This window comes from Schistocerca americana, chromosome X (assembly GCF_021461395.2).
Source record: "Schistocerca americana isolate TAMUIC-IGC-003095 chromosome X, iqSchAmer2.1, whole genome shotgun sequence".
Lineage (NCBI taxonomy): Eukaryota > Metazoa > Arthropoda > Insecta > Orthoptera > Acrididae > Schistocerca > Schistocerca americana.
In genome coordinates this window covers 864748378-864820466 of record NC_060130.1, presented here as the reverse complement: position 1 = coordinate 864820466, position 72089 = coordinate 864748378, and the positions used below count along the sequence as shown (strand labels likewise).

The following is a 72089-nucleotide window of genomic DNA, read 5'->3' as shown; positions in this document are numbered from 1 at the left end:
ACATGTTGAAAACTGCAAAATTTGTAGCTCAGCAGGCAGCTGGTGAAATGTATACCCCTACTGTAGCTGTAGGAGACATCACATGAGCAACACAGCAGACTCATATCCTTGATTAACAGCACACCATTCAACAAAAAACATAGCACAATACTATCATAATTTGTAAAGCAAATTTCAGTTTCCACTAATAGTCTCACTGACACAGTTGTTCACAAGTACTATTTGCTTGAATCTGCAGCTCATTTAATAGCAATATATTTTCAGGAAGTGGTGCCCCACAGCTCTTACATATTTGAAAAAGGTCGTATTACTGCCTTGACCAACTGGTAAAATATTTCATTTATACAACCAATTTCAGTCACCTGACCATCATCTGGTTCATAAAAGTATTCACAGCATCATTTTAGGTGAAGTATAAGAGTGTTATCATCAGGAGATAAAAACCATGAATAATATGTTGTCATCATATCATAAAATAAGTTACATAGTCAATCTATAAAAACTGTGCTAGAGAATGTACACAACATGTTAAAACATGAGAGAGAGAAGGGAATGGGTAATAAAGGAGGGGGGGGGGGGGGAGAGGTGGAGAAAGAGAGAGAGAGAGAGAGAGAGAGAGAGAGAGAGAGAGAGAGAGAGAGAAGAGGGAAGGGAAAATGTAAGGTGAGACAGTGGGAATGGATTAGCAGATGTTTAACTCAAGTGCATTGAAAGAACACAGGATATGCTGGACACAGAATTCCCATCTGTGTCATTCAGAGAAACTTGTTCTGGAATGGAATGTCCAAACAGCTTGTGTAGTGAAGCAGCTGTCGAAGAAATTTGTGTTGTGGTGTGCAGCATGTTTGGCAATTGGAGTGTTGCACTTGTGGTTTCCAACAATTTGGCAGTGGTCATTCACATGAGTAGATGATTGGTTACTTGTCATATCAACATAGAATACTGACAGTAATAGGAGCATTGCTGATGTATAACACAGCAGACTTCACACATTGCCTTACCTTTTATCGGGTAGGTAATGGCTGTGACTGGACTGTGGTAGGAGGTGGTGGGTGGATGTGTGGGACAGACTTTGCACCTGGGTCACCCACAGAGGAATGACGCATGGTATGCAGGATTGGGAGTACAACTGCTATAGGGATAGATAAGGATATTCTGTAGGTTTGTTGGGTGGTGGGGCTTTACTTTGGGTGACACGGGTAAGATTTTGGCCAGGATATCCCCAATTTAGGTTATGACAAAAGGTAGTCAAAACCCTGGTGGAGGATGTGCTTCAGCATTTCAAGCCCAGGGTGATAATAGGTGATCAGAGAAGTGCTGGTCATTGGCTGGTTAACAGGCTCACTGCTGTCAGATAAACAGCTGGCATGGGAGATTTGTTTATGGAATAATTGGACAGAATACAGTCTGATGGTAAAGGCTCTGGTAATATTATTGGTATACTTCAACAGTGCCTGCTTTCCACTGCAGATAAAGCATTCACAGGAAGTAGAGCTGTAAGGAAGTAGGTGAAGCATATTTGGGAGTAGGGGAGTAGGTGTTGAGGTTATCGAGAAAAGAGCAAAGGTTGTCCTTGCTGTGAATCCAGATCATGGAAATGTCATCAGTGAACCTGAATTAGACAAGGCATTTTAGGTATTCTCCATGAGGCCCATAAATGAATTGGCATAAGATAGTGCCATGTGAGAAACCATGGAATTACAACAGATTTGTTTATAGATTAACATTACAGAAGGCGAACTACTCGCTGTTGGGAGGAATGTCATCACACGTATTGCCAAATGCATTGAGGCTGACGGACATCATTTTGAGCATTTATTGCATTAATGTGGTATTTACAGGTAATCATGCTGTAACAGCATGCATTCTCAGAAATGATAAGTTCACAAAGGTACATGTATCACATTGGAACAACCAAAATAAAATGTTCAAACGTACCTACATTCTGTATTTTAATTTAAAAAACCTACCTGTTACCCACTGTTCATCTAAAATTGTGAGTCATATGTTTGTGCCTATTACAGCACCATCTATCACAAAGTAAAAAAAGTGGTCCAACTAAAACATTCAAATTTCTTTATGTACTACACGAATATGTAATAAAAAATGGGGTTCCTATTTTAAAAATCGCAGTTGATATCCGTTTGACCTATGGCAGTGTCATCTAGTGGGCCAATCATAGTGCCATCTGGTTTCCCCCTTCAAGCTAGACAAGTTTCAGTCTTTGCAGTTTCTTCATTTGATGTATATTTCATGAGATGGGAATCATAAAACTCGCCTTGAAAATGTGTTTCTGAGGCTGACGTCTGAAATACTCCCTTCCAGAATTATCTCTCCAACATATCCTCTGTCCTTGCAATGCCCCTGACCTAAACCTCCACTAACCCATTCCCACTGCCTCACCGTACCTTTTCCCTTCCCTCTTCTGTCCACACCACTCCCCCATCCAGGTCACTCACTGCCTTCTCCCCCCCCCCCCCCCCCCCTCCCGACCCCTCCCCAAAAAAATCAAACACTCTCTCTCTCTCTCTCTTCCTCTTTCCCATCCAGTCTCTTCTCTCTCTTTTGCCCCATCCCTCCCCCATTTCCCTCTTTTTACCTCTCTTTTTGCTCTATCCTCTGTACGCCTTTGTGTTGTTGTGGGGTTGTAGAGTCAACTGTCCAAACACTGGCCTTTATCCCACCACTACCTTTTTGCATTCTTCCCTACCATTTCCCCACCTCCATCAGCTCAGAGGCAACTGCTTTCAATAACTGAGTATCAAAAATCAGTCTCACCATGGCCACAGGAGTGCATATTTGGGTGTCAGTGTTTGTGAAAATGTGTACTTCTGCTAGAAAAGGAGCAAGAGCTCAAAAGGTAGCAGGAATGCTGTCTCCTGTTAAATAACTCTGTGCTCCACACATTATAAAATATACACACATAAAAGAAAGTTTTGCATCACTCCCCCTCCCTCCCCCAAATTCCTGAAGATAGACATTGAATATGGGTATTGTATCACAGACACAGACCCTTTGACTGTTCAGAGATGCCGCTAAACCCACCCAAAGATGTAAACAACCACACATTAGCAGTGCCTGCCTATTAGACAGAAGGGGGCCAACAGCTGATCAGTTCCAGCCATTCCACCAGAAAGGAGGTACACAACTCGTGTTGTCTGTAGTTCAACCATGCCTAGACGGTGAGTAACGTGGTTCAATTGCATCCGCATTGTTACTTTCCCAGGAAGGGCTCTCAACAAGGGAATGCCTTAGACACACTGTCCAGTGAGTGCAGTGAGGTGGAGGTTCCCTGCTGTTTTGGGGTGGCATTATGTGGGGCCGATGTACGATGCTGATGATCACGAAGGCACAATAACGGCTGCACGATATGTGAATGCCATCCTCCAACCGATAATGAATCCATATCGGCAGCATATTGATGAGGCATTCATCTTCATGGATGACAATTTGTGCCTCCATCACTCTCGTCTTGTGAGGGTAACGACATCGCTCTACTAGAGGGGCCAGCATGTTCTCCAGACGTTAACCCTATCGAAGAAGCCTGGTATAGATTGAAAAGGGCTGTTTATGAACAACATGACCCACCAGCCACTCTGAGGGATCTATGCCGAATTGCCATTGAGGAGTGGGACAATCTGGACCAACAGTACCTTGATGAACTTGTGGATAGTATGCCACGACAAATACAGGTATGCATCAATGCAAGAGGATGTGCTACTGGGTATTAGAGGTACCAGTGTGAAAGCAATCTGGACCACCACCTCTTAAGGTCTCGCTGTATGGTGGTACAACATGCAATGTGTGGTTTTCATGAGCAATAAAAAGAGTGGAAATGATGTTTATGTTGATCTGAATTCCAATTTTCTGTATAAGTTACAGAGCTCTCGGAACCGAGGTGATACAAAACTTTTTTTGATGTGTGTAATTCACCATTACATATTATTCATTGTTGTAAATTTGGTAAATAATTCTATGAAATAATCTAAATTTAATGAAATTAATGGAATTAGTGGGGATGACATGAATGAAATGAAATGACATAAAATTATATCAGTGAATTATATTCAGAAATGCTGAATCTACAACATAATGAACATCTTACAAATAAAAACTTATGGCAGACCTGGATTTGAACCTGGTGCAGTTGTCTTCCCTTTTAGACTGTCTACGCACATATACAGCTCCAAGTCATATTTTCATATTGTTTGCTCCTTCTCCTATTGAGTAAGTGGAAATAGTATCATTGGGGGAACAGATGAGATCAATTTGGATGAAATGTAATGACATGAAATTTATGTAACATATATCAAATCAATTTAGAAGTTCATTAAACTACAGCTGTTACTTCAAACATTGGGTTGTTATTATATCTGAACAACTGTAGTTTGACAATATCCTTCCACACACTGACCTTCTGAACTTCATCACCAAAGCTGTAATAACTACTTTAAATCCAAAGAATGTTATCTCTTCAGTACCACATTTTAGGAATAAACTTTCCGTACTGGTACCATTTGTAACTTAATATGCGATATACTTTCCTATACTTTAGATACCATGACAACTCATATTAAATGGAAATGTTAATGCTTCCACTTATAAGATCAATAACTATCTCAAAAGTTCATCTAGCTTCGATTTTAACATGTATCTACTGCTGATTAAACAGTTCTTTGGAAGTCCACACATCTCTACGGCAGGATGGTGATCCATTGAATGAACCCATGTTCAGAAAAACCAGAACACCTTGAACAACTAGAGGACATGTACAAGTACATTAGTATATTCTACAGAAATTATTAGCATTTCAGTCACCTTGGTTCAGCATGTGTCCTGTTGCTTAATAGGCACAGGGTCTGCCATGGGCCCTGATAACTTGTTCCATGTGTGATAGCATCATGCATATTATGTGCAAATGGCATCCTGTGGTATAGCCACCCAAAGTTCACCTGTGGTGGTTGGCATTGGGTTACAACACAACACCCATTGTTTCACCATATCCCACAAATTTTTGATTGGTATCAAGTCTGGTATCTGGCTGGCCAGGGCAAAAGGCTGGTGTCCTGTGACACTAAGAAGGCAGGTGTCCATGCAGCAACATGGGGTTGTGCATTTTCTTGCTGAAAAATGTTGTGTGCGATGTTGTGCAGAAATGGTATGGCTACAGGTTGCAGGATGTCATTCATGTAGGTCTCACTGGTTACAATGCCCTGGACACGCACCAGCTGTTGCGATTTGTGTTGTACCCAACAGCACCCCGCACCATAAGGCTTTGACTTGGCACTGTATGTCTCATGTGAATGCATTCTTTGTTATTTCATTCCCTCTGTCTGCGGCAAACCAAAATGTGGCCATCATTTTCAAACAAACAGAACCTGGATATGTCTGAAAACACTATCTGATGCCATTCCTGTCCCCAATGGTGTCATTCCATACATCATTGCCATCTAGCATGTTTCTACACATTTGTCAAAGGTAGGTAGAGAACTGGATGACACACACATAACACATGCCAAATAAATGGTGTCAGATTATCAGCCCTGAGAGTGTATGATATGTTACACTGTTCCCCTGTTGCACCAGAGCTGAGGAGGAGGCAGATCTGTCCTGCAATGCCATTCGGATGAGGAGCCGATCTTCTCGGGGGCTGGTCATCATGTTCTACGGTCTTTCATGAATCATTCTGCACACAACGAGTGCACTGCCAAAACACTTCATCCCATATCAGCATCAATTACTGAGACAGATGCGTCACATTCTCTCATGCCAATAATATGCCTTCTTTCAAACTCAGTGATTTGACGGTATGGTGCAAGTACATATCTGTGAGGCATCCTGCATGTCTGTTCAAGTCACATGGATCAATTACCTTCAGTTCATAGCAACAACGAGAACCTCAGGCACATTTTACCAGCAGGTGGTGTTGCGCTGCAATATCAGTGTTGGCCTTGAACCCAAGGGCTGATGATTTCTGCAGAACATACCAATGTATGTGTCTTGTGAATATGAACATCCTATCCCTAGTCATTCCAGGTGCTCTGTTTTTTCTGAACGTGAGTGCACTTATTGCTGCATCCGAACAGGTATTTTCTCTTACTAAGTTTCCGCACTGAAGATGCATGTTGTCTCTCAGTGTGGCTCACCACATGCACAATGAAAATAAAACCAGGGCATAATATATGCACATTTATATTAGACCTGTTCTTTCATGTTATTATTTTCTTACTTTCTAAATTAGATTTATTGTGAGTATCATTTGTCACTTCCATGGAGTGGTATGTATCACCGGAAAGATGCAGAATTTCTGAATTGATTTCATTGGTATACACTGCTGGTCATTAAAGCTGCAGCAACCGGATAGTTGGCAAATGACAAAGTTTTATTTATTCTATGCATAAAATATAATAGGGAGAATAAAAGTTTAAAATTTTAGGTGATTTGGAGGTACAAAATTTAGTGCACCTTCTGGTAGAAACAACGCTATAACCCAGCTGGGCATCTTGTGAAAATGAGCCTGACTGACAGATATGGATATGTCATTTCATGCCATAATTAACAAATTGTAGTGACTGGCAAGTGAGTGGAGGGGGTGGGAGGGGGGGGGGGGGAGGTGCCACTTTCTTGATAACCCATGACCAGTTGTTTCCTGTGGGTGGAAGATCTGTAGAATATGCTTAACACTGCAACAGTCGAACACCTTCTGTATCAAGATAGCTCACGAAAGCTCATGCAATGTGAAGCCTTGGCTTACCAGTATCTTGTTGAAAAACAGTCCTCAAACATAGGACAAAGCCACTAGCTGTAACATATCAGAAATGTAATGGCTGCTGTTAAACCAGAGGAGATTATGTTGTGTGCCCAGTGACACCCCATAAGGTACCATCATGTCATGCACTGGGCCTGTATGATGATAGCAAATGTAATCTGGTAGTGTTTGCATTCCTTAGAGCCTCCATTCATGGATGTGTCCATCATTATGTTGTACACTGAATGTGAATTCATCTGAAAATATGATATGGTGCCACTCTTGTATCCAGTCTGGTCACAGGGCACACCATTGTTGGTTTACCTCTCTCTGCTGCCATGTCAGAGGAAGCCCCAACAATGGTCACCATGCTAACAGTCCATGGCCCTCAAAAAGTCATCAAGCTGTCAACTTGGATACTTTTTAAATGTCAACAGCATCATTGAGAAATCATAAACTGCAGTCTTGACAGGCAACTGTTCATTTTCAGCAAGTGCTGGTAAATGTTTCTCCTTTTTTCATGAGGCATAATAAATTCTTCTGGTGAACAACCAACATTCAAATGCATTTTATAAATGAGAAATTCACTGCATAACATTTATTTACACCTTATCCAGACACATTTACCCTCTAACCATGTAGATGGAATTTCTCCTATCTACTGTGTGTGGTTGTGCTGAAATATATCAAATGCATACCAAATGAGGTACACTTCATGGAAAGTTTATGTTTGCTGCATGCTGCCTTCATTATGTTGCAATTTTAATCACATTTCATTGATTTCATCCTCATTGATTCCACTCATTTCATATCAGTGAATTAGATTCAGTTATATCCCTACGACAAGATAATTCATAGCTTCTCCACCAAATCTGTTTCCCAGTGCTGCTATTCCCTCATACCCTTTGGGATAGCCCCTGGTTCCAGTGCTCAGAACTAACAGGAAGATACATGAATGCCTATAAAAATTTGTGTTGAGACTCAAGATGTGTTCAGACAGCCTAATGGTAAAGATGACTTATCATAATATGCAGGAAATCTGTGTTGGAATCCTATCCTGGCACAAATGTTCGTTCCTTACAACATGGTCATAAGTAATACTGCTGGTGCTGGCACCTATTGATGACTGTATACTTAGCCTTCATCTTTCAATGTCAGATAGCACTAGTTGTAATATAAGTAAAATAATATTATACAATTCCATTAATGTGTCAGCATGTGCAATTATATATTGTAGTATCTAGAAGATGGTGGGTAAAACAGAAGTAGTGTAGTATGGATAAAAATGTTTAATGATGCTATTTGGATTTTTTATCATGCCAAACAAAATCAACTGCTGTGAAAAATCTGCTAAAATTACTGACCTAAACTGATGAAGATTAAAACTCCAGAATTTCTTTCATAATCCACAAATTAATCACCAGCAATAAAATTCCTACTGCTGACTTACATCTAATAGTAATGAGAGTATCCTGCACAAGTACACAAATCAGCAAAAAATATTGAGCTTGTGACAAACAAAACAGACATTCCATTGAGAATAGCTCAGAGACATTTTCCCAGTACCATTCCAATAACATTAGCAAAGAAAGTTTCCAAATAAAATGTCTTGTAAGCATTAAAAAGAAAGGACATGTGAAGAATTAAGCTACAGTTTTAAGGACTGTGATGCTGTAGTTTGCTGGCTGGTGTGGTCGAGCAGTTCTAGGTGCTTCAGTGTGGAACCGCATGACCGCTACGGTCACAGGTTTGAATTCTGCCTCAGGCATGGATGTGTGTGATGTCCTTAGGTTAGTTAGGTTTAAGTAGTTCTAAGTTCTAGGGGACTGATGACCTCAGATGTTAAGTCCCATAATGCTCAGAGCCATTTTATGCTGCAGTTTGTGTCATTCCATGTTTAAAATATTTCATGTAAAGATAATTTTTTATCATTTATAAAAAATGGGAATTTGTTTCAAAAATAGTCAGTTTCCAAACAAGCATTGATCTCCTCAAATAATTAGAAAATAGTAACTAGGCTGATAACAAAATTATGCAGCAAGTGGCACTGACAACTTATTACTAATAAAACCATTTAACACTGAGTGGCACACATGTAGCACGCACTCACAAAACCACAGTAACAATCACTATACTACCCACGTAGTAGAGAAACGTCTACAATAATTCATTGATTAAGGGAAGTAACTTTCTTTCTTAAGGGTGGTGATGTCATGCAAGTAACAATGCACAGTCACAGTGTTTGAACCATATTAAGTCTACTGTCTGCAGAATTTCTTATATACAAGCTTCCAAGAGTGTGTATGTTCTTACCAGTGGCAGATACATATGGGGGAAGGTGGGGGGGGGGGGGGGCGGCACACAGGGTGCGCACCCCCAATTGTGGGGCTGCCCACATTGCCACCCACACCATCCCCACCAACCCGCATGCTATTCGTTCGTTTCTTTCCTCAGTCAACTCGACTGAATCAAGTTATTGTGTAGTTGTACTTACGTATGTAGCATGTGCATCCATGTCATCACATTTTATACGTTTCTCTCTGACACATATATAACTAACATCTACCAGTTTGCCAGGAGGGATAGGTGCATATAATTTATTATTTAAGGAAGAGAACCACAATTGTAACTTTTTTATATCATAAGATGGCATTGTCTTGTATATGTGTATAATCAGTTTAAATAACACTTTCTTAAACTTTGCCTGTGACTTGCTTATTTTTTATTACAGTAAAAGTAAAGGTAGTTCAAGATATCTTTAGTGCCCCCTCCTTGAGGTTTCTCTGTATCCGCCACTGTTTCTTTCTTCATCATTGAACTCTTAATGCAAGGTGTAGTCAACAAAATCCCACAATGTGAAGGGTAATAAAAAAAACTCACATAAAACAAGGAGCTTAAAATATGCTTCCTTCCTAAAAAGCATGTGGGTTGCAATTTTCTTCAGTTGCTCTCGAAAAGTTATCGTGTGTTGACCTTTATTAATAACACATCTTTCAAGTAATTTGCAGAATTAATCCAATGCTTCACATGTGAAACTGAAGCAACTAATTGCCATATTACTTCTGTAAATGTTGATTATTTCCAATGTGATGTGGATTATCTCTGATAAAAATACATTATTGGATGTGATTTCACTATGCAATGATATGAGAATACAAAATAGAGTAAATGATGAAAAGTGAGTTCTAGCTCTGTCTTGTTGAGTCCAAAAATTCTCTCCAAGTTCATTGTTTTCTCATGTCTTAATCAAAAAGTTCTTACTGCATACTTATCAGTAGGCCTTTTTGGCTTTCCTAATGATCTACTACATCCTCACCAGCAAAATATTTCCTACAAACTCCACTAGTGACAGCCCTAAGACAGCTTCCACACTTTCTACACAATGTCAAAGATTTAGAACAAACAAGCAATGATATAAAGAATCCCAAATATGAAAAAATCTGTAAATATGAGAAATTTTTTTTATAAATGTGTATAATAAACTGGGGTCCACTTTTAACAAGTGTGTTAATTTGGATGAGATTAGTTGTGGAAAAGGAACAGCTGAACCTGTGGCGCCGATGAGATCGACACCAGTATCGATCTGAGCATCATCTTTGAACTGAGCAAAACATTATCTTTGTGTAGTTCCGCCATCCAGTTCTGTGTAAGCCTTACTTGTGTGAAGAGGTTAATAAATGAAATCCTGATTATAAGGTGTTGTTTGGCGTATCTCACCCGAGCATCCACCTCACTGGTGACCCCGAGTTGTAACATCTTCCGTTTTCGCCATTTTAGTGTGTCTGCGGCCTTCGCATCGGTTATTTTCGCGTGTATTACATCAACACAACATTCAAACAATGGCTTCGGCCCAACACCTAATGCTGGATTTTGTGATTGACATGCATCGTGTTGCGGGCAATGTACACCTGCCAGGACTGCAACACGATGCCTCTCACTCATCGATTATGCCAATTTCGCTGGACGTTTTCATGCCTGCAACAATAAGTGAGGTTAGGAGTGTGCATAACTCTGGCTATCAGACGCTTTTGTTCCCGCCACATGGGCCCTCCCTCGTCGACGGTGCAGTTACCTCTTGCGGATCTCCGTGCAGCACGGGATCAATGCCAATTTCTGCAAATGCTTCGTTGGATAACCTGCCACCGCCAGGACAATGGTTTGCCATGCTTCAGTCCGTGCAGTACCACACGGATTCCTGCCACATGGCTGGAACTGCTTTGTTCACAGGTCAACCTCCTCAGCATCCGACCACGCCCGCAGCTGCCTCGGTTCAGCATCAGAACATGCCTTCCTGCTTCAAGACCTTGGCCTGCAACAGGAACAATGGCTTGTTATCCATGCCTGACCTCCATCTCCATCCCACTGCTATGCCTCAGTGATTTGTGCCACGACATTCACCTTATCCACACACTGTTTTGAGTGAAGTGTCTGTGAACAGTGAACATTCACACATTCCGCCCAACATTTGACATCATTTTCCTCACTGTGCTTCTGGACAGCCCACACCGCCGCAGCCTCCCTGCAACACAGATGGCTCCAACTCTGATCGAATGTCCAGTTTTCCTCTGACTGGCATGCATTTTCAAACTATGAACTTTCCTCACCTGTCACCCCCGTGCTGGCTCCAGTCGAGCTGGCTCCAGTCGAGCTTCCGCTCCCATTCTCAGCACATCTCGGTGCCTGATGCGTGTCGGTCTTCCACGACACATCAATCCGAACACACCCACAATGTGTTGAACTTCTACAACCACAGTTGACACATTACGGTGTCTCACCCGCATCGGCCTTCCGCGTCGGCCTTCCGTGTCGCGACAGATCGCGCTCAACGACAACGCGTCACCTTCACGCTGCCACCCGACCAGCCAGCGTCGCCACATACCCTGAAGACACACTCTCCTGGAATACTGCAGCAACAACAGCTCATTTCAGGCAGTGCCCCGCCGAATTCAACTCACCCTGCTCTTCCGAACATTCTACAATGCTTACCGATGCTGCCGCCGTTCTATCCCGACAGGGCAACGACCTGGTTCAAAATTGTGGACGAAGTGTTCGACCATTTCAAACTCGACGAATCAACCAGATTTCTGTGCCTTATCACCCACCTGCACGACCAGGAGGACTTGATTGCTGACCTGGTCAACACCCCAGACTCAGGCACCCGGTACACTCTAGCCAAAAAGACAGTTCTACGTCAACTTGTGTGCTCAACTAAGACAGCAATATGGCAAGTGCTCCACGTCGAGCAACTAGTCAACGACAAACCTTCACAACTTTGGAGATGGCTATGGGCCCTGGTCAGCGACGATCTACTCTCTGACAGAGCTCTCCTCGCCATCTGGACACATAAACTACCTCCCCACATCCACTTTGCTCTGGCTCAGAGGTCTCCCGAATCTGTTGAGCTACGAATGACAATTGCTGACAAACTACATGATGCATCACTGGTCTATTTCGCCAGCCACTGCCTACCTGGCAAGTCTCAGGTTCAGGCTCCTCGTCCCGCAGCCAGACGTGGCCGGGGCCGCACTGTACCAACTGTTCCGCTCACTCCGGGACACAGCATACAAACAGCTGGGACATCACCGGCTCCGCTCTTGGTCACGCCCCCTCCTGCAACCGACTGGCTGCAGCCACCGAACCTCAGCCACCGCCTCTGGCAATGAACTTTCCTCAGGAAATGCAGCCGCACTACCCATACTGTTACTTCCACACATGGTTTGGTGAGGCGGCACGGAACTGCAGACCACCCTGCTGCTTCCCAAACGCAAATCACAGGTAGGTCTGGGTGCCGCCTCCTGCGCACAACATGACAGGCACCTCCCAGTGCTCCATTCTGTCTGGGAATAATCGGATAATTACGGACGACTTTATATTAAAGACATTTCGTCGGGATACTTTTTCCTAGTGGAAACAGGCGCCAATGTTTCGCTGCTGCCTACATCCTTAGTGTCGTCGAACATCCGCCCTCATCATACTTCACTACAAGCTGTGAATTTTACTAAACTACAATTCTCAGGTTCAACCTCCCACATCGTCTCACACTCCACAAACTGCAAACTCGAGTGGACTTTTTTAGTGTGCAATATTGAGGAACCTATACTAGGCATTGACTTCTTGTGACACCACAGACTTTCACTGGACCTAGTGCAAAACACCGTGTTTCATCACCCGTCCAAAACTCACTTCGAGCTCTCCCTCCGGCTCCATGAAACTCAGCTCCAGTGTCCGATGCAGCAAAGGAATTACAGACACTGGAGCAAGGACAAAGCAAGGTCAGTAAGTGCATCGAATCTGCTTTTAGTCCCAGAAATCGAGCCTCCGTGTGCGTACCTCCTGCTACCCCTCGCAACTGTGCTATCAAGTCTACCATAACGTGTACTGACAGTTCCACAGGACCACACCCCCCTAACACGGCAGCATTTGACACTCGGCCGGACACGAGTGCACATGCGCGACGAGCGTCACGTGTTCCCGAACTGACAGCTCCTACCCCTCCCCTCGCGGACAGCACCTCAAACTATGCAACTTCGGCTCCTGCACGCCGCTGTGCGACCGCCACTGACAACACAAACAGTGCACTCGCGCCTAGCGCTTCACCCGCGACCGTGCTGCCACAGGACTCACTAACGCTTCACAAGCTCTAGCGAGCTCACCCGACCACGGTGCCACTGCTTCGGGCCGGCGGCCATCTTGTCACGTTGACTCTTGGGACAGTTCGCCACCTCGGCTCCCGTCGGATCCGCCGAGTGGCTCCGAACACCACGACCTCGCCTCACCTGTCCCGCCCACCACACATTGTAAACAAACCGCCTCCCGTGCCGCCGGCGACATTTCCGTCGTCACCAACGGCACAGTTCACAAGCTTTGCCTCACGCCAGGCGCCCCAATCTCCAGTAAACCACGTCAACTTTGTCCCGAGCGCCTCTCCGACCTTAAAAAGCAGATTTCTGAACTTCTAAGCTCTGGCGTCATCGAACCCTCTGCCAGCAGCTGGTCTACACCCATTCATATGACACCCAAGAAAGACGGGTACTGGCGCATATGCGGAGACTACCGTCAATTAAACACATGAACAATTATGGACACCTACCAATACCCAACATTACCGACTTTACCAGTTCCCTCGCAGGTGCGACCACGTTATCTGTCATTGATTGCAAACGGGCGCACCACCAGATCCCCATGGCTAATTGGGTTATTTCCGTTTCGATTCATGCCCTTCGGTCTGAAAAACGCAACCCAGACCTGGCAACGCTTCATCAACAAAGTGCTATTCGAACTAAAATTCTGCTTTGCATATCTTGATGACATTCTTGTGTTCAGCTCCTCCATTGAGGACAATATTTGACATGTTCAAACTGTCATGGACACTCTCGCAGCAGCAGGCATCAAGACCAAGCAAGACAAATTGCAGCGACATCAACCCGCTGTCACTTCTTGGTTTTCAGGTCTCTGCTGATGGCATTTCACTGCCCCCTGACAAAGTACAAACAATACTAAACCTACCCAGACCTTCGTCATTTAAAGAGCTCCAGCACTTTCTGGGGACGGTTAATTATTATCGCCGTCATCTACCTCAGGCTGCGGAGATTCAGGCTCCACTGACGGACGCCTTGGCAGGCACCAAGACTTCTGGATCTCGGCCCGTTCCATGGACCCCTGCTATGACTGACTCTTTCACTGCCTTCAAAAATCTTCTTGCCGAGGGCTGCACCATCACACATCCTCATCCCAATGCGCAGCTTTTCATCACCACAGACGCGAGCGATACTGCCATCGGCGCTGTCCTTAGCCAGACAGTCAACGGCCAAACTTCGCCTCTGCAGTTCTTCTCACGCAAGCTCACCAATGCACAACGGAAATATTTCACGTTTGACAGGGAGTTGCTCGTGGTCTACGAAGTGATCAAGCATTTTAAGACCAACGTTGAGGGACGCCCTTTCTATGTTTTAACAGACCACAAACCCCTGGCTGCGGCCATTTCAAACCTGCCAGCTGACCCGCCTCCTCACCGTTTCAGATACATGGACTTCATATCTCAGTTCACCACCAATGTCAGACACGTTAAGGTTGCTGACAATATAGTTGCTGATTTCCTTTCACGAGTCGACGCCGTTCATTCGCTGTTGGACCTCTCTGAACTGCCTAACCTCCAACCCGCTGACGAGGACACACAAAACATGATTTCAGACTCTACCTCTTCACTACACTTCGTCTGCACCACCTTCCCTGGCATTTCTGGTGAGATCTGGTGCGACGACAGTACGGGCACGTTACACCCCCTCATCCCAGCCACGCTCTGTCGAGCTGTCTTCAACACACTGCATAATTTAGCCCACCCCAGTGTTCGTGCGTCCGCCCGCCTTGTAGCAGAGCGCTTTGTGTGGAGAAATGTCAACAAGGACTGCCAGCTGCAAAGTACACAAGCACACTTCCCCCCCCCCCCCCCCCCTCGGCGCCTTTTCGATCCCTCCTGCGCATTTCCAGCATATTCACATTGACATTGTCGCCCTCTCCCCCCCTCTAACGGCTTTTGTTATGTTCTCTCGTCTATCAACCGAACATCTCCCTGGGTCGAGGCAGTCCCCCTCCCCAATACCATGGCAGAAACTGTTGCTTGAGCTTTCGTCAAGTCATGGGTATCGCATTTCGGATGTCCAGCTATCATCATGACTGACCAGGGCAGACAATTTGAGTCAGCCCTGTTCAACGAGATTTGTAACATTTGTGGCATCCGGTGCATCCATATCACAACATATCACCCGCAAAGTAACAGGCTAGTTGAGCACTGGCACCGCACTTTCAAGGTGGCTCTTCAATGCCACGACTCTCTTTGGACAGAGGCCCTTCCCCTTGTGCTACTCGGCATTTGTGCGATCTATAAGGAAGACCTAAAAGGCACAATAGCCGAGTTCGTATATGGCCAGAACATTGTTCTCCCTGGCAAACTTGTGAGCCCTTCCTCTTCTCTCCCTCACTCTGACTTACCTTCCTTCTTGGACTGCGTCAGACACCACTTCATCAACCTCCATATCCCTCTGCCTGCCAGCCCCTCCCGCCCTAAGGTTCACATCCCGAAATCTCTGAACAATTGCGAGTTCGTCATGCTCCGAGATGACACTGTCCGTGCTCCCCTCCAACCCCCATATACTGGCCTGTACCAAGTCCTTCGGCGCTCAGCCAACATCTATGACATCCAGATAAAAGATTCAGCTGTTACAGTCTCTCTCAACAGACTTAAGCCTGCTCATGTCGAGCCCGCTTCTACCTCCCATCAGGCCATGACCACGCCACTCACTGTCGTGGCTCACGATGCTCTGACCACTTCCTCCATGTCGGACTTGCTCACTCAGTCGAGTGACTTCCAGCTCCAATCGTCGAGCTCTTCTCTGACCTTGCCCTCTACTCCTGTCTCATGCACTCCGTCAAGTGATCACATGCTCCCCACGTCGAGCTTACCTACAATCACGCCCTCGCCGCCAGGCCCTTCTCCTGTCCCTTCGGCCTCTCCCCCATCGCCTGCCTCACCTTGTCGAGGTTTCTCACGCCCCCCCATCTTGAACGTGCTCTCACTCGAGGTGTTTCTGCCTGTCCCCCCCGGACATAATCCATGACATCGCTATAATACTACATGATAACGCACTGTTCGTTGTGTGTTTCCCTTCATCTGGTGCTCATGGCACAACCTCCGCCATTCCCTGCCACCTGGTGAAGTGTGTTCCCCCTTGTCCGATGTCGACTTGGACATGCTTCGTGTGTTTGCCACGCCCACCGGAGACATCGTCGTTGTTGCTCCATTCCTCCTGCAGACCGCCAGCCTATCTATTGCCGCATGACCAGCACGCCCAGTACAATGCCCGGTGTGCTTCAATGACTTCCAGGTTCGGTGGCCGGACCTTCCTTCATGACATCTACCCACACAGCTCCCCGATGGCTGTCGAACTGACCGTGGTCCGGCTCCCGCGGACCACCCCTGCCGACGCCATAGTCACCCCCCCCCCCCAGCCTCTCAGAAGTACTCCGTACTGGGGGGGGGGTTATGTGGCACCAATGAGATTGACACCAATATCGATCTGAGCATCATCTTTGAACTGAGCAAAACATTATCTTTGTGTAGTTCCGCCATCCAGTTCTGTGTAAGCCTTACTTGTGTGAAGAGGTGAATAAATGAACTCCTGATTATAAGGTGTTGTTTGGTGTATCTCACCCGAGCATCCACCTCAAACCTATTCCATAAATATTATCAATTAGAAAGACACATGTATTTCCCTAAAGCATACATTTTTAACAGCCCAATCCAACAACTGAAGGTAGTCACTGTGAAAACACATATTTTTGTGCCCAAGCTGAAAGCTTCCTTTTGGCGTAAATCTTTTTCTTGTGCTCCTTGCCGGCCGAAGTGGCCGTGCGGTTAAAGGCGCTGCAGTCTGGAACCACGAGACCACTACGGTCGCAGGTTCGAATCCTGCCTCGGGCATGGATGTTTGTGATGTCCTTAGGTTAGTTAGATTTAACTAGTTCTAAGTTCTAGGGGACTAATGACCTCAGCAGTTGAGTCCCATAGTGCTCAGAGCCATTTGAACCATTTTGAACCTTGTGCTCCTTGTTAGGAATCCCTAATTTCTATTTAACTCTGATTGCTTCTATTTAACTCTGATTGCTATTACCGTAATTTACTGAAATTAATATAATTCAGAAAATATTGTCTTTATTTAAGGGAACTGAGGAGTATTATCTGTTTCCATCACCCTGATTTTCCCCCTAATTATCCACGTGAATGCCAGGATAATCCTTAATAATATATGACTGAAATTTCGCTGGTAATGAGACAAGAGGAAACTGCACACAGTACCTCATCACTAGACTATGAGTCAGTTTCCAGAATGAAATCATAACTCCACCGTGATGTCTAGTGGAATAGTGATAACAGCTTTGCTGGTATTGTTTGGTTGTTGGATGTGCATATTAAACTCAGCAGTCCCCATGATTTTCTTCATATGTATCAAAATATATGCTAGTATTATGCTATCCTGTCACATTAATGTGGCCACCTCTCAAAAGCCTGAATAACCACCTTTTGCAATGCAGACAGCCATGAAACATGTAGGAAGAGAGTCAGTGAGTTCCAGGAAAGCATCAACAGAAATGTGGAGCCCTGCCAACCCTAGCAACTCCAGTGTTGTGGCCATCTGTGCTAGGTTTCTCAGTTAAGGATCCATGGTGCGAACAGCCCAATCAACAGAGATGTGGAGCCCTTCCATGGTGTGAGTAGCCCAATCAACAGAGATGTGAAGCCCTACCAACAATGGAAACTCCAGTGTTATGGCCATCCGTGCTAGGTTTCTCAGTTGAGGATCCATGGAGTGAACAGCTCAATCGAGGTGGCCAAACAGATTGTCAATTGTGTTTCAGGGAGTTTGGTGGCCAGAGGGGTATGGTAAACTCATCCTAGTGCTCTTTGAACCATGTACATACACTGTGATCTTTGTGCATGGTGTATTGTCCTGCTGGCAGATGCCATTATACCAAGGAAAAACAAACTGCATACACAGGTGAACACGTTCCCCAAGGATACACACATACCATACTTATGTTGAACCATTGTGCCTTCCACAATGATGAGATCACCCAGGAAATGCCCTCTGTCCTGGACCCTTCTGACAATTGTTGCAGAGTGTTTGCTTTCAGATGTCCGATGGAGGATAAAATGTGATTCATCTGAGAAATCCACCTGTCGCCAATCAGCTGATGTCCAGTTGTGGTACTGGCATGCAAATTCCAGCCTTTGTTGGTGATGAACAGCAGTCAGCATTGGTGTATGAACCAGTCTCCCGTTGCAGGGGCCCATGTGCAAAAACTTTCATTGAAGAGACATTGAGAAAACACTGTTGGTAGCCCCTCAGTCATCTGGGCAGTCATTTTCTCATCATTTGCATGTCTGTTTGTCCATAAACATCTCTTTAGCTATCGTTCACCCCTGTCATTTAGACCCATGGTGCACCACAATTGCCTCAGCGCTGGTTTTGGATAGCATGATTTTGCCATGCACAGTATACTTTAACCATGGCGGCACATAAACAGTTTTCAGACTCAGTCATTTTGGAAATGCTTCCTCCCTTGGCCTGAAATCCAATGGTCATACCCTTTTGGAGTCAGATAAATCACTCCATTTCTGTGTTACAAAAGTGACTGCAGTGTTTTCCGTGTCCCCCAGACACACTTTATGTACCCTCAACTGCTAGTGTTTCTTCATGCTCTCTGTGAGTGGTTACTGCCTGTTAATGTAGAGCATAGGTGTTCGTCACATTAATGTGACTGGGCCATGTTTATAGCATTCTCTTCTCTCTTTCCATCTGTAACTGATGAGAATACAGGCACATTTCCACTTCACCAGCATTCATTACAGTCATCACAAAGTTATTTATCTGAACATCTGCTAATGAGCTGTTGAATTAGAGATATCTGCTGGGTCAGATGGTGAGCATTACCAATTGCGGTGATGAATTTAATAGTTCAATGTGTAACATGACTGAGATGTTAAGAAATCTTCCATCACTGCCTCGTGAGCACAGAATGGACAACTCACGTGCCATCAGCACATTTGATAGTGATCTGACTGTGGGTGCCAGTCACATGTGGTACTCCATCTCTCAAGGCCATGAAGCCACTAGTTTTTTTGTGTGCCACCACATCAAGGGTATACCATGAGCACCTCAAGTTGTGAAGACCTCAAGCTGGGAAGACCACCAACAGATTCAGTTGCTGTGCACAGAAACATGTTGATGACAGGGCTGCATGCTTCATACTTGTCACTGTTTAGGCAAGTGATGGACCTTTTTTTAAGACTAATTACACAGAATGAAATGTGGTTCCTGATTTGTCTGCCATTCTCTCTCACCAGCAAACAATACAGGAACCAATTGCATGATAATGTGCATCTGTTTGTTCACCTCCAACAAGATAATGTCCCAACCCATTGCCCTTAAATTGTGTCAGAAGAGTTCGAGCAACACTCCCAGAGACATGAGGGTTATTGTGTGGTCTCCTTGTTGCATCACTTTAATCTTATTGAGAACATCTTGGATGAAACACAGCAACATAGCACCTTGGTCTCAGGCCTGGCCAATCTCCATGAGTGAATGCTGAGCGAACATTCATCAGAAAAGCTCAAACACACCTTCAGAAGAGGGCAATGGCAAAACAATCTCTAGTAGAGCCTTGCTGAGAGGACAAAGTGATTTCCCACATGATTAATATACACAGTAACTATGAAAAAATACTTGCCACTACATACAGAAAACCCTGACAACACTCCAGAATATGAACTGTTCCTATGTTTTTAATTTCTTTCTTTTTTCTTTTTTATATCCTTTTTTTCTTGTCTAGAGCCATATGACATGAATTGTACAATGTGCACAGCAAAAAAATGCCTATGATTCAAAATTAAGCAAATAATGACTATTTATCAGAGCAATACTTTGAGCAAGTGACTGGATTAAACAGATATTTATCAGAAATATAACAAACTATAGTAAAGAGAAAGTAACTATAAATACTTTTTTTCTAAACTATAGTTAGGCAAAATAGGGGCATAATATAATTTAAAATGTTGTTGCAGGTGCAGGTTCATCTTGGTCTCAAATATCATGGAGAATAACAATGCTTACAGCATTGTTGCTAGCATCACTATTAAACATACATTATGCAGCAGCAGTGGTAGGATCTCTGCTAATACCGGCACCACATACAATACGTACTCTACAAGATCTGATGGAGAGTCCATTGCGAGTATCATTTGAGAACGTAAGCTACAACAGAGAATATGTCGCGGTAAGCAAGATTATTTGTTTTTCATGATAGTGTCAACTGGATCATTAAGTCAGAATGGTATGGTGATCTAAAAGGTTGATAAACATATATTGTTCATAATCCATTCCAAAATTATAACAGCACACATTATAGGGTCACTACATGTGGTTAAAGACTGAGTATTCAAATTTAGTACCAACAATCATCTTTTCATCCAGTATTTTTCTTACCTGTTTCATCATTTTTTTTCTTTTTTTTCCAATTTTAGTAGCACTGACTTTTTACATTAACAGCACACAGTCAATTCACTGAAAGAAATAATATTTTAGTTATAAAACAGACTTGATTTCTGAGTGAAAACAGACCTATTGATGCCATTAATGGTAGTAATAAATTCTTAAATTTTTCTTATCTTATATATGTATGCTCATTTTGACAGAGAACAACAGACAAACTTGGAAGAGAATTAATTCATCGTAAGAAACCAGAATTTGTCCAGTTGTCAGACGGAGTAATCAAAATCAGGAAAGGTTTTTTTGCCTTCCACACTGAAGGAGGTAGTGTATTTCGCTTGGCAGCAATGACTTTTACAGAAAGTCAGAAATGTGCTCTCTCAGATGTCGCACTTTTTACACCAGCAGTCATGAGCATGCCAGTGAAGAAAAAATCACCTTTGCGAGAGTTATTTGCAAGAGGGTACGCTACATTCAGTATCAATAATCACATATTATAAATTATCCAGTGAATCATATAGCAAATAACTAAATATTTATACATGGATGAATACTCAAATTCACAAATACTTCCTTCACTTCTTTGTATATATGATTGTTGTTACCATATAACCAGGAAAAACAGTCCAATTTAGGGGTAAAAGGCAACTTTTTTGTTAACAATATATATTTAGAGGTTTCCTGTCAGTCAAGGGCTTATACTTCATGAGTTTAAGAAAAAACAGGTTCTGAATAAACAAGCTGTTACTATTAGCAGTATGTGAGGTGACAAAGGAATACCTATAAAACCTATGTAAATGGTAAAATAATGTATGTCTCTGTATGTGTATACAGGCTTCTACTTTTATCAGAATATGGCATGAAAGTGAGACTGGAAAAAATATGGCGTGCTCCTCGTCCAGTGTGCAGCACTAGTGGAGATGTTCAGGCAGTGGAATTTTCAAGCTTGCTACCAGCAGAGTTACTTATTCTGTCTGGAACACTTACTTCAGTGGCAATCCTGTTTGCTGAACTCATTTGCCATAGGTAATAAAAGAACCTAGTTGTTTACTTCAGCACCATTAACTATGTTTAAAATTTCAAAATGTGGACAAGTCTGGGTAGTGAGGTACAAACCCAATGAGAAATGCAAAAATTAAAATAAAATAATACAGTGAAATGTTAATACCCACAAACTTTTGATTACCTAGATTATGACCAGTTTATAGATTTTATTCATAAGTTAAATGCAATGAACTACCTCACTAATCCTAAACCATAAAATGTTGGCAAAGACATGTGTTAAAGTAACTAGTAGGCATAAAATGGCATTCAAAATCATACTGAATGCTTTCTCTGAAAACTGTTTTGAACAGTTAGTTTAGGAGCCCACTCAAACTGTAAATGGTTGTGAAAACATACCTGAGCTCTTAGCAACAAATAATCCTGAGCAAATGGGAAACATCATGACAGGTAAAGGAATTAGTGACTCAAAGGTAGTTGTAGCAAGAGTGAATACTGCAATATCCAAACCCACCAAAAATTAACTCAAACTACATCTGTTAAAAAAAAAGAAACAGATAAAAATTTGCTTGATGCCTTTTTAAGAGAGACTCTCCACTCCTTCCTTCCTATCTGACTTTTTAAGAGAGACTCTCCACTCCTTCCTTCCTATCTGACTATGCAAGCATGGTTTGAATTCAAAAAAAGAATATTGAGGTAATTGAGAGATATATACCATATACATTAATAGGGGATAATACTGATTCCCTATTGCGCACAAAACAGGCCAGAGCACTGCTACAGAAGCAACAAGAAAAGTGCCAAATTTAAAAGGTCACAAAATCCCCAAGATTGGCAAAGTTGTAAAGAAGCTCAAAATTCAGCATATCTGCAAGGCCAGATGCTTTTAATAGTTTCCACAACAAAACTATGTGCCAAAATCTGGCAGAAAACACAAAGAGATTCTGGTCGTATGTAAAATACATCAGTGGCAAGACAAAATCAATACCTTCAATGAATGATAACAATGATGATGTTACTGATGACAGTACACTAAAGCAGGTTATCAATCTAGGTTTTCCAAAATTCCTTCATCTAAGAAGACAAAGTAATATTCCAGATTAACTTCTTGTGGTCAAAGTTCACAGTCGTGCAGAATTTTTTGAAGGCCACATATTCGCTGTTGACTGTAGAAATTCTTTATTTCACAATTACAATTTTGGCCTTTGAGTCATTTTCAAGTTGTACTGCAACAGCTAAAAGAATACAAAAATGAAGCACTGAATGTATACACAGACCTGCACAAACATGCCATGTAGACATTAGTACATTGCAAAAAATGGTGAAAATAATCCATCACTTACATTTTTCTTCGGCACGTGTCAGATTTTAAAGTCCTCCAGCATGAATGCACGTCATTGTCAAAACTAAGCCTTTTCATTGTAGAAATACAGTAACATTAAATGAGTGCAAAGCTGCACATTGTGAAATGATGACATGGGAAGTGCATTCCTCACTAATCTTGCATGGATAAACTATCTGTGGTGCACTAGAATGTACGGGCATTAACAGAGAGAGAGAGAGAGAGAGGAAAAAAAATGTACAGGACATGGAAAGTGCTTTTGATTATTTGGTTCCTTTATTTGAACAGAACACTATTAAATAAAAATTAAGCAGAGGAACATTAGTACAATAAAATTACATAGCAATAAGAATGGACACAGGGGGAAATAATTCCTGTATAACACAGTGGCTTCACTGAACTGAAGGTTGCAGTGTGTGGGGAGTAACAAGTTGTAAACATCAAAAATCATATACGGCAACTCTATACCTAAGCAGATACAAGAAAAGAAAGCTAGTGGGCATACATGTGGTAGTCTATGGCAACCAGGCAACACATGGCACACTATCCGGTAGGATACAATCATTACCAAGAATTCTGTGATGCAGAGGTAGCCTACTGATCCCATGAAACTGCCGGGTGCAGTGTGGAAAAAACAATATCAAATTGGTCCAAATGAACAGCATTTTAATGCTCTGCCACTAACGTTCAGAAAGGTTTGCAGACGTCAGCAATCATTGTTCCACCAAAGCATGCGGTACAGACTCACTGGCGACGTCTTCTCTCCACCTGTACATGTCCAGAACATCATTACTGCACCTTGTAGCAAGTCCCTTCTTCAAGTTCACACAGAACAATACACTCGCTATAAAACACTATCTCACTTGGGCAAGCATGTCAGTTATTCGGCATCAGTATGGGAAGTTGCAGCCAGGGAGCTCTTATGATTGCATACTTCTCTCTGGGAAAATGCTGCAGCAAGGTAGTGCATGGTAGAGAGAGATTCCACTACCTAGCCTGTTTTGCTCATGGCCAATCTGCGTGTCATCTGCTGCTGTGATCTGTTGAAGCAGGTGAGTGGCAGGCACACATGCACTGCAGTGCATCACCACATACTTTCTCCCCAGTGAGGAATATACTGTCACCACTGGTGACAGCAGTGGTGGAAGTGGTGGTAGTTGTAGTGGTGATGGTGGTGGTGGTGGTGGTGGTGGTGGTGATGGTGATGGTGCCGGTGCTGACACTGGCTGTGGCCCCCATGCTAGGAAGTAGTGGTTGGGAGGGTGGTGTCAGTTGCAGCATTGAAGGTAGTGGCGGCAATGACATGCATCATGGTCCCTGCAGCAAGCTGTGTTAGTGGATCCAGCTTATGCTGTAGTGGTGGGTTGGTGATGGCATGCACATAGGGCCTGGTGTTGTCCCGCAGCAAGCCTGGCGCTCAAGTGATGTAATGCTGCACCGCTAGTTGGGGCGGGGGACAGCATTGCATTTTATTTTGCCTGTGCAGTGGGGTGAGGTGTGGTGTACACGCAGGATTTGGCAAGATACGAGGTAGTGTGCCGGTGCATGGGCAGGTGACACACTGCAGGTGGCACACTATACATCCCACGTGGGTGGTATGCTGTGCACCTTCCTGTGTTGGTGTGGTGAGCATCCACTGTGGGCACCCCATGCTGGTAGGCTGGGTCATACATCACCAGCACTGTGGGAGCAGATAATAGCTCCTTGGTGCCAGGGGTGTGGCATTTTTATCTAATAATTCAGGTGTGGCAGACGGGGAAAGATCTGATGGTGAGAGCGAGTTGGCTGATGTCATCGGTGACTCTGTCAGGTTGATGAGCAGGGCAGACAGGAAGGCAGCCTTCACCATGAGGTCCCAGGGGCCGTCATCATCATTTGACACCACTTCAATCTCAATGACCAGTGGCGCACATGGGTTCGAGAAGCCAAGCGAGTATGCCGGCTTCAGGCTGCCATGTCACTTGGGAGGCACTGGGTGCAAGCATGCCATTGAGTCATGAAGCTGCTACATGAAGGCTGGGAGGCAGGTCATGGGCAGCAGGCGCTGTGGCTCGATGAGGGCACCTGGGAGGGTGAGCGGCTGTCCGTACATGAGCTCAGCAGAAGATGTGCCTAAATCTGCCTTGTGGGCCACTCGCAAACATATGAGAACTAGAAGCAGAGCAGTAGACCAAGCTGCAGAGTGGCACATGAGGGCAGCTTTTAGAGACCTGTGTAATCACTCCATCATGCCATTAATGACAGGATGGTAGCTTGTCATGAAATGCACAAGTGTGCTACAAGTTGCGGCAAGAGTCTTAAACAAACAAGATGTGAACTGCTGCCCATGGTGAAGTGGCGGGGGCACCAGAAACGTGAGTCCCTTGTGATTAAAGTGGGTTTTGCCATTGAGTCTGCAGTTGTGTCAGGCAGAGGTAGTGTTAAGTGTATCAAGTGAACATATCAGTGATAGTAAGGAGACACCGGTGGCCGCTGGATGATGGCATGGGGCCTTCATATGTATGTGGGAGAAGCAATGCTTCACCAGGGAGAAGGAGGCAATGGGGGATGCATGTGGGTGCCTACTTTAGAGAACTGACACGAGAGGCTGGCATGGGCCCAGTTGGTGCAGTTGTGCTATTGAACAAGCGTCGCAGATGCATGGATACCAGGGTGGGCCAGGCTGTGCAAGTATTCGAAGGCCACCTTGCAGTAGTCCGTAGGATGGTAGTGGCAGACATGCTCCAAAAGGTGGCCTAGTGGGCAGTACTGGTGCAAACATTGCACCAGTTGGGTTTGTGGGCGTCTCGTATCACACATTGTTTCAGGTGAAACCCATATTTACACCATTTTTTAGACATAATATAACACTAACCTACTGTGACACAAGCTAATGTTACCCTCTGAGAGGATTTGAGAATTTTGGCCGTGTGTGTATCCAATGGCAAAGGTATCGGACTATAATTTTGATTATATTGCAATTAACAGAAAACTTAAACAGACTTTAACTTTGGGATTTAATGAAGGTAGTAAAATCTTATCTGAATGAAAAAACAAATGGTTGACAGCCTAATTAGGCACTTTAATTTGGAAATATAAGTTTAAGAAAATTGAATATCGTTTACTGAAGTTACTTTCATTAGTATTCTCTTTGAATAGCACACAGGATACAAACAGATACAGGGTACTCTGAGCTGTGGGTAGCAGTAGTTGCCAATAACGCACAAATCGGTAATCATAGAAAGCAAAAATGCACCAAACTCACACTAATAACAGCTACACTCAAAATCATTACTTGAATCAGTACTGAAATGTTACTGCAAGAAGTGCAGAACTAAATTTAGACATGAGGCTTCTGACTTAACTGACATGTAACAACTACTAATAAAAAAATAATATCATAATTACACTATTTATACTCCCATTTAAAGAAATATATCAGATTTCCTTAGTAGCAATAATATTCCAATTAGCTTTCTGATATGAGGAGAATATGGTGGGGACCCATAAACTGGTATAGTATCACTAGTCAAACACTATGGTTATTTCAGTAGCAAAAATTTCTGCTTCTTCTAGAATTCATAATTCTACTTTTAGGCACTGTTTGCAGTACTGTAAGGGCTGAATCCATAATGCTCATCATATTTATTCTCATTTAGACACTTACTGAAGGTACAGGTACTGCTTTCAGTCTGCCTAATACGTCCCTTAAACCTGTCACTGGATGCCTGCCCAGTTTGACCAATATAACATTTTGTACATGTGCTTCATTCTAGTCTATATGAGGTCTGTTTGAAAAGTATGACCTTTGGGCAGGAAAAACAACTGGCTTACCTGGAGTGCTGGACTCCTAACCACCCCCAAAGAGTTCCCTTGGGATCCCACAAACTTCTCCCAGCTGTACAGCCATTGTTGGAAGTATGCCGAAAAAGCCTCTTCGAGAATGGAGTTCAGCTCAGCTGTTGTTGCTGCCATTATGTCCTCTCTGTCTGAAACTGCATGCCTTTCAATAGCCTCTTGAGTCTGGGGAACAGCCAGAAGTCACAGGGGTGAAATCAGGAGAGAAAGGAGCCTATTGAAGCACAGGAATCTGGTTCTTCACCATAAAAAAGGTCTGAATCAACTGCAAGGAATGTGTTGGAACATTGTCATGATAGAGGTGCCAACTTTCTGCTGACTGCAATTCTGGTCTCTAATGCTGCACAGCATCATGTAGTTGACAGATAACATCCCTGTAGCACTCTTTGGTGATTGTTTGACCCTGTGGTGCGTGCTCATAGTGTACCGTACCATGGGAGTAAAAGAATGCAGTCAGCATCACTTTGATGTTGCTGCACACCTGGTGGGCCTTCTTTGGTCTTGGTGACAAGGAATGCTTCCACTGTAATGACTAGGATTTGGTTTCTGGGTTGTACCCATACACCTATGGCTTGTCACCAGTGATTACGGTGTGCATGAAGTCAGGGTCACTGTTTGTGGAGTCCAGCACATCCTGTGAGACTTCAACAAGAATTTGCTTTTGCTCTGCCATCAGCAGCTTCAGCATGAATTTCACTGACACTTTTCATACGGTCAAATCTTCAATCACAATGGAATGTGCGGAAAAAGTCTGATGCCCACTTCCACAATTTCTGATAGCTGCAAAATGGTGTCACCCCACCACAGCATTCACTTTGGCAATGACCTGGTCATTTCAGAATGTTGATGGCCAACAGGAGTATGGCTCACTCTCCATCAATGTGCAGCCATCTTTAGATCAGTTGTACCACTCCTTAATCTGTGTAATGCCCATAGCATCGTCACTGAAGGCTATCTGAATCTTCTGAATGGTTTCCACCTGGTTGTTGCCAAGTTCCTGGCAAAATTTGATGCCATAGCGCTGCTCCAGTTCTTCCTTCATTTCCCTTGCAATGAAAACCCATTGCAGGCACTACACACTACCTCAACCAACAGATGCTTGGCAGCAACTGACACTGTCAACAGGGGGGAAAAATTCATGCATACACATGAAGGTTCAAGGTCCACTAATTCAAATGCACTAGATTCAAATCCATAATGTGTTCACAAAAAACATGAGGTTGGATACTTTTCTATTAGACCTCGTATACCCCTGATCTTGTAAACTAGTTGGTTGTAGCAGTGCTGTATCCAGTTTTCTTATCTAATGTATTGTCTGTGTGAAAACTGATCCATATGCTGGTTTTCTTGAATACCTGTGCAATTTTATCTGAGACTGCACCTGAGTATGGTAATTTGAAGAACTTAGTCTTTTTGCACTTAGCCCTTTCTCTTTATAGTGTAATTTTATCAGTTATATCTATTCTGTGAATTGTGATTAATTCGACTCATAACATACATATTCTAAATCATTTGATTCAGGTACAAGAGACATGTCAAAATTGCGGTAAAATTTCACCACAAACAGAGAACAGCTGATGTTAACAAACAGCATCATAATAATAATACAATTTTGTTATTTATACATATAATAAAATCTTACACTTAATTATCTCTTGCTCAAATTGTTATTTCATTCTCTATAAATTCTTCTATCGTTAATAGCATTTCTCCCACAGAATCTCCTGTATCCTCGTTTTTAAATTTCTGACTTCATATTAAATATGTTTCGGGCCATTAGCTTGTTACATATTGTCATCTCCATATACTGTGGAGACCATGCATATAATTTCAACTGGTATGTGAGCAGCATAAAACTATTTTTATTTCTCATGTTATATGTGTGGTTAAAATGATTCTCCTCAATTTTTTTTCTGATGTGTAGGAAGATTTATAATTTCCTAAATGTATATGGAAGGAACAGTTAGGATTTGTAGGTTCCGAAATAATGGGTGACAAGTCTCCGTTTGCTGTGCATTACACAAGTATCTGACAATTTTCTTTTGCAGTTTCAGTATTCGAGATACACAACTTGAACTTCATCAAAAAATTATACCATATCTAATAACAGATTCAAAATAACTATGATAAGCAATTTTTCATGCACTGAAGTCAGTGGAATTTGCCAATATTTGCATTGCAAATGCAAAACTGCATAGTTTATTCGACAGGAAGTCAATATGTGCATTCCAGCTTAGGTTATTGTCTACATTTAGCCCCAGGAATTTGGCTGTGTCAACTTCTTCCATAAGTTAATTGTTATGTTGTATTTTAAGGTCCATACATTTTGAATGTTTGGTTTTGAAATGTACGATAAGGATTTTTGCAATGTCCAGTTTCAACCCATTTGACTGGAACCAGTTCTCTAAGGATCCAGTGTGCTTACGATGGATCTAGGAAATTTTTCTGCATTGTCATCTTCAATTAAAACAAAAACATCATCTGCAAAAAGAACTGATGGGGAATTTATGTTTATGGGTAAGTCATTTACATAGAACATGAACAGGATTGGCCCCAAAATGGAGCCTTAAGGCACACCTTGTGATACTGTACTCGATTTAGAATAATATTCACAGCATCATAAGTGATAGTTACCCTTTGTTTTCTGTTGTGTAAATATGATGTGAGCTAATTAAGAGCATTGCTCTTAATCCCTGTTTCTCTCAGTTTTTCACTCAACTAGTCCAGTAATCCTTTCCACTCTGAAACCATTGTTAATAACTACTCCTTGCAAAATAGCTAGTCCTTTTTTATTTCATAATCATCTAGTGGCAGGTAGGTTAGTATACATAAACAGAGTTAAAACAGGCTCACTTATGGAACACAGGATGTCAAGAATCATAACTTATTGTGCAATGTATGGTGGTAGGCTTATGAAAAATTCCAGATTTATGTTGGCTGTTGATATTTGAAATTTGGAGGTCTAGGAAACTGACACTGTAATTAACTTCTACTTCTGTCATACATTTTATACTGCGATGCAGTCTGTTAAGTTGGTCATGTATTATATCTATATCAGTAACAGATGCCTCAAAAAGTACTTAAGTATCATCCACATTTCATTTATAGTACCAAATTTTCTTTGCTGTCTGTTCAAAATCAGTGACAAAACATGTTTCTAATGTGTTTATGAAAATGTCAGCTAAAGTTCCTGCTAAACAACTGGCCATAGCAAGACCTTCATGTTGTGCATAAATAGTTCCCTGGAACGTGAAGTAATTATGGGAGGCAACCAACTCTAATAATTCAAACAATTTGCAAATCTCAGCCATTGTGAGTTTCTTTGTGCTTAATTAAATTCTTTCTTATTACTTCTATTGTCTCTTTAACTGGGACAGTTGGGAAACTGTGAAATAAATAATTTATATGGTCAGTGAGTAATACGATGTCCTGTATAATGAAACAGTTTAAATCACTTAATAAAGGCAAGTCCTTTGGTCCAGACTGTAAGCCAGTCAGTTTTCTTTCAGAGTAAACTGATACAATAGCTCCATGCTTAGCAATCATATACAACGGCTCACTCATAAGATCTGTACCTAAAGACTGGAAAGTTGCACTAGTTACACCAATACCCAAGAAAGAAAATAGGAGCAATCTGCTGAATTACAGACCCATATCACTAATGCTGTTATGCAGTAGGGTTCTGGAATACATACTGTGTTTGAACATTATGAATTACCTCAAAGAGGACAATTTATTGACAAATAGCCAACATGGATTCAGACACTATCATTCTTGTGAAACACAACTAGCTCTTTACTCTCACAAAGTAATGATTACTATCAACAGGGGATGTCAAACCGATTCCATACTTTTAGATTTCCAGAAAGTTTTTGGCACCATTCCTTACAAGTGATTCCTAATCATATTGCATGCTACAGAGTATCATCTCAGTTGTGCAACAGGATTTGTTTTGTGATTTCCTGTCTGAGAGGTCACAGTTAATAGTAAGTGACTGAAAGTAATATCTGGAATTTGCCAAGGAAGTGTTACAGGCCCTCTGCTGTTCCTGATCTATACAAGTGATTTAGGAGACAATCTGAGCAGATCTGTTAGATTGTTTGCAGATGATGCTGTCATTTACTGTCTTGTAAAGTCATCAGATGATCAAAATCAATTACAAAATGATTTAGACAAGCTATCTTTCTGGTGCAAAAAGTGGTAAATGACTCTAAACATTGAAAAATGTGAAGTTATTATCATGAGTACTAACAGGAATCTGCTAAATGCTGGTTACATGATAAATTGCACAAATCTAATGGCTGTAAATTCAACTAAATACTTAAGGATTATAATTATACATAATTTAAATTGGAATGATCACATAAATAATGTTGTAGGTGCAGCAATCAAAGATTGTGATTTATTGGCAGAACAGTTACAAAATGCAGCGGGTTTACTAAAGATACTGCTTACACCACACTTGTCCGCTCTCTTCTGGAGTATTATTGTGCAGTCTGGGATCCACATCAGATAGGACTGATGGAGGACATCAAGAAAGTTCAAAGAAGGGCAGCTCATTTTTTATCAATACAAAATAGAGGAGAAAGTGCCACAGACATGATACATGTATTAGGGTGGCAATCGTTAAAGCAAGGCACTTTTCATTGTGGCGGGATCTTATGAAATTTAAATCACCAAATATTTTGTTAGTGCCCACCTACACAGGGAGAAATGACCACCATAATAAAATAAGAGAAATCAGAGCTCACACAGAAAGATTTATGTGTTTGTTTTTCCCCGTACACTGTTTGAGGGTGGAATGGTAGGGAAATAGCTTAAAGGTGATTTATGGAATATCTGCCAGGCATCTGATTGTGATTTGCAAAGCAATCATGTAGGTGCAGACGTAAATCTTCTAAGAGAAGTTGTAAGTCAGTATTGCCTCACACATTGCTACATTTCTCTGGAAAACTGATCTTCGTTGAGGCCAGCTTCTAAAAGTGTTTCCGTCATGACTGGCTCTCCCAAGGATGTTAGCAGTTCTGAGGGAATGTAGTCTACTCCAGGGGCCTTGTTTTGATTTAGGTCTTTCAGTGCTCTGTCAAATTCTTTCCACACTATCACATCTCCCATCTCATCTTCATTTACATTCTCTGCCCATTCTATAAGAATACCTTCAACGTCATTTCCCTTTATAGCCCCTCTGTATACTCCTTTGCCCTTCCTACTTTCCCTTCTTTGCTTAGCACTGGTTTTCCGTCTGAGCTCTTGATATTCATACAGCTGCTTCTCTCTTCTCCAGAGGTCTCTTTCATTTTTGCTGTAGGTGGTATCTATTTTTGCCCTAGCTATACATGTTTCCATAGCTTTGCATTCGTCATTAAGCCATTGCTGCTTAGCTATTTTGCACTTTCTAGATCCTCTGCTTCCTTCACTGTTTCATCTCTCAAAGCTACCCATTCCTCTTCTACTGTATTCCTTTATTCTGTTTCAGGCCATTGTTGCCTAAAGCTCCCTTGGAAACTCTCAACAACGTCTGCTTCTTTCAACTTATCCAGGTCCCATCTCCTTAATTTCCTATCTTTTTCGCAATTTCTTCAGTTTTAATCTTCTACCAAAAAATTGTGGTCCAAGGCCACACCTGCCCCTGGAAATGTCTTAACAGTTTTAAAATCTGGTTCTGAAATCTCTGTCTTCCAATGTCTCCATCTCTCTTCAACGTATAAAACCTCCTTTCATGACTTGTGAACCAAGTGTATGATTAAATTACCCAATGTGCAAAATTCTACCAGATGACTTCGTCTTTTATTTCTTTCCCCCCCACAGTTCATATTCTTCTATTTTTCCTTCTCTTCCTTTTACAATTATTGCATTCCAGTCCCTCATGACAATAAAATTTTCCTATCCCTTAACTATATGATTAATTTCTTTTATCACAATGTATATTCTTTTAATGTTTTCATCATCTGCAGTGCTAGTTTGCATATAATCTTGTATGACCGTGGTCAGGGTTGGCTTTGGGTCTGTCCTTGCTACAATAATGCATTCACTATGCTGATCATAGTAGCCTGCCAGTGCTTGTATTCTCTTAATCCTTAGTAGACCTACTCCTGAATTACCCCTATTTGATTATGTATTTATAGCCTCATACTCACATAACCAGAAGTCTTGTTCCTCCTGACAGTGAACTTCACTAATTCCCCCTACATCTGGCTTCAACCTATTCATTTCCCTTTTTAAATTTTTTAACCTGTCTGCCCAATTAAGGGATTTAACATTCCAAGCTCTGACCCGTAGGATGCCAGTTTTGTTGTTCCTGATGACAACATCCTCCTGAGTACCCCTATCTGGAGATTCAAATGGGGTACTAATTTACCTCCAGAATATTTTACGCAAGAGAATATCATCATTTAACCATACTGTAGAACTGCGCGCTCTTGGAAAAAATATCAGCTGTAATTTCCTCTTGCTTTCAGCATTTTGGAGTACCAGCACAGCAAGGCCATGTTGGCTGATGTTACAAGGCCAGATCAGTTACTCACCTAAACTACTGCCCCTGCAACCACTGAAAAGGGTGCTGCCCCTCTTTAGGAACCACCTGTTTGTCTGGATTCTCCACAGATACCCCTCCGTTGTGATCACACCTACAGTACAGCTGTTTGTATGCATGTTTTAGTACAAGTCCCTGCCAATACACACACCTATAAAATCTGAACATTCAGTTTTAAAAATTTCCTTTACACCATGTTCAAGTATTATTGATCATCTTGTATTTATCATGTATTGCCCAGAACTGAATGAATTGTTTTTAAACTGGTGACCCTTTATAGAAAACAGTTTTGTAGAAATTTCATTTATAATTACTTCTCTTATAGCATCTGTCAAAAACTGAGCACAGGTCAAGCTTGAAAACTGGAAGAAGTTTTACTGAACTGTGAAAAAAAGAAGCTAAATAGAAACAATGAACAGTCTAAGCTCAAGATGTGCAACATTGAGTGAACTGTGAGAATCACGGCGTCATGGTTGTGTGGTCACAGTGATGGACTGCAAAGCAGAAGATCCGTATTCAAATCTTCCTTGTGCCCCCCCCCCCCTTTTCTTTTTTATTCACAAAATTATGAACTTGCTGTCTGATCATGATGTGTGTGTTCGCCTTATGTAGTCTTGACAACTGTCATACTATACATTGCTTATATAATTTATTTATTTATTTAGATTGTTTTTGCATGGAGTCATCAATATGATGGCTTTTACAAACATCAAGTATAGTTACAAACATAAAATACATTTAGATCTTAGCCTTACAGGTAGTAATTAAACAGTAAATTCATGCTTGTCAAAATACATTACATCTTACACATATTAATACAACCAATTATTTTATGCATTATTTTACAGCTCTTAAACTTAACCATTTAAAATTTGTTGAGTGAATAGCAACACTTTTCAATTAAGAATTCTTTGTTTTGATTTGAATTACTTTTTATTACTGTTTTCATGGATTCTGGCAGTTTATTATACCATATCAGTCCATTAGTATATGGGCTCTGGTCCGTCATTTTTAATCTTGTTCTTTGTCGGTAGTAATTCTCTTTGGACCTGGTGTTGTGGTTATGTATATCACTGCATTTAGTTACTTCAGTTTTCTGTCAGACAAAAAAAGTAATTAATTTATAAAGATACAAAGAGTATATGGTGAAGTGGGCCGCCCGGTTAGCCATGCGGTCTAACGCACTGCTTTCCGAATGGGAAGGCATGCCGATCCCCGGCACGAATCCGCCCAGTGGATAAGTGTCGAAGTCCAGTGTGCTGGCCAGTCTGTAGTTGGTTTTTAAGGCGGTTTTCCATCCGCCTTGGTGAATGCAGGCTGGTTCCCCTTATTCCACCTCAGTTACACTATGACAGCGATTGCCGCGCCAACTCTTTCTCCATGTACGCATACACCATAATTACTCTACCACAAAACATTGGGGTTACACTTGTCTTGTGTGAGACATACCCGGGTGGGTCCACTGGGGGCCGAACTGCACAATAACCCTGGGTTTGGTGTGGGGCAGTGGTGGGGTGAGTGGACTACTGTAGCCTGTTGTAGGGTTGTGTACCACTGTGGACTACAGCAGGAACGAAGCCTCTATGTTGTTCCTAGGTCCCCAGTTCCATACAATGAAATACAATACAATATGTTGAAGAACTTGTGTTGTCTGAAAACATCAGTCTTTATAGCCTAGTCCATGTATAATCCTTAACCCTCTTTTTGTAGCAATAGTACTCTGTTAAGGTGAATGTCTGCAGCACAACTGCATATTTCTATACAGTAGCTAAGATGGGGATAGATTGTCCCATAATACATAGTATTAAGTGTATGGGTGGACACCACTTTGGACAGTTGGCTAAGAAGATACTGTTCATTGCTGACATTTTTTACATACAGCATTAATGTGGCTAATCCATTGGGGGTTTGAGTCCAGATAGACCCCTAGAAATTTACACTCGTTTGCTTCCCCTGCCACAATGCCACATACCTCATTTATGCATGAGTAGTGTGATTGCCAGTTGCCAATATTAGCATCTGGGATTTATGTATATTGACCTTCAATCCTTGTGCATGAAAATATGAACTTAATTCTAGTATCCCATTACTTGCTGAAAATTTCAGTTCCTCACAACATTTACCATGAAATAAAACTGAGGTGTCATCAGCATAATTTACAATGTGCAAGTTAATGGGGTGTACATCATCATTAATATATGCTAAAAAGAGGAAAGGTCCAAGAATTGAGCCTTGAGGGGCTCCCTGTGTCATTGTTTCACTTGTGGATTTAAAAGTTAAGATCTGATTGTCAATCTGATGTATAAGTTTGGTACACTGTTTCCGATTCACAAGACAGGTGGATAGAAGTTTCATTGATACATACACCCGCAGTTTTTTTAAGGGTTGGCACATTTCTTTAAAACTACACTTGATATACCATCCCATCCAGATGAATGCTTGTTCTTTAGCTTTTGTATTGTGTGAAATATTTCCTGTTGATTCACCTCCATAAATTCGAGCTCTATACCATCTGTGACATCATTTGGTGTGCCAGCCTCTGTATCTATAATAGGGGCTGGTTGGTCAAAAGGAGAGAGATAAAATGCTTATTGAATAAATTACATACTTCATTTGGATCTTTCACTAGATGGCCCTCATGAATAACGCTAACTGGTTAACTCTGTCCCTTGCTGGTGGCGTTACAATGTTTATTGATTAGTTGTGTTGTCTGAAAACTTCACGGCAAGAGTCTTTATAGCCTAGTCCATGTATAATCCCTAACCCTCTTTTTGTAGCAATAGTACTCTGTTAAGATGAATGTCTGCACACCAATTACCTATGTTGGCTGAACACTCCAATGCATCATTGTTTCTCTCTTTCCTCAAGTGCAAAAGTCCGTCTTACAAGTCTTTTTGGCTTGATTGTTCTTTTCCTTCAACATATATAGCTTTTTTCCTTATACAGAGTCAAGATCATATATATTCCGCCTTAAGTTAATCAGCCTAGGTGTAGATTTTGGCCTAGTATTACTTTCAAGACGAGAGTTGGTTTGTACCCTGGTTATTTCTTTGAGGGGCAGCAGCAGTCGAAATGCTTCAGCACTGTCCTATAAAATTTTTACCATTTGTTTTCTGACCCTTTAGTTTGGTAAATAGTGTCCCATTTCTCCTCTGCTAACTTAGTTTTGAAGGCGCTGATGTTGGTGCTATTCTGGATCCGCTTCTTCTTAATTATCTTAGTCACTGTTGGTGCAGCAAACCTTAAATATTCTAACACTTGACAATAGTGATCTGAGTAATGAAAATCAACACTTCAAAAGTTAACAGTCTTTTACATTTTTGTTGACTATTACATATCTATCTTACTGAAGCTTCACTCTGTTACTCTAGTGTCAAGAGTTCACTATATTTGTGAGATTATACGAGTTTAATATATCTGTTATTTTCAAATAGGGTATACTACAGGAGTTTAAGTCTCCAACTATGCTAAGGTCAGTGGGGCCTGTTTGTTTAATTGCCCTGTGAAGTCTATCAAGATATTACAACACATCTGTATTTGGTGGCCGGTACATATCCATAACTTTATGTTTAGCTAACCTGTTTGAATGAGTATTTATGTGGACGACAACACCAGCCATTTCAGTTGTTCCTTCTGTGCAGTATTGTTCAACAAATGAGATTTTCTTAAATGGAAGATTTTCATTTACAAATATTGCCACCCCACCCCCTTTGTGTTGTTGCCTGCAGTAACTATATGCTAACACATAACCATCTAATTTGTAATACTCAGTTTCATTGTCTTTTCGTCCATGTTCTGTAATTACTAACAGGTGTGGTGAATTCTCATCCACAAATACTTGCAGCAAATTGAGTTTATTCCTAAGATACTGTACATTTAGATGTGTTATCGTTGGGCACTGATATTTTACAACACTCTGGGACATGGTATTCTGAATCAGTCTAATTATTACCCAAGTCTTTAACACTCCACTGTAATGACAATTTACTCACTTCCAAGTCAGTTTCTTCGGCATGTGAACAGGATTCTTTCCAGTACAAGGGGTTTAGTTCAGTAAAACTGTGTTGCTTGATACTGAGCCTAAAAAAACTTGTTGATTATAATCTAAGATGATTAGGTCCGTAGTTTTATGCAGCACCTTACAAAGTTCCGTTATCCAGTTCACTAACTTGAGCTTTCCACATTCATTCATCACGCACACAATCACACCAAGTCCAGCAAATATCGTCATTCACAAACTTCAGGTTTATGTCCACACACCTCTCGTGTAACCAGAAGTTGCACTTCACACACAGGATGCCCTTCATCACATGTTTTTCACATTTTTTACACGACAAGTTGTTATAAAATTGCTTTTCTACCGAGACTGATGCAGCACTGCACTGACCTACCAGCACCATCTTTCCAATAATGAGTCATGTGGTAAGAATACATTACCATCGCAAGTAAATATGATGAAAGCCTAGACCCCTCTCAGAAATGAAAACGACAAATAAATGGGTGTGAACTATGTTACAACAAAGGAATTCAAGGGTCAAAACTTCCAAAACGGAACAAGTCATAACCAGTGGTACTTTTGCAGGATAAATAGGAGGTACATGCATCTGGAGGTCCCTTCCTTACACCTCGCTGGTGCAAATGGACGTAACACCATGGCACATACACTAATTTGAGTACAGTGAACAGACATGTCAATGCCCAGACAGACAGTTAATAATTTTGTGGGGGGGGGGGACAAAAAATAATATTTTTTTGGGCATGAGGGAGATTAGAACACGGATTTCTCTATTCACAGTTCGACACCGTGACCATGTAACCGCAACGCCTTGGCTATTCAGTTTCACTCAATGATGTACAACTTCTGTTTGGACCATTCACCGTACCTCCTTTCTGTTTTCATGCTTGATCAATGTTCAGTTTTTGAGAGGCTATCCACTAGGCCATCTTACCACTAAATCAGGAGGCGAGGGGGGGGGGGGGGGGGGGGGATTGGGTGTGTCCCTTGTCAGTGGAGTCTCAAAGTCTTTCAAGATGAAGTAAATAATTCTGTACTCTCCTGATAACATATGTCGATCACATCACACCTTTTATGATACAACATTGTTCTCTCACAGTGCTACAGTTTTACACTTAATCAACGGATTATGGTGTTCCCAAAACATCTGCAGAATGGTTAAAGCCAAAACTACTTAAAAGTAAATAAAAGGTGTAAATAGGAAAGAATCCTGTATTAAGCCATCAGTCACCTAACTGGGAACTTACCCATGGTGTCCCACAAAAGACATTTTTCTTGCAAGTATTAGTCATGTATCGTCAGTAAAATTCACAGATCTAGGACAGTTTTGTTAGTAGAAGATACAAGCATTGTGAAAAGTAGGAACTCTAGAATAGTTTTAGGGAAGGATGTTGACAAATTTTCTGCAACACATATTTATGAAAATTTAATTGCCACAAAACTTTAAAGACACACAGTTCTCACTTGTAAAGTGTTCCCAACCTGTGTATGTCTAAAATACAATGCCAAACATTATATGGAAAGTTCTGTCAGATGTAAATAATTCGGGAAACTTCAGCAGTACCAGCACTGTGTATTCAATACTAAAACAGATTGATAGAAGTCAACATTGTTAAATTCTTGCCGTCACTACTTGATGATAAATTCAGTTGGGAGGAACATACCACAGAACCTCTGAAATGCCTAGCAAATGTTTATTTGCAATGCAGATGCTATTGAACACGTGATCTAAAAATTTTAAAAAGCTGGCATATTTTGTTTTCTTTGATTCTGTAACATCATATTGGATGATATTCTAAGGGAATTCACCAAGCCAAGCAAAAGTTTCCCTAGCACAAAAGCATGTAATACAAATTGTTGTGGGAATTCAATGAGATCCTCAGAGGCCTGGATGAACTATGGATACTAAATACTACTTTCCATTACATTCATTCCTTTATCAAATATCTCAATAATATATTTCTTTTTGTAAGAATAATCTACATAAAGATTTAAAGTCACTTACTTTGGTCCACAAAGGTGTGTTATAAATGAACACACATAATCAATAATTTGCCAGCAGCCATAAAAACAGTAGCCACCAACAATGCACAATATATGGGAAGCCTATAGGATTTATTGGTGACTAACAAATTTCTTAATATAACCAACTGATGTAATCAACATCAATATTATGTGTGTATCACATCACATCTGATATTTCTTCAAGTGTAGTAATTTCATTTGTATGAGGACATTTGTTACAAATATTTCTAAAATTTACTGTTAATTTTTGTCATTTGAAGCATCTTTACTTCATAAGTAGTAAGATTTTGCACTTTGTAAATAAACTGGTGAGTATTCAGAGGCCTACAAACTAAAACATCTAAGTAACCCCTAAGTGTCTTTCACAAGTACTCTACTACCCTGAGTAGCTGCTTCCTTTGCGTCTTGCACCCCTGACGTATGGAGCAGCTTTTGAAGGTGGGGGACACATTTAAGTAATTAGTAGCTGCCTGAATCCCTCTTAAATCAACCTTATAACAACAGTTTATTCTTACTGGAAAAGTATCCTGCAAAAGTGATGTTACATATTGACTCCCACAAGGCCACCTGTGGATACAGCGAGACACTGATACTGGGTACAGATCTGGAGTGCCGTCCCATAACCTAGATTTCAGTCTTTTATCCTTTCTGTAAGTCATAGGAAGTGAATGCAGGGCTGGTTCCTTTAAGGAAATTTTCCTTGAGGTGGTAATCCTACAAACCATTTTTTGAAGATTTATTTGTGTAGCATTACACTGACAATTGCCTGTGGTACCACCATTTTTTGAAAAATTTCCTTGTGCCCTGCCAATCAGTTTTCATGTTTGGATATTTTTCAAACTGATTTATGACAAAACAGCATTTTATTTCATACACTTTTGTAAATTCCTTTCTAGAGTTTTTTTTTGCATTGTTACCATATTTTACAGCTTCTGTTACTAACAGTGAACAGCTGATAACAGTCGAGAGAACTTTCCAATTGAATTAAATTGAAGAGTTGATGTCCACCGACACTTCACTCTAGATGACACTTTTTCTTGTGACACCAGAAAGAAGTTCTAATTGAATCATGGTTGGAGAATTCTTTTGATAATACTTTAATGGTTAATGTCTGTTATAATGCAGCCAATGTATCTCTACATTTGTGATGGTCAGTTGACACGTTATACTGAAGAGAGTTTATTGGGCAGGGGGTGATGGAGGCAGCATTTATTTTCCACCTTTTATTTGTTTCAGGTTTTTTTATTTTTTTAACTGATTTGTAATGTTAGACACTATTTCAGATGTCTATGCTTATTCTGTTTATGTGTACAGTAACTACTTTTTCTACAATTTCAATTTATGTTTGTTTCTCATGTTAAACATCACGTGCCCCCTTTTCTCCTTTTGTGATGGCAGTTATTTAATTTATAATTTGACACTTTAGTATGGTGTCTAACACTTTGGCTGCCACATTAGTGCCTACTTCATTGCCAGGCCAGTGGGCACACAACTCTTTTGTGCTACCTGTGGCCTTTAAGGTGTAGCAAGTTTACAATACCTACTACTTTTTCCACTTTTATTTCAGCAATCCACAATACTGCTAGCAAGGCAAGAATCTATTTGCCATTTTAGTTCTTTATACTCTTAATGCTATTTGTGTAACCCAGTTCTGCCAAACTGACTGTACTACATTGCTGGCAACAAGTCTCAAAAGGAATCTAATGTGCACAACAATTGTTTCAGGTTGTCTGCCAGAAGATTTGATTGGAGTTTCTCACACAAGAAGTCAAGGGAATTTTCAATGGTTGTTCTGAAGAAGAAAGATTCAGCAAATCCATGGTTAAAACACAGGTCCTAGTCAAGGTCTTACCATACGATACATCAAAAACGGTCACTTTATGATGGATCATTAACATAACCATTTTTCCATAATTTATGAATTTTTGATTTATCAAATGTACAAGTGTATTCACATAACGAAGGAACATAAAATTAAAGTCTTCATTAGGAATTAATTGAAAGCGTGTAACAGTGGCATTAAAGAAGTTTAATGAAGAAACAGTAAACAGTTTATAAAAATTTGACAAAAATAGATTTTTAAATTCATACAAACTATTTCTTTAAAATAACTATACACCAACAACATCTTTAATAGAGAGATTCTTTTATATATGTAAATATATCACTACATTCAAAGAGCTACATAATTCCTTTACTGAAGCAGCCACTGAATATTTTATTGCAGCACAGGTAGAGAAACCATATCACTTCCATGAAGAGGTGACACTCCCACACTGCACAGAAGCTTTTAAGGTGAAGCTTGAGATTTCTACTTGCAGAGATTCTTATTTGTTGAGGCAGAGATTTTTATTTGTGGAAGTGCTTGTTTACCAAGATGCACAGTTTTGAAATACCTTATTAAGAAACCAACGCCAGAAGCACTTTTTTGTAATCCCCAGAAGTATCACCCTGTAACAGTCAATTAATAAACCATTAATATCAACACTTCGCAATAAAAGAACAGTTTTATTAAAGTAAAATTTTTTACTTGCCGAAATGAAACTCTCCAATGATTTTCCATACGTCTGTTCAAAAGCTTCTTTTATGTCACCCAAATCAATCTCTGACCGCGACACAATTATTCGAATAAGTGTTTTGTCTTTTGTGCCTAAGCCAGCCATGCTGTCATGCAATCTTTCAGCAAAATAGCCAACTTTGCTTTTAGCACATTTCACTGGAACAACAATTTGGTCATTACGTATCTCAATTTGTTACAAAAATACACTGCAAACAGTACAAGTCATGAAAATCTTCATGAAGTTAAGTAATATCAAAAGCTATTTGGTATTTAACAATACTTCTCATGCATTTCATTAAGCTACATAGTGCTTGATTGAAGTAAATTTTACTCCTTACAAAATTGTGTATTAGCATTTTGGCACAGATCTTGACTGTCAATCCAACTTCAGTTGCTCCAGACAACTCCTACGAAGCTACAATACTTTCTTAATCCTGTAACTGCATCAACTTGCCGCAGAAAGTAAGCCTGCACATCCGAACAATCTTAGGTGTATATAGTACCAGAAGACAATATCAATTACCACCCTGGCTGAAATTAAAATATACAGCCAAGAAGGATGTAATTTGCTTTGTAAGTATCATTCTCAAATCCAAGGTGGTTCAGATAAGATTGGTTAAGGCATATTCCTTCATCCCAGTTTTAAAAAATTTGACAATTTCTTTGAAGGCTGCTGAAAATTGTTTTGGTGAAGCAGGAAATCCTTGCTCATCCATTTTCAATTCCGAAAATCTTAATTTTGAATTTATTAAATGGTAGCTGCAACCTTGGGAATGTTCAACAAATTGATGCAGATACAGCACTGATTCTGAAGTGCTGCCAGTACTTTTTTATTATGAGAATTAAGAGCATTAACAGATACTGATTTCTTTAACATTCATAGCACGATGACCCATGGTATTAAACCAACTTTTAAACGTTAACTAGTTGCAATCCTGAAACTTCACAGAATGAGTTTTTGCTCCATTTTGAAAAGTGAGAAGTCTCATATCTGAATTTTACTTTGTTTTCAGTCTACAGAATTACTTTCATTGCAAGCCACTCTCTCCTCCACCTCTAATACCCAGCAGCACATCCTCTTGCACTGATGCATGCCTGTATTCGTCATGGCATTCTACCCACAAGTTCATCAAGGCACTGTTGATCCAGATAGTCCAACTTCTTAGTGGTGATTCAGCATAGATCCCTCATCGTCCATGAACAGCCCTTTTCAATCCATCCCAGGCATTTTCGTGTGGGTTCATGTCTGGAGAGCATGCTGGCAACCAGTTGAGCGATGTTATCCTGAAGGAAGTCTTACACAAGGTGTGCACGATGGAGGCACGAATTTTCATCCATGAAGACGACTGCCTCACCAATATGCTGCCGATATGGCTGCACTATCTGTTGGAGGTTGGCATTCATGTATTGTACAGCCATTACAGCACCTTAAATGACAACCAGTGACAGACATCAGCCCACATAATGCCACCCCAAAACAGCAGGGTACCTCCACATTGTTGCGCTCTCTGGACAGCGTGTCTAAGGTGTTCAGCCTGACAGGGTTGCCTCCGAACATGTCTCCGACGATTGTCTAGTTTTAGGCTACATGACACTCATCGGTCAAGATAATGCGACGCAAATCCTCAGCTGTTCATTCAACATGATGTTGGGCCCATCTGTACTGCAAAGGTGGACCTCACCATGGATGCCTGGAGTGAAGTTTTACATCATGCCGCCTGTTGTGCACAGTTTGAGTCTTGATACAATGTCCTGTAGCTGCACAAAAAGCATTATTCAACATGGTGGCATTGCTGTCACGGTTCTTTGGACCCACAATCTATAGGTAGCAGTCATACACTGCAGTAGTAGCCCTTGGGCAGCCTGAGTGAGGCCTGTCATCCACAGTCCTGTCTCTCCGTATCTCCTCCATGTCCAAACAACATCGCTTTTGGTTCACTCCGAGATGCCTAGACACTTCCCTTTTGAGAGCCCTTCCTGGCACAAAGTAACAATGTGGTTGCGATCGAACCACAGTACTGATCATCTAGCCATGGTTTAACTAGACAACATGAGCTGTGTACCTCATTCCTGGTGGAATGGCTGGAACTATCAGCTGTCAGACGCCCTCCATCTAATAGGCAGGCACTGCTCATGCATAGTTGTTTACATCTTTGGACATGTTTAGTGACATCTCTGAAAAGGCAAAGGGACTGTGTCTTTGATACAATATCCACAGTCTATGTCCATCTTCAGGAGTTCTGGGAACTGGCGTGATGCAGAAATTTTTGATATGCGTATATTCTTAGTTGCTTCTAATCATAAAGAAAATTTTTTATCTGTAACATTAAAAATCAACCACCACCAAGAGTGATTCAGTTACATGCCATTAAATCATGAATATGGTTTGAGTAACTATTGTGAACTACCACTTAGTTTGGACTCCATGAAGCCTACATATTCAGCTTTTTTTTAACTAATATAATTGCTATTGGTAACTAAGCTGAGCTTGAGTGTGTTGTGAAAATAAATGTGCATTACTGCAGTTTGAACAGTTTCATTTGAGTTACTTAGCTTCATTAGTATCTTTTCTAAATTATTCAGGTTAATACGAAAAACCTTATGGAGCATAAACATTAAGTGCTACAACATAGCTAATACTCTCTCTATAACTGACCATTTTGTACTGTTGCTGAATGAAACATTTCAGCAATTATGAAGTAATCACTGGCTGCCCAATGAACTACACAAGCATGAGGTACACAATGTTACACAAAACCTTGGCGATTGTGTAATTAATGCGGGAATAATTCACACAAGACTTGGAAGACCAGTATCTCCAGAACTGATGCAAAATACAAGGACAAACTTCTGTGAACTCTTCTTTCACACCCCTGTACTTTAATACAAGAAACAAGGTGACAAACAGATTTGGATAATATTTCAAATTAGTCTCGACACACACACACACACACACACACACACACACACACACACACATATTTGAAAACCATTTTACTTACCAATAGCCAGTAAACCCTTCTCTATACTGCCTGAAAATTCTTTCTTGATAGCCGACTCAATATCGTGACCAGCAAGCTTCTCATACTCCACAAATATCTGTCTCAGCTGCATATAGTTTCTTGTTACCAATATAGAGTTGAATACAGATTCATCTGTCCCCCATTCTTTAACACCTGTTAAGAGAAAGTAAATATAGAGAGACCTGTGGCAATACTTTGTGAATTACACCTTATTTTCCAATATTATCAGAGCCAAACCAAGCATTTTCAAGTGTCTGTGGGAGAAGCAAATGATAAAGTACTTGGCCGGAAACAATGCAAGGATTTTTAGAACACAATCTGCTTAGGGGAAGAAAAGTTGAGAACTACCCTCATGCCTTTAGTAGTTTGTTTTCTGTATCTAATACCTCTTTCACAAACATTGTGACAAAGACTGCTATGTACGACCACCTTCCTTTTCAGCACATTTCAGTTGAGCACACTGCGTCTCCAGTTGTGACCAGGACAATGAACCTGGTATTCACTGTACAGTCTCTGAATGGGCATTTAAGTGTCTTTAGAAGCTTAGACTGCATGCACACAAACACACTGTGGCAAGAAGAGGTTCCACCACCTCTCCGATTTGCAGATAGCATCCATCAATTTAACATTCAGCTACTATTGTTTCACAAAACATGATGTGTATTCAGGAAGAGGTCTTCAGTCAACAGCACCAACTGATTCCTTAAAATCAGTGGCTTGTAGGTACCCTAAGAAGCAAGAGACAATTGTTAACTGCCATTTTTGAGTGAACTTAAGACTTTGTCCACTCAATACATACCTATCCCCAAAAGAACAATTTGGCCTTTAGGCAGTCAAAATGAATACCAGTGCAGAACCTTTCAGCACAATGGTGTGTATCTCATGGGTTTGGCAGGAAGGCAGTCAAGTAAGTTTCGGCCAGTAAACTTTGTGCCGAACAGCCGATGCTTCCCTTCTTCCAGTTCCACCATTTTAAAAATGAAGGACGGAAATGCCTATGTACTTACAAATAGAATGAGGGCTGTTGAAAAAGTAAGGAGACTTCAAAATTGCGCAGGCAATGTACATTCAATTATCTATCTTTTTATATTGGTACCCATGTCCCAAACATATGTTCACTATTTCAAGTGTGCAGCATACTTCGTTTGTTTTTGACAGAGTGGTTGGACGTTTTAGTGTGCTTGGCAATTTGAGATTATTAAAAATGGAGCAAAGAATTTGCATCAAATTTTGTGTGAAATAATGGAACACTATGTTCACAGTGGCATATAGTGAGTCTGCTGTAAGTACAAAAAAAAAAAAAAAAATGCTTCTACATGGTGCAAGCTCTTCCAAGATGGCCGAGAAGATGCCAATGACTAACCTTGCTCTGGACACCCCAGCACATTAACAGATGATAATGTCAAAGCTATGAAGGAAACACTTTGGAAAACTGGAAGTTGCTGAGGATGTTGGCATATCACTTAATTCATGTCGTGCAATTTTTTTTTTTGGGTGTTTTGGGCATAAGATGTGTCAGCAACGTTTGTTCCAAAGCTCCTCAATTTTGATCAGAAGAACTGTCACATGAGCATCGCTCAGGATCTCTAATGACAATGATCCTGATTTGCTCAAGGGGGTCATAACTGGTGAAAAAGCATGTGTTTACGGTTATGATGTTGAAACCGAAGCCCAATTGTCCAAATTGAACCATCTCAGAGCCAAGACGGGGAAAAAAAAAAAGCACACCAAGTTCAATCAAATGTCAAAGTTTTGCTCACTGTGCGTTTTCAATTACCATGGCATAGTGCATAGTAAGTTCTCGTCTCAAGCACGTACAGTTGACGTTATGCACCATTTGCGAGAAGCAATAAGCAAGAAATATCTGGAATTGTGGAGAAACAATTCATGGTTTTTGCATCACAACAATGGACCTGCTCATTGATCATTGCTTGTGAGATTTTTTGGCAAGAAACTTACGAGACCTATGAAAGGACGACGACTTTTCAATGACCGAGAAAATAAAAATTGCATTGCTGGAAGCACTCAAGACTGTACCAAGAAGTGCTTATAGGAAGTGCTGGCACAAGTGTACTGTATGTGAGGGAAGGATTACTTTGAAGCAGACAACATGAATATTGATGAATAAATAAATATTTTTTCATAAAAATATGAAGTCACCTTACTTTTTTAACACACCTTATGAAGTAATTATTAGTGAAGTTTGGGCGAAGTACTGCCATCATCTGACTATTACTAAAACCTCAACACACACAGCACTGAAGGACCAACTCAAATTACACTTGAGGACAAAAAAAATGTCGAACAAAAATCTCACTAGATAATTACATTTAATCTATGGTGACAGTTGCAACGGCACACAGCTAGCAAGGCAGCAGTGTGAATATTCTGCTATGGCTGTAGTAGTGGCTAATGCAGGAAAAGGCTTGTTTCTTACGAAATACAAGACAAATTTAAAGGTCCTCATTATGCAACCTCCTTTTAGTAAAGGAATTAACTGTCCTACCTCACTGTCACTTACACAACAATTATTCGGAATATTTTATCAACATTGCAAGTAAATATACGGTGAACTTATTAGTGTAATTCAGTTACAGTCCTGGAGGTCTAAGTATTACCAAAATGCCGAACATTTTCTGGGTACTTTATGACCCTTCCTTGACTCATTGCTTTGTGATGCCATCACCCTATGTCAATTACACGTTAGAGTGCAGCACCTGTTTTTCTGATTACCCACCATCAAATTCATTTAATAACAATGGAAGTAGGAATGCAGTGTGCTGATTATTTAACTAACTGCCACATGCAGAACCTGTGTAATGACTTCAGTTGCAGAGTGAACAGTAATATTTAATATGAAATTATCTGCGGACTTAATGTAATTACAACAATGAACTGTTATTTTTGTATCATTACCAGCACTATAGTTAAATCTTAATTTTTATGAACAATTCTTGCATACCAAGTGATATTTTGTTAAAATAATTTTCCTATGGTATAAAAGTAATTTATAAGTTAATTATAAATTCAGAATTTATTTGTGAGCAATCTGACCCTTTGCCTCAGTAACTACTACAGCAGTAAGAGAATGTTCAAATTTTTGATCTCACCAGTTGTGGGCTACAATAATGCTTGCTATAGATTCGAACCTTACTGGAAAGTGCATTTAAAGTCGCACGATTGACATGGGCTGCTTCACAAAGCCAAGGTGGTGAAGGGTTCACACCCACTGGTGAAGTTGCAGGTAGTATGCAGTTAAGCCGGCGAAGGAAGCGCCAAAAGCGAACTCCAGGACGTAACAAATGGGACGTGCCCAATACTGGCGATCAAAGGAATCACAGAAGGAGGCATACTACGGGTGGCCATCCATGGCACACCAACAGTAAGCATACCTACTAAGGAGACAGTCACAGCTGTAGGACAGCAGTAGTTTAGCAGCTTCAGCATACAGACACTCAACCGGGCTAGTGTAAAAAGCGCCAGTGGATAAAAGGACGCCATGATGGTGGATAGTGTTGAGATGGCGTAAGAGGAATGGACGTGCAGACACACAATGCACCCGTAGTCTAGTTTCGAACTGACAAGGGATTAGTAAAAAGGTAGGAGGGTAGTTCGATTAACACCCCAGGAAGTACCACTGAGGAAATGCATACAACAGGCTGCCAGGTAAGACATGGGAGGACCATGAGTTTCCTATCAAGCATGAGCCCCGGTAATTTCATAGATTCAGCTAATGGAAGGGCAACAGGCTAAAGACTAAAAGATTGTGGGAGAAACCATTTGCATCGCCAGAAATTCATACAGACTTCTCAGTGGAAAAGCGAAAGCCACTATCGATGCTCCAGGAGTAAAGACGATCAAGACATCACTAGAGAGAGAGAGAGAGAGAGAGAGAGAGAGAGAGAGAGAGAGAGAGAGAGAGAGAGAGAGGGGGGGGGGGGGGGTCAGATGTCTGGAGAACTGCAACAGATGGCAAAATCTGTCAACAAAAATGGAGCAGGAGATGCCCACTGGGAGACAGGCTATTATAGGATTAATGGAGACAGCAAAGAGGGTGACACCCAGGACGGAACCCTGAGGCACACCGTTTTCCTGGATAAAGGTGTCCAAGGCAGAACCCACACGCACCTTAAAAACTCTTAAAAATGCCTTAAGGAAATAGGGCCATGTGTAAAGAGTATGGAAGGTACCACTTCTCCAGCAGGAATCTTGAGCCTTCTCCAAATTTAGAACCATGGAGAGTCTGGGGTTTCCATAGAAAACCCTTCATGACATGGGTGGACAAAGTAACGAGATGGTTACCTGCAGAATGCTGTGCTCGAAATGCGCACTGTGCACTTGTCAGTAATTTGCGAGACTTTAGCCACCATTCCAGCCGGGCGTGAATCATACGTTCAATCATCTTGCGAACACAGCTAGTGAGACAGAAGGGGCAGTAGCTGGAAGGAAGGTTTTTGCCTTTACAAGGCTTAGGTATGGGTATTACTGGCTTCATGCCAGTATCCGGACAATGTGCGCTCTGCACAATTGCGGTTGTACGTGTTAAGCAGAAAGTGCCTGCCCGCAAGAGGAAGGTGCTGCAACATGTAAATGCGAATGGCATCTGGCCCAGGACAGAAGATTGCTATGCACTGAGAGCATGATCTAGCTCTCATAGTAAAGGCGGCACAATTCGGTGAGGAGAAGGGTATCGCCAAAGCCGCATCTGCTCATTTCCCATGTTAGAAAGCAGGGCGATAGTGGGGGGAGCTCAAAACGTCTGCAAATTGGCAACCCGAAGTGTTGCATATAGCAATAAGGTCCAGGATGACATCATCTGCTGCTGTCAGGCCGGGAATTGGGCACTGGATCTAGGTCCCAGAGAGCTGCTCCATGAGGTCCACAGAAGCATCAGCTTGCTTGTGCTGTTGGTCTGTGCAGTCCAACACTGAAAAATGGTTAGTGGCGCACACTGAGGCCAGCCGGGCTAAGGTATCATGTGGCAACACCATCGAAGAAGATCGTCAAGACAGCAAAGGAGAAGACTGTTTGCCTTTGGTTGATTTCTACGAGCATTTCTTGTTAGATGAAGACTGAGTGTTGTTTGGCTGGAGAGCGACGTAGAAAGACTTCACGGGAGTACTACCATTGTCCTTTCCGGGCTACCAGTTGTGTGGCTGCTGGCTTCATCACTTGAGGCAAGAGTTTGATGGCTTGTTGCACAGCTGGGGGTGACTTCACAACCTCAGAGCTGAATTAGAGGTCACATGTCTACATGGCCACATCCTTCGTGGAGTGAGAGGTAATGAGAACAGAACTAAGTGCCAGATGGGATAACACAGGGTTTGCGACTAATCAATAACTTGTGTGCGACTTTCTCTGGTACCCGGATCTCTTTGACTGTCCACTTATCAAGATACACAGGACAAACCCGAGAGGAGGCAGTATGGCCACCATTGCAGTTGATACAGCATGGATAAGGAGGCGGACAATCACCCTCGTGCGCATCTCTACCACAGGCTACACATTTGGCTGGGTGTCGACAAGTTGTTCTAGTGTGGTTGAAACTATGACACTGGTAGCAGTGCATCAGATTGGGAATGTATGGCTGGATTGTGATAATGTCATAGCCTACTTTAAGTTTGGAAGGCAGCAGCACCCTATGAAAGGTGAGGAAAATGGTGCAGGTGAGCACTAAGGAGGACTACCTTTTCCATTACATGATGGACAGCAATGACACCCCAATCAGAGAGGTAAGATTTGATTTCAGCCTCTCAGACCATCAAGCAGCCTGGGTAAATGACACCATGTGAAGAATTCAAAGTTCTATGGTCCTCGACACAAACATGGTAACTGTGGAGAAGTGAGGCAACAAGGAGTTTGTACTTGAGAATCAGAAGTAGCCTCCAAAGTGTCATTCTGTAAATGACAGTAGGATTTCACAGGGCCAGCAATTGTATCAACACCTTTCTGAATAATAAACAGATTTACTGGGACAATGGACTGACAGTCTTCAGTACGCAAGACCATGAGTAACCATGGTGCAGTGGGAAGGCTATGCAAGACCATGAGGAACCATGGTGCAGTGGGAAGGCTATGCAAGACCATGAGGAACCATGGTGCAGTGGGAAGGCTATGCAAGACCATGAGGAACCATGGTGCAGTGGGAAGGCTATGCAAGACCATGAGGAACCATGGTGCAGTGGGAAGGCTATGCAAGACCATGAGGAACCATGGTGCAGTGGGAAGGCTATGCAAGACCATGAGGAACCATGGTGCAGTGGGAAGGCTATGCAAGACCATGAGGAACCATGGTGCAGTGGGAAGGCTATGCAAGACCATGAGGAACCATGGTGCAGTGGGAAGGCTATGCAAGACCATGAGGAACCATGGTGCAGTGGGAAGGCTATGCAAGACCATGAGGAACCATGGTGCAGTGGGAAGGCTACACAACCACACTGTGGGGTTGGGTCATTACGTAGCAGGAAACAATGGGTGAGCTGGCTATGATCAATGTGTAAACAGCATAAAAACAGGGGATTCCTTCCCAGAGGAGTGTCAGGAAGAGCAAACAGCAGTACATTCCTTGATTGTGTGGGGTTTATTACTATGAATACTAGCGTTCCAGCTGGCATTCCACTTTTCGGCAAAGATTTGACATAGATCCACATATCCGCAGCTGGAATCATGAAAGGAAATATGAGGGTTTAAGTATCTGCTTCTCTAGCCAAACAGCCAGTTCATTCCCTGGGATGTCAACATGACTTGGGACCCAGAAAAAGACGACTGAATAGGTGGCACGCTCAAAGGCAAAGAAGTCACGGATAGAGACCAAAGGGTGACTAGAGTAGTATTGGTCGATAGTCTGCAGTCTGCTCATGGAGTGAACGAATTAGGACACTGTGGAGGGAGGCCTGAGAAACAGAAAGGAGCACCCTGTTAATGGCTAGAACCTCTGCTGTGAACACACTACATGATCCAGGCAATAAATGGTGTTCGAAGCCAGGAGACGTGTAAGTGTATCCCACCTTATCAACTGTCTTAGAACCACCAATGTAGAAGATGGTTGTGCCCTTGAACTCTGCAAGGATGGCACGTACAAGACGCCGGAAAACCATAGGAGATCTTAGGACCCTGGAATAGATCTATCCTAATCTCGTCTAGGCACCATCCAATGGGAGGAAAGACACAGGGTGCAGTCCAGTGAGTGGAGATTGACATGTGACAGGCAGGGGTGACGCATACCAACACAAGGTTTATACACGGACATGTAAATAAAAAAATTCCTGGATTTTTAAAAAAACACAAACACACTTTCTCCCAGGTGAAAATACACTTCCTCCATGTTAAGTGACCGTATACTTTTCCTTGGAACTGTCAAACTTCTGAATCCTTTGAATGGTTATGGTTTTACACACCAGTGCAGAATTTCTCAGCCCTTTAGAAAACTGAACTCAGAAGAAACACCGCATTTTGCTTTCCGGAGCATTGAAATCTACATTGCTTTTGTAAGCCAGTAATAGCTCACGTCATGTGATCTCGCCAGCCGATACAGTGGATAGTCAGGGCTTAGGACACATGATGTCAGCTAATAGCATTACCACTTAATTAGTGTGTACACACAAATAGGAAAAGGTAATGGTGTAAATCTATATACATAGTGTTGCTACAAGACAAGCAGAGCTTTCACATATATTGTTCTCGACGATTAATAAGCTGCAAGAGAAGCTAAACTTTTTCGTACAATGTTTATCCTTTTTACAAGTGTTGCACTTTAAGATACATCACGCAACTATTCCAGTAAAATTTTTAATACCGACATAAATGTCTGATCTTTGGGGCTCGAAATTTTTTCTAAATGGTCGTTCTCAAACAGTCCATTTTTAAATAAGAGTCAAACGCTCCGATTTAAGGAATTCATCGCACATTCTCGCACTTAGTTCATTTTGCGTAAAAAGAAATTTACTTTGGAAGTAATACTTTTCAATCAATCACTCACAATATTTTCCCGTAATCTGTTAGAAATTCATTTCAGCAGTTGCCAGAGAGTGCCAGATAACAAGCGTCACTGCACTTGCGCAGCTACGATGATGCAGGAATCCCGTATGTTCGTATGCGTAAAACATTGAAAGATCTTACATTATGCCATAAAAGAGACATCAGAGGAATTTCATGAACCATACTAAAATGCATAATTCGGCTTGTAGTGCACATTTGTATATCCCGATTCGGTTGTAAATTTTCTTGGTGTACCAGTACTGTATCATCTCATTTTTGGTTCTTTATTACGGCATAATGCCATGTGTGCCAGAAGATGAAAACATGCTCTTTTGAAACGCAGCAAACAGTTGAAACTAGCCAATACTTTAGAATTGAGCACTTCATTTCAAATAAATTGACCGCCTCAGTGGAAAAGATAAAAAAAGCCATTTTTTTTAACAAACCGACAAATATCTTCATAGTTCCACAAGGCAATTAATGCTTGACTGAAATTGCTGCCCAAGGCAGATGCCCCAATGAATATGGCAACTTGCACACACCAGTAAAGCTTTTCTGAGTAGCATCTCACTGCTTGGTTATACAGCTAACAGCCACACTTTTGTAGCCAGAAGAGGGAGAAAGTACATGCACGACTCAACTGTGCATGCGCACAGGCCCACTCGCAACTGCTTACATGAATTTAATGTAAACAGTTGTGGTGTCATGCTCATTGGAAGCCATTGTTATGAAGCATTGCATAGTCTCACTAAAGCCTTTGACAGATTTTGCTACTGGCAGACACTTGTATGAGCACTGTTTTGTTGTGTACATGGTGCATTTCCTTTGGAAGTTTTATTCATGTTTTAATGCTGCAATCCTTTGTTAGAGTATTATTTCTCACCAGTCAAAACTAAAAAAAATTAACTAAAAAACCAGAATTCTAATAAATTCCCAGGTTTTTCACGGTTTTCTCACGGATGAAAAATTTCCAGGTTTTTCCCTGATCTCCTGGGTCGTTTACACCCTGCAACAGGCAATCCCACCTATGGGCGGGTGTTAGGAGGGAGACATCACTCACTGACAAATATTATAAGGTACACAGGATGGCCGGGGAATTGACAAATGGCAATTGCGTAAGAAACAAGGAGTTGGCTCTGTCGGATGTGTAGAGGGAGAATCCCCATTTCTGTGAGGAGACTACTAGCAGGACTAAGGTGAAAGGCACCAATAGGCAGATGCACCCCACAGTGATGGACAGGGTCAAGGAGTTTCAAAGTGGAAGGAGCTGCTGAGGCATAACCCTGACTACCATAATGTAGTCTGGATAAGACCAGAACGAAGTCAAGATGGAGAACAGTGGAACAGTCTGCACCTCAAGATATGTGGGCCAGGAGGTGTAGAACATTAAGTTTCCACTTTATATGTAGTATTTAGGTGGCGAATGTCGACAGCCATTTCAGCTTATTATCAAAAATAAGGCCCAAGAAACGGTACTGTGCTACAACATTGAGGAGCTGGTTGCCTACACGAAGTTCTGGATTAGGGTGTACTGCGGGTCGATGACAAAAATGCATAACCCATGTTTTGGAGGAAGAAAACGAAGCCATGGGCAGTGGCCCATGCAGATGCCCCATCAGATGGTGCCTTGGAGCTGGCACTCGGCAGACGCTACAGAGTGGGAGCTGCACCAGATGCAAAAATCTGTCAACATACAACACCGGGGTAACCAGAGGCCCAACAGAGCTGAGCCCATTGATGGCAATGAGGAAGAGTGCGACACTTCGTACAGAACCCTGTGGGATACCATTCTCCTGAATCTGAGGGGCACTGAGTGAAGTACCAACTCGAACTCAGAAGAGCCGGTGAGAAAAACTTGCTGATGAAAACATAAAGGGGACCATGGAAGCCCCAGTCATGAAGGGTAACAAATGTGATGGCATCAAGCCACGTCATACACCTTATGTAGTTCAAAGAAGGTGCTGGCGGTGAGTTAAGGTCTGTCAGATGGTTGATTCCAATTGGAGTAAGTGGTTCCCATTAAGTGAAGAGTGCATTATAGGGCTCAACGTGGTGCGGCATGAAACAGAGGGGGTCTGTTCAACTCTGTTTCTGCTGGAGAAACATAGTAGAGTAGGACGAGGATGAAGATGCCATCGCTAAGTGTGTTGTAAGGTGATCTGCAAGGACCATTGGATCAGTGCACAGAGCACCTTTGAGGCTCAGAACCTGGACAGTGGACTGTCACTGGTGACCCAGAAGGCTACCGAGCTGGGACCAAACCTGCAATAAAAAGGCATATGTCACCAGGGAGGAAACTTAGCACTTCCAGCATTCCTTTTTACTCTGCTTAATAAGGTAACAAACCTTAGCACAGAGAGGCCTAAAAGTGCGGAGGTTGGTCTGAAAGGTGTCGCTCAAATTGCTGCAGCACCTGTCGGCACTCCTAGACAGTGACTGCAACATCCTTGGTCCACCAGGGTACCGGTCAATGACGAGGGGGACCTGTGGATAGGTGACAGCAGTGCCAGCAGCATGAAAAATAGTGGCAGAGATGCCTTGCACAACTATATCAATGGAATTCAAGAGGGAGGCGTTTAAGTGAACAGCAGATGTATATGAAGGGCAATTGGCCATGCAGAATGCCCAACATGGGGGCCTGTCTGCCTGGTGGCAGCAGGTGAATGGTAACTGAAAAGTGGTCACCGTCACAAAGGTCATCATAGGATGATGAATGTAGGGAAGCCACAAGGGCAGGGGAGGAGATTGTGAGATTGATAAGAGAAAAGATACCATGAGCAGCACTGATGTGTGTACAGGAACCATCAGAGGCGACAAATCTAGTCCGTGATATGTTTTTCAATTAGGGTACCCCTACCCATTGAAGGGGCACTCCCTCACAGTGGATGGTAGGCATTGAAGTCCCGAAGGAGGAGAAACACGGGTGGGAGTTGCTGAATTAAGGTAGACAATGCAACATAAAGTGGCGTACATGGAGGGAGAGAGACATTACAAATTGTGATTGCTGGAGTCGTTTGCACTCTAACCGCTACCACTTCCAAGCTGGTACGTAGGGGGGGGGGGGGGGGGGGGGGGGGGCGGTGGTCCAGTTACTAATGACATCAGAACAAACCAAAGTGCAGACCCACCAGATGCTATGTCGGGGCCAGCATGGCTCCAACAGAATGCCCGATATCCACAAAATGGAGAGTGTTAATCACAGAAATGCATTTCTTGAAGAACAAGACAGAATGCAGAAGAGGAGGAAATGAGACGTTGCATTTCTGGTAGTATCCATTGCAATTCCACTGGATGATCATGTGGCAAGAGTCTAAGGCAAACATGAAGCCGAGGAGGAGTTCAGGTCACTGCCAGCAGTTGTCACCTACAAGGATGGTGGCGACATCCATAAATAAGATGCCAGACTCAGGTTGCGATGTGGGAGATAGCAACTCCAGGGGCGCATTGTCTTGGGATCTCTTCTACTCTTACTCCTCCTCTTTCTGGGGTGGAGAAGGGCAGGGTACAAGGGGAGTACAAGCTTCTGCAAGAACTGGAACTGAAAGAGCGGGCAACCTTGGGGCACACAGATGGTCAACCTCTAGGTCGAGTGGTGGTAAGAGTCTTCTTGCCTGAGAGATGCCTGGGAGAGGGGCCTCAGGAGGGAGCCCGATCACCAGCACATGCCAAAGAATTGGGGCACTTCAGCCGGGGAGGAAAAGAGGCTCCCTGACCGGAGGTCATGGGAACTGCAGGTGAGGGGTAGCGGAGAGAGGGATGGCATTGGGGTAAGGACAAGGGGGAGGGTGGAGGAAATTTAACGGATGCAAAAGTTTAAGATAGTGACACTGGATGGAGTGTCATACTACGGGTGAGCTTCACCATAAGATAGGTGATCCAGGGACTTTTATTATTTGATCTTTTCTCTTCTGTAAGCTGGGCAATTCAGCGAGCAAAGGGAGTGGCAGTCAGCACAATTGACACACACAGGTGGCAGAACACAGGGGCTTCCCTCATCGAGTGGGCAGCCACAGTTGCCACACAAAGTGTCTACCGTACAGCAGCAAGACATATGCCCAAAACACAAACACCGAAAGCACATAGGTGGAGGGACGTATGCCTTCACATCGCATCTGTATTACATAACCTTTACCTTCTCTGGGAATATCTCCCCTCAAAAGCCAGAATGAAGGCACCAGTATGTGTGTGTGTGTGTGTGTGTGTGTGTGTGTGTGTGTGTGTGTGTGTGTGTGTGTGTGTGTGTGCGCGCGCGCGCGCTAATCAACAGGGAGCCCAATCACATCTTACTAAGAAACTACTTCACCAAACCTGTCCTCTATATTTTCCATGGAAAGCAATGGCTTTGTTGTGGTGAAAGTGTCCCCATCTGTCTTAGTGCAGGCGAGGTAACAGAGGAAGGGTTTCAACCCAAGATTGCGAGCCTGGCCCTCCTCCCGTGGTGTATCAAGGGAATAAAGGGAAGAGAAGGGAATAAAGGGAAGGGAAGGGAATAAAGGGAAGGTTGCAGGGTCATTCAAAGCAGCATTCGATAATCGTTCATGATTGCCGTTGCTGGGAGCTCCGACGCTACAAGATAAGCAACCACTGCTTGACATACATGGGGAAGGAACAGCTCAGGTAGCAGTAGTGCAGTTCCCGTGTTGAAGGGGCTCAGCCATGTGTGTGGAGTGGGTGGGGGGGGGGGGGGGGGCAGGGGGAAGAGGAATTCCCACTGCATACACTAGGGAGGGAGTTCTTCCCCATATGGCTCACACTCAAAATAGGAAATTTTGAAGTGGAGCTCAAACCTCGAGTGGGGACCTGAACACCAAAAGGAACAAAATTGCAACCAATACAGGAAACCAGGTGGATAGCCAGGTCAACATAGATCAGAACACCCAGAGATGAGGTGGCAACGGGGAAGGGGGTGAGGATAGGGAGTGTGGGCAGGGGGAAGGAAGAATTGGCTGCAATAGCTCAGGATCCTGTGTGGGCCACACACTAACTCACGAAGGAACCGTGAGCCCCCTTGGAGGGGGGTTTAAATTTGAGGGATGGCCACTTAAGTGACTGGCAGTCTATGTTGACCAGCTGGCATTTAAGTCTTGTGTCCAATAAAGTACATCACACCACCACATTCAATAAGTTTAATGACTGCCAGATTACTGTGCATCACCTGTAGTCCGTTGCAATGTGAGATTTTTTACTCAACAGCAAGTTATATGGGGGCTGAATGCAGCCCTATTTTTTCCATTATGTACTCCCATTCCAACATGCTCCAGTACCCAGTGTAATGTGCTCACTTTTCTTAGTCTTTGTAGGCTGAAAGACAGCAAAATGATAAGGTCAAGTCTTGCATTGATCAGAAATACTGTTATTAATTGCAAGTGAGTTATGAAGGTGCATTGTGTGGTACGGGGAACAACGGTATTGAATGCCAGTGACTAACAGCCACAACCTTGCATACGATTTTTTTTTCTGGCATTGCCGACAGGTGAGATCAACATCTACCATGACAATATTTTGTCACGAAGAACCAAAACGATGTTTAGAACATTACCCGACAGCACTTTCAAGACAGTATTCCTGGAAGATGTAAGATTGTTTTCACACACTGTGCAGGAAATTTGCCAAGAAAGTTGACTTCAGCACACAATTTACTGCAGAGCATGGTCCATTCTGGAATTTACAGCATATTGTTTGTTCGCCCTGGAACTGGGTAATACAAATTTTATTATGTTCATCTGCAAGAGGCATAAGAAACTAAACTTCTCTATATTACAGAGTTATTTTTATAGTAGTTTTGATGAAAATTTCAAAACAGAGTGAAAGATACTGTATATTTCAATTTGAAATTAGAGTCAAAGAATGGTAACGCCAAATTATGTCGCTTCAAAATTAATCACCCACAGCATCCACATACATTATACACGAGTCAGATGACTATCATCTAAATTAACTTGGCCATTGTGGGTAATAACACACACAACCGCATGAAATATAACAAATCTTTCACATATACACTCACCTGCATTGAAAAGTTCCTCAGCATCACTTCTTGCAGCTGCATGATCAACTGCTTGGTTCTCATCTCTGTTGGCCTGAAAATTACAGTTCAGTTTTGGTACCAGTTACTAATGCCCTTCAGTAAAAGGGGAACAAATCTACAATATTCAAGTGAAATGTTTGTTAACAGCTCTTCACAAAGGAAAGCAACCATTGTGAAACTTTGAAATACCGTTCCATTTATGCATCATTAATCTGAGTTTCACATGTTTGTCAGTTTGTAGGTTTATTTGGTGTTTACTTTTTGTCAATATAAAATTTTACTTTGTTAATGTTGCACTTTTTCTTCAAGAATCCTTTCCAATGAATGTGTGATTGCACTGAGCGACATTAGTAGGGTTCGAAGGAACTAAACTGTAAGCTCAACAGTCCTCTCCTGAAGGGATTAAAGCCTACTATTCCTTAAGGTACAAAGGTTGACATCAAATTTTATTTCTTAGCTGTTTTGTCAGAAGTGTAAAACAGGGTGAGAGGAAGAGCAACTGGAAGACAGCCACAAAACAGAGCAGAAGCGCAGGACATGGGATGACCAAATGCAGAAAAAGGTCTCCTGGGGATTCTCTTGCAGTGAAAGGTCAGTTTCTGCATCCTCCATTGGACTGGGAATTTGTCCTCAAACCAGATACAACTGAAGATGATGCAAATGTCAAATTTAACTGTGGATTATATCAGGTCTTGGCCACAGGTTGTGCGAGTCCAAGTGTTTAGGAGTTGGAGTTTACTGAAAGAGGCCTTACGTATACGATTCCAGACATTTTGTAACAGAGAAGCTGTTTTCTTCTACAAGCCTTGTGTGACCAGAAACACAATAAGCCTCTGTGTGGGAGCAGATGGAAAGGGAATTTTGTTTCCTTCACTAGTGAGGAAAGGTGAGAGATTTTTAACTGTGAAAGCTTTCATTTCGCCGAAGAGAGATAGTCAATTACACTGCTTGTAGTACTGTGGCAGTCTTATCCTGTAGTGTCACTGATGTATCCTTAGGAAGTAGCACAGCGTCAGTTGCTAGGGCAGTGTTGAAAGCACGCCAATCTATTTTTAATTGCACATAGTGGTGAGCACTTATATTTTCACTGTGGAAGGGATGCAATTATCTTTCAGATGTCTCATGCTGTCTATTAGCTTGAGGGGAGGAGATTAAGTACAGCACAATGGCTTAATACATTTACTGTGCCACAGGCCAAACTAATTTGAGTGGGAGATGTTTCTGTTCAATATTCATAGCTGAAGGACCTGTGATCTGTTCCACTCAATTTCATCAATTGGCTGAACATAAAACCTAAAAATTTATTGAGGGAAATTGATCCTGCAGTTTGTTGCCCCTTTACTCTCCAACTTTGCAATTTAACATTAACAATCTAGACGTTTCAACTCGATCTAGAGATATGGCCTTTACGGACAGTAGACCCAATTACCTCTCACACGTGACTTGACAGCCAGAGCCTCTAATTCTGTACTGACTGGTACTTGCAGGCATTTTTAATGAGAAAGTACCAACACCAGCTAATGCTCTTTCAGGGCCAAATACTTCTGAAATAGGCAAGGTGATTACATAGAGCACAAATATATGTTTCAGGGAATTTGTTTCCTGAAACATTATGTTTATTAGAGGATGAAATTATAGTAGAAGTTTCCTAGATGCTTAAAATACCCATACAGTTCTGTGGATAATGATTGTACGTGGACAGTTTCAAACCTGGTGTTGGGGTGGCTGTTTTTATGCAACTGGAGTTTATGGATCAAATTAATCCATTGGTTTTCTCTAATGTTCTTTTAGATCCTTACACAGTTTTATCTCTAGCTGGGGTATTCAAGTGTAAATCTTGGCAGGAGGATGAGAACCATTTTAATATTTCTACATCCACAATCTGCACCACCTTTAACCACATGCTGACATCTGGCCACAGAACTATGTTATGTCAAGTAGCCCCATAGAAAGAACCATTCACTGGGTGGCATGCCATATGAGGAGTCATTTCAAGCTAGGGCAAGGGAACCAAGGTCTCACTGCAGGTAAAAATGGAAACAAGAAGGGATTCTGTTGCCCTCTTTCCCTCATGAGACATGTTTTAAGACATCACCAGGGCCTGACATTGAGGGACAAGTTGGTGTCTTAACTAGTACTAAGGAGGATGACAATTACTCTATTTGCAGGGATTTGGAACTGGATGAAAGCACTGTTTCCTTTGCTTTTAAATACAGGGTTAGTCAATAATTTGTACTATTTCTTCCTGTCCTTAAACAGATCATTTCAAAAGAGTGGGGAATGCTCTCCACAGTTTACACAGAATGTGTTGGTTCCAATGTATGACTAAACTGTCCACTGCCTTCACAGTAGAAGTCATTTGTGCCTAAAACACAAACCTTTAGAACACCATGGGGGTGGTGAGTACTATAACTTTTCACAATAATTTATTACTTTTATTTTTTCCAATAGTAAGTTTCCTTCAAAACCTGAACTAGAAGCATCAGTATCTTCTGTTCACTTTTGTCCCCCTTGGATATAATGAAAAAATGTACACACTGTTCCAGGTTTGCATACAGTGTTTCGGTTACTCCAATGTCAGATTGCAATGGAAATTGAAACCTTTGATGTCACAGCCTTTTGAAGAGTGGTGGTTGAAGTAATGTTACCAAGCTCACAGGAGAGCAATGCTTGTGTCAATAGCACCCATCATTAACTGGAATAGGAGTTATTCACATTTTGGCGATTTATGTTACTTTCACGAGTTTGTCCTTTATACACTTTAAGGAAAAGAAGAAAAACATAAAATGCCTTTCAATCAAATAGGAGTCTTTCTTGTGGTTTCTTTCAAATTAACTTTCCTTCCACAGTGTAGCTGATGAAGTAAGTCTTTGGATCATATTTTCAGTGAATCTGCTTATTTAATCTGGTGATAACACTGTGGTCTTGTGCCCACCAATTTGAAAGTGAGCGGCTTCATGACTAATCACCAGCCATAGCACCACCCACAGTGGGTGCTCTCTCCCCAGTGAAAGCTGCCTAACATGGTGACAGTTGCCTGCAATCAATGTCCTGGTCTCCTCCAGCACACACATTTTCATGCTTTGGAGATTTCTAGTTCTGGAACAACCAATGTACTCTCAGTATTGTCCGGAGGATACTGCTGTGTGGCTACCTGGCAACCCCATCCAACATCACACTTCTGTTTTAGGCACCTAATGCAATTCCTTCCAAGAGGTGTGCAAGATACAACTGCCAAAGTTAGTTGAACACATGATGTACGCCATTCTATACATGGCTTTCATTACTACAAAATTCTGGAACACCAAGAAACACAAAAGCAACAAAAGTCAAGAAAGCATAATCAATAGCCATAATTTGTGTTCTATAAAGAAGCCATGTTGCCAACAAGGAACTTTTCTTATAGGTGCAATCTGTGAACAGAAGTCAATGTACAACTGCAACGGACTAAAGGAAACATTGCAAAAGCTTGTTGTTTTATGCTCATCTCTCACACCAAGGAAAGGAGTTTTCTTCCTGAGGGGAGTAGAATTGTGTATCCAGCCTCAGCATATGCCTGTCAAAGGAATGATCATTTGATATTGTTAATAGCGATGTTTATAGCAGTAAGTGATTAGCAAAACCATTAAAGACCATGAGATTTTCACCATTTGAATTTATATGTACATCTAATGTGGTAGTGCCCCATCATCTGAGGGCAGTTTTTGCATGTCCTGATGGTCACAAAACTATCACAGTCTGTAACCACTGCTAAAGCAGTCTGCTTTTCTGGGTAAATGTAACTTGTCAATCTATAAGACAGCTTAAGAAGTCTAGTAGATGAAACTTATTTTCTAAAGCAACACAATGAAATTTCAAAACACGTCAGAGAAAGGAAAAACCATTCTAGAACCAATTTAACATGCTGAACAGAAACATTTGTCAAGCAACTGTCCATTACTAACATGCAACTTTCCCATTGTGCACACAAGCATATAAAATCTAAATCACTACACAAAATAGGTCAACATATTGCCTGTTTTATTCTGTCTCAGTACTTTCAATTGATTTATTTAGCAATTTTCCATGTTTTGCCTGCACTGGCAGTCATCAGCAATGGAGGGTGAGCCTTTCACAAAAATCAGCTGCTCACACTAGCAAAATGCCAACAAAATTATATTTTGGTGAAAGATCAAGACAAAAACCAACAGGCAATAAGTAAAGAAGTGGCCAAGACAGCCTGAACAATTTTGTACAAAACAGGTACTTTACTCACCATGCACAAAGAAACAAGGAGCCGTTTGAAATGGCCTGATGTGTCTCCTTTCAAATCACTCTCCAAACTTTTGCCATACACTTTAACAAAGTAAAATTTATGATCAGGAAACAGTTTTATCAATCTTTCATTAAATTTCCTTCAATTCGAAGACTTCTTGTACCCTTCACCACAAAAACAAATCATGATAGCAAGTAACTACTCACATTTATCAGTTCAAAATGCAAAACCAAAACTTGCTAAGACCCGACTATTTTCTTTAATTCAGATGAAACAGACATTACATTTTATGATCATGCTGCACCAAGGGTAACATGTTACGCATTCTAACATCTTCGGTAAGACAACTCACAGTACAACATAACTTATGTTTACTGGAGACAGGGAAAAACCCAACACCTAAAAAACTAAGTCATCAATGTGAATATTTTATATTCTGCAACACTATTACACATCATTAATAGTAAACTTTATATTTAGCTTTCAAAATTTATACTACTTGGAAAACATAACAAAAGTGAAATTTTAAGTTTTAAATGTGATTAAATACCACTCACACACAACAATGATACTGGAATATCAATCTAGGCTCAAATACTCCATGATAAAGGTGTAACCATTATTACTAGAATAATTACCCTTGTTACCGTTAATGAGACTATTGGGAGGGGGCTGCAAACTTCCGAATCACTATTGCTTTAACAATTCTCTTTGTCAAGATACTACCCACTCCCCTATTACCAGTAGCACTTTTAACTATAGCACAAGTTTTTCCATTAGTGGAGGTGCCATTACAGATTACCAATGGAATTGTGTTAAACATTATTTGCTCTGTGGCTGGCTACAAATAATAATCAAAATTACAGGAATTTTGAAATCACCCTTTTGCAGCTATAAACTCTAAGTTCCAAATTCATTAACAGTATCAAATGCTAAAAATTAAACATGCAGAATGCAATAATTGAAGGAAACTACTGCAAATCCATTTTAAATTCATTGTTATATTCCAGAATGTCCTACCTTTGTGACATTACACTAACTAAATGTCAATCTACACAGGTGCCAAATGATATCTAAATTTATTATCTACAGAGAGAAATGAGCTTCACGAACTTTTATTGTAATTATCAAGATATTTTTCAATACAACTGCACCAAAAGAGACTTAAAATAGGAACTGTGAAACTTTCTGTAAAATTTTCATGGCAGAGAAATTCAACTTTCGTATATCAGTGCACCTCACATTTATTTTTCCTTTTTCCATTACAAGCTACAAGCTTAGTATATACGTTAAGGGAAATGACAAAATTGATGGGGATTGCCAGATGAAATTTGAAGCTCATTCCTAAATACTATTTTGTTGACTATGTGGGACTCTACTGTTCCACAATGAGTAACTCAATTCCATTACAAACCAAGTAATTTATGCAACTCAGTATGATGAATGAATCTTCTTGAATCAAATTATTAGGTTTTGGACACATTTTGACACCTTGTCTTTTTTAAAACCTGATATTCTTATTTGAGTTACTTATTGTTATTATAGGAAATATGTATTTCCTCAGTCACTGAGAAGGTATTTTTAATTCGGTACTTATGGCAAAGGGAAAGCTTAACTTTCTACAAATTTATCATGCCCTCATATCTATTACAGCAATTAATAGGGCATTATAGTACATCTACAAAAGCAATTTCTCTGCTGTAGATCCAACACACTATTGTTCTCCAGTCATTACATGCACTGAGACGCAAATTTTGCCACAAAAATGGTACTCACAGTTTTCATAGAATGTTGATATGGTCTTGATACCATAATTGCTCAGGGTACACAAAATCTCAATAATAGCTTCCTCATCAGTTCCTATTCCAGCCATGGCATCATGTAGTTCCTTAGCATAATACTGAGGAAGTGGTGTCATCAGCCCAATGATAACATCCTCAAATTTGCCACTCAGTTCACTCTTCAATTCCTTTATCAAATCCTGGAAGTCATTTGTTTAATTACTTCAATATTACAATTTTAGAGTATTCTACTTCTGCATTTACTAGCACTTTTTCTTAATTACTGGGTATGAAAATCTGGTATTTTAAGGAGCCAAAATTTCCATTCCCTTTAACAATTAGCAACAATAAAACATACATTACAGCAAAATGCACCTGGACGAGGGCAAGATGTTCTGGCAAAACCCCCACTTTAAATTTGTGAATATGTAGATCAATGAATAATATGAATACATTATCCAAGTTTGATTCCACACGATTGTGCAAAAACACGCACACGCACACAGGTTGCCCAGCTTCAAGACAGCAGCACCTGAGAGAAAAATGCTGGAGAAGGAAATCTGGGGGAGGGGGGGGGGGGTGCAGTTGGTTCTGTAAGGGTAAGTCCTATGTCCTATACAGAAAATTGGAAGTGCAGCTCAGTTCCATCATTGACTGGAAGAAAGAGCACCAATTAAATATCCACACCACCTTGTCTCAACTCTAGCCACTTTTATTCGCACTTCAACAGGGAGACCTTACTTGGAGGGGCAGAGTTTGGAATGAGACATCCAAAGCTCTCATTTACAACCACATTCCATCATTACACACCAACTCCACCACATTGTCTTAAGTATTACATACACTGAGAAGCAAGCCATGACTAGATAGTCACAAACTGCTGCAGCCTCTACATCCCGTGTGGACTGGATCTTTAGGGAAAGTGCTTTAATGAATAGTTCTGTTTAAGGAGTGGGAGCCATGTAACTGTCAAAAACCCTGCTAAATTATTTAGAACTAAAAGTGGTGTCCCTCATAAGTTTATAAAGATTACAAAATGTTAATGGAAAACAAGTACAAAATTATTCACCAGAAACACTTTCAGTGGCCATCCATGAGGTGTCCATTGGCAGCTGCAAATTATTATTATTATTATTATTATTATTATTATTAGTCACATTATCCTTGGTTAAATAATCTGAAAACACACACAAAGGGACAAACTCCTCAAAGCTCTAGACAGGGAAGCAATTAACCATATACTCTAAGATAATTTCTGAATAGCTAGTCAGAGCAATGCAATTACAGCTGTGCTGTCACAATTTTTCCTTGTTTTTAGGAGATGAATTAATATGGCTGTCCTCTGTACCAGGAATTTTTCCTGGTTCTGGGAGAGAAACTAAAGGAGAACTTTCTTAGCATATTTTATGACATGCTTAGCAGTGGAACCCAAGTGCCTACCACCTGTCTTTGCAATCACAGTAGCAGCTGGAAGGCACATCCTGGTTCTCCGTGCAGGTAATTTGATCAAAATGCTGCACCATAGTATGGTGAAAGCCTCCAATGCTCAAAAACACTCCTTCACTGTAATGCTGCAAGGACACTTTCCATCTCCCTCTGAAATCTTACTGCTTCCAATAGATGCAGTGGTTTAGCAGAAAAGTCAAGTTTAGGAACATTAAACATTTTGAATGAACTATTGCAGCAAGAGCTATATTCGTGTCAAAATGTTTAAGTTTTCATACTTCTCGTGCATGAAGGGATGAGCACTACCTTTAGCCCACTCCATATGGACATTGTCCTTTCTGGAGACATTTCTTAGAACAGGGAAGCAACTCAAATGGATTTAAGACAGATGAACAGTGGTCTTCATTGCATACCAAATTCTCATTCCTCCAGAGGACCTCAACTGTAATGTTCAAACCATTTGAACAATTTTTTTAATTGTTCACAGGTTCCAGCTGAGCTGGTGACCTTACCATGGTTTGAATAGAGGCAGGGGTTTTATAGTTTTTCCAAGATCAGTTTCTTTAACAGAGTATGGTTTCAAATTTCAGGTACAGCTAAATCTGTACATTGTTTCAGACAGTTTGTTCCGAAATATATTGGATAGGTGCACACGTGCAGTGGAGAGCAAAAAGGAAAGGATTCAGCTATTCATTAGAAATTCAAGGCAGTATATGTAAGAGGCAATACCTATGCAATTTGACAAAATTGAAATTCAACCCACCTCTCCTAATGAAATTATGAAAATAAACTCACTCAAAAGTATAAGGAAACATAGAATTTACAACATTTCCGACAGAGTCCTAAAGCTTGACCCATCAAATAAGGTTTTCAGCCACATGTGTAGCAGCTCACTGAAACACAGCATTTTTTTCAGAGACTGAAATATGCTGTTAAACCATTGCATAGAAAAGGAGCTAGGTCTGATGCTAACAACTACCACCAAATCTCACATCTTACAGCTTCTTCAAAATTCTTGAAGTAATATATTCAAGAGTAGTATCACATTTATAAGTCCACATCCGTAGCGTAGCAGTAGCGTTACTACCTACCCACGCAAGGGGGGCCGGGTTCAATTCCTGGCAGGGGACCGTGTTTTGTGTCCATCGTTTTCATCATAATTGACACACAAGTCGCCGAAGTGGTGTGAGCTAAGAAGACTTTCAATACAGTGGCCCAACCCCCGAAGGTGAAATCCCAGACAATAAATGCCATATGATCATTTCATTTCATCACATTTGTAAAAATGAAGCACTAAGAGAACGTCAATTCGGTTTTCAGAAAGGCTTTTCAACAGAAAATGCTGTATGTGCTTCCACTGATCAAATATTAAATGCATTGAATAATCAAACACCACCCATTAGGATATTTTGTGATCCCTCCAAGGGTTTTGATTGTATGAATCATGAAATAATTCTAGATAAGTTTGAGTATTGTGGTACGAGTGGGACAGTGCACAAATGGTATAATTCATATTTAACTGCAAGACGGCAAAAGATTGAAATTAACAGTACAGATATCTGCAAAGACATCAGTAGAGTCCTAACTGGGGAGGTATCAAGAATGGTGTCTCACAGGGTTCATTAGCTGAGGAAATAATGTCTTTCAGAAAATTACACGGTTCTCTGCAAATGGACTCACTAAATTTTAAGAAAAAAACAGTTTACACAATTCTGGAAAGTAAATGGCATAACACCCGCCATTGATAAATATAGTATACGAACAGAAGTCTGTTGCCGAGGCAGAATATTCAAAATTCTGGGTGTGTGCATTGATGAGAAATTGAAAGGGAAGAAACATTTATCATCTGCTGGAACTGATTCAGCCACTTACGCTGTCAGGGTTATTCAAAACTTTGGTGATGAACATATCATTAAATTAGCCTACTATGCCTATTTTCATTCACTGCTTTCATGTGGCATAATATTTTGGGGCAATTTGTCACTAAGAGAGATAAAGTATTCGTTTCACAAACGCATGTAATGAGAATAATATGCTAGAGCTCACCCAAGATCATCTTGCAGACATTTGTTTAAGGAACTGGGGTTATTCACAGTACCTATATACACTTATGAAATTATTTGTTAATAACGTATCCCAACTCAAAAATAGCAGCGAAGTAGATAGCTGCAACACTAAAAGAAAGGACGATCTTCACTATTCTGGTTGAAATCTCACATTGACAAAGAAAGGGATAATTTGTCATATAGCATTAAAAGTGACAGCCAACCAAAATTAAAAGCAGAATGTAATAATTTCTGATTGACACATAGTCAGATGAGTTTTTAAATGTGAAGAAATAATTATTTTGTGTAAAGAAAGCTTCTGTTAAAGAAACATCCCACATCACAAAATGTATAAATGATCTATGCATGTATGTATGTATGTATGTATGTATGTACGTACATTGCCATGACACATTCATTTGCTTTACATGCTTACTACAAAACATTCAAACTGCCGATCGATCTTTACTGGAATTTGAACACAGCATACTAGTCAGATTGAGTTAGTGAAATATGAATTAATATTAGTCTTTGATACAGTATGTTATCTACACAACTAATTTCGAGTTTAATTACAACCAGTAACTATCAGCATTTTACTAGTTCTGAATTACCGACCATTATAAAGCACATTACCTTCCCATAGAGAGTTTTGAAGGTTTCAGCAATTTCAAGCCGCTGCACAATTCCCCTATGTGCAAGAACATCTATTATGGCTTGTTCATCCGTACCAAATCCTTTCATTGCTTTTCTTAACACTTCTGCATCAGCTTTTGCATCAAACGGCTGAGCAGGAAAAACTGTAGGTTTGCACTGCAAGAAACATGGTGTGATAAGAAAAGGAACTAGCATTTCCATACGTTCAACTGATCAGCTACTTACATACCTGTGCAGGGTAATACTGGCTGCTCATTTTGACAATTTGCCTACAACAAAATTTCAAAAGTAAGTACAGAAAATTATGTACGTAACATTAAATTACACAATCAGTAAATTTTAAAGCACCTCTACTCACAAAAAACCTTCATTGGAGAAACAAAATGGGCAACATGTTTTAATAGCGCCAGGTAGTTCAATATACTAACTTCGAATTTTGCATACAGTACATGACTTGACCAACTAGTAACAGAACTAATTTCCACTTCTGAAATCCTATATTCATAGTTTCAAAGCTGATGTCAGGACAAAGAAAGAGCTCTCGCTGACATCAACATACATTTTATTAACTGTATCGGTTTATCTCCAGAAGAACATTATGCTGTTCAGCATGACCTTTATGGAAATTTACTTTCGCAGCTACAAATTTGATAGGAACAGACATATTTCCTAGAACCTTTGCAGCATAGGATCAAAATTTCCATGCTTTAATTTACCATAATAATACAAAATGTCAATCACTGAATGAATTTTTAACTGCTCCTGTTCTCAAAGTCTTTTTAACAGGTCAAATCCAAAGTCAGCAGCAAAGTTTAACCACCGCCAAAACTTGTGGTCTTCTAAGCAAAATATGTCTAAATTTATTACATTTGATACTGTAACAAAACACCTGTTCTCCAATAAGTCAGATTAGAGTTTTCCTACAAGTTACAGAAACTCTTGTTTAGCTTAGTTACAAACTTATGCAAACTGCGGTGTAAAAAAAGTATTTGCATCCTCTGATACATGTTCCACAAAAGAATTGTTCAATCCATGCGATACTTATTACACAATTTCCAATGGAACACCCAGAATGACAAATTCAAGGAATTTACAAAATGAATTTTTCTTGAACTAATGTGAGCTGCGCTTATTGCACAGTTTCATTCTAGCATACTAATTGCTGGTCTTCCAGACAATACCGATGTTGGAAAAGCAGTATAACTTTAAACACGCAGAAGACCAGAAAATTAAATACGGCAGTCACAGACGAAAGCCGTTCCAATACACTCATTATTGCACGTTTCCTTTCTCTGAACCGTACCAATGAACCTCATACGATGCGTCAGTTTTACTAGCACTACTAACAATGCCAAAACTTTCAAATAACACCAGCTTAGCATAAAAATTAACATACTATTCGAAATCCTAAAACATAACACTCCACTACATAATAAGGAATACAGACGGCAAAAATAATAAACTTACACAGTTTCAACACTAAATCTCTCAAACTGTCAACTGCAGTCAATGAGAGTTAGACAGACAACATAAAAGCCGCAACCTTATGACGTATGACCTACGCCCATTCGCAGGTATCCAACACTGGAAAATAAAATTTCTCTTCTCAGTCTAATGTCTCTCTTGAACAATGTTTGGATTTTTGCCTTCCAGCACGTGTTGAACGAAGTTTTTTGTGGTAGAAAGGAAACTTTGCAGCTTTCATACGTTAAAAACGTCTTAAATCATCGACCTCCTGTATCAAATAGATTAAGTGGCGTCTGAGATTTCAAGAATCACATAAATTAATTTTCTGTGTATATGTAACTATATGTCTGCTGTTAAACTATTGTGTTTAATAGGCGAATACATGAAGTAACGGGTTCTATGACCTTTACTTGGGCTCTGTTAAACTATTTGCAAATAGTTGATCACATATCCAGTTTTAAGCTTAAATAATCCATAATACTAGTTCAGATAATGAAGATCTGACACCTGGGAAACTCACTGATATCGTCATTTACGAATTTTGTAAGATTTCTTCTAGGATAATAAATTACAGAATCTTACCCACAAACCTCAGTCGCATAACCTGACGATATATTTTTGTGGGAAGGAGAGATATTTACTGGGTTTAGGTAGAGGTACCACCTAAACAGGTTTTCAGAACATTGTTAAATAGCTTAGAGATGAGTACCTTCCGTAAATTGTGTGAAGTAGGTGATAGCACGCTGGTAAAATATGCCATTAAATAGACTTCTTTACAGGAAGGTAGGAAGGATGAGTCCACAGATGTCAATAATTATCACCCTTTGTCACATCTTACAAGTAAACCTATCCAAGAGACAAATTTCGAATTTGATCGTCTTTGAGTATGCTGCAGTGCAAAGCAAAATAAGAAACACACATTTTTTGTACATGCCCATATGGCTGTTAAGAAGATGAAACACCTTCATGAAAAAATCGAGTTTAATGCACTCCAAAAATTAAAAATAAAACGATACACCATGAACGAGTTATGCTAATTGGTCACACATTGATATTCATACAGGTATCGACAGAAAATGCCAAACTGAACACTTTGGCGGCCAATCAATGAATGTGTGACACTGCAGCACAACTTCACCACGTGAGCGCACGTACAGCAGTACAGCGACATTTCTAGCTTATTTCTGACAGATGAGTCTTTGGAATACCAGTTCATCATATGTGATTGGTTTTGGTATTAACAATGCTACACGTTTTGTTATTAGTCAAATGATGAAATGAAAAATAAAATAGTGCAGCTAGGGGAT

The 72089-nt window shown here is 41.1% G+C and overlaps 1 protein-coding gene across 1 annotated transcript; it reads right to left on the bottom strand.

Annotated features, from left to right (window-relative positions):
• Window positions 1-41551: 41551 nt before the first annotated feature.
• Window positions 41552-70908, bottom strand: LOC124554883 (annexin B9-like). Its single transcript, XM_047128553.1, has 9 exons — window positions 70783-70908; window positions 69545-69584; window positions 69295-69471; window positions 65163-65367; window positions 63387-63466; window positions 59111-59183; window positions 45106-45279; window positions 42078-42259; window positions 41552-41994 (listed from the first exon to the last, which is right to left on the bottom strand). Exons 2-9 carry the CDS (start codon window positions 69569-69571, stop codon window positions 41944-41946), a joined length of 969 nt encoding a protein of 322 aa, XP_046984509.1. The 5' UTR covers window positions 69572-69584; window positions 70783-70908; the 3' UTR covers window positions 41552-41943.
• Window positions 70909-72089: the final 1181 nt, after the last annotated feature.

Coding starts and splice junctions, on each gene's coding strand:
- LOC124554883 (XM_047128553.1), bottom strand. CDS start 69,571: ATGAGCAGCCAGTATTACCCTGCACAG. Junction 45,280..59,110: donor TGAGGAACTTTTCAATGCAG/GTGAGTGTATAT, acceptor TTCTCTTAACAG/GTGTTAAAGAATGGGGGACA. Junction 41,995..42,077: donor CATTGGAGAGTTTCATTTCG/GCAAGTAAAAAA, acceptor TGACTGTTACAG/GGTGATACTTCTGGGGATTA.